Raw genomic sequence first — 71,740 nt, forward strand, 5'->3', positions numbered from 1 at the left:
TTATGTAGTCAAGCCCACCCATGCATAAAACAACAGGCGGATGAAAATTTTTACTGTAACAAAAAGTTTCTGGTGGGCATAATATTGTGAAATGTGAAAAAATATTTATTTTCCTAAATTTCTAAGATTTCCTACAGTCGGTGACTTTAAGAAGGACCCAAACTCACTCTCTCCTTTTCTACAATGAGAATACATTACACGGTAGAGTCTCACTTTATCCAGCTTATCCCAACCTGGAAACATGGCTTTGCCACTAAACAGTATAACTTTGTACCTGTTTTGATCTCAGAAGCGTCGACTCTAAAATGGAAAAATAGTAAGCACCTGTGACATTTCAGGTGTAATGGGAATTTTAGGAAAGATACATACATCCCAACATGCATACACACACAAATACATACACAAACATACAGCATGGTTAGATTATAAACCCAAGTTCAGGTGCTCACCTGTCAAACGCTCCATAACCCTGGGGGTCACATCACTGACTCAACAGGGTGAACCCTCACACACAGGCCTGAGCCCTCGGAAAATAAGAGCTCCGCCGTCCCCTTCTCACAATTCGCTGGTGCGGGCCACCAGGACTAGCCTCCCCCTGGCCGTGGGAACCAGTGAACTCGCCCTCAGCCCGGGGTTGGGCCTCCAGTGGCCCGAGATCTGTGCTGCGCACGCGCAGGCCGGAAGTCACTCCCAGAAGTCTCTCGGCCGGGCCGGGGCGACAGCTTTGCTTTAGGAATTTTGCTACCGTGTACTGTACCTCCCACAGTCGACGAGGTGTCTTCGACTTCGGGCCTTTTTTCCGTGTCCCTTGTTGCGCGCTGCGCGAGTGGCACCCGTCCGAGGAAGAAACCGGCGTGGGTCGCCGCGGAAACGACTGTGCAGACGTAGCCCGAGCCCGTGGGGGACGGTGAGTGGCGGTGAGGGTGGGATTTCGGGAGGCGCTCAAAGCGTGGACTTTGGGAGCGCAGCCTCGCGAGTCCGCCCGCCCCGTCGGGGCTGTGGGCGCTTGAGCAGCAGGGAAGGTGGTTGCAGCCCTGGGAGAAAATAGGTAAGCGTGCGTGTTTGTGAGAGGCCGTGTTCCGTGCGAAGGGCCGCGGGGTGGTGCCAGGCGGTGAGTTCCCGTAGTGAGACTGAGAAGTGCGTGGTTATCCTTGCATGACGGGGACGTAAGATGCGTGTCCTTTATGTGAGCGTGGGTTGCGGTGGACTTGTGGGGAATATCTCAGGGACCCATGGCCCTAGGTTCTCTGCTACTTCCTCCACCCTCCTGTCAGGCACATACGACTGCTACGGAGAAATGTCTCCGAGGGGGAAACCACATGCTAAGCCCTCGATGAAGGTTTTTGATAAGAAGGTACAGACTGGCGTTTAGGAGGGGAATTTTAGATTAGGGATTCCCCCTGAGTCAGGATTCTAGAAACGAATGGATAGAGAGACTCCAAGAATGGGATTTCTTTCTGGGATTGTTGTATCTAGGAGTCTTCTGAAGTTCATTTGTATATTTGAGGATGACAGCGTTTCTTGAGCTCTGACGGCAGGAACCTACTGTGAACGCCCTCTTCTTACTTCATTTTGTTTTATGTATGAGGTCACAGCGGATGTAGCCACGGAGGGTGTATTTTAATACAAGCTCAGCGTTGTGGTGACTGATTATTCCCCTGCAGGTTTCAGTAGGTAAGAAGCAACGAAAATGTGAGGTTAATTGTGACTTGTGCTTTCAAGTAAAGCGACTGAGCCAGAATTCAAGTGTCCAGAACAGGAGTTCTTAACCAGGGTTCCTTTGTCTGTATTTATGGGTGTAGAGGGGACCACAACCCCCGAAATTTTATAGATAATCGCTGTATATTTGTACATTTCCATTCTTCAAAGGTGTACACAATTCAAAAGATTTAGACCTGGGTTTTTATCTACAATCAAAAATTGTTATACCTTGGGACAGTTTTGTACAAAATTAGTGGCCAAACAGCAGAAACTAACACAACATTGTAAAGCAATTATACGCCAATAAAAAAAAAAGAAAAAAAAATTAGTGGCCAAGATAATGAGAATGATTAAGAAACCCACATGACATCCATGAGACAATATTATGTAGATAATAAAATTTCTGTTTATAAAAATTAGTCATGATAAGGAAAAATGGCCATGATCTAATGTTAAATCATCTTTATAGTTGTAGATAATAGTACCCCCCAAAAATTAAAGTTATATATGGCGTTCACTTTGTAAAACAGAATTTTGTAAAACCCTTTTGCAAGGATTGTATCCAAAATGATATTTCAATAGGTTATTCAGAAGAGAATAGAAAGTGCATAGTCATTTATTGAACACCTTCTGTGTATTCAAAACTTTTCTGCCCATTTTGCATACAACCCTAATCTGCAAAGGCCATTTCCCTTTCTAGTAGTGGAAAAATCTTTATAGTGATATGTGTCTGGTTATATCAGTGTGATACAGCTAAAGGATATTCAAGAATAGGTAAGTGGTAGTTGTTTCAGTCATAGCAATACTTCACGGCAGGCCTGCTATTTATAGACTTTTTAAATGACGAAAATATAGCCTCTGCCATAATAATGACTTAAAATATTTTGAATACTTTGAAATATCTTTATGTTTTATTTATGATGATGGAATTAATGCAGACTTATTACCAAAAATTTAATTTTCTAAGAAATTAGGAAGAAGAAATTAAGAATACCTCTTATTCCCACTGCCTGGAAATAATAACTTTTAATATTTTGGTGTATATGTTTTTTTGTTTGTTTTTTTGGCTGCGTTGGGTCTTCATTGCCGTGCGTGGGCTTTCTCTAGTTTTGGCGAGCGGGGGCTACTCTTTGTTGCGGTGCGCGGCGCGAGATTCGGAGCACCGGCTCTAGGCACGGGGCCTCAGTAGTTGTGGCACACGGGCCCTAGATTGCAGGCTCAGTAATTGTGGCGCACGGGCTTAGTTGCTTCGCAGCATGTGGGGTCTTCCCGGACCAGGGATGGAACCCGTATCCCCTGCATTGGCAGGTGGATTCTTAACCACTGTGCCACCAGGGAAGTCCATGTTTCTAGCTTTTTTTGTGTGAACATTTCCATGTGGTTTTGTTTTGGCAAAATAATTGGTCAAATAAAGGAGACAGAGTCCTATTCTTAGTTTGCAAAAAAAATCTAACCCAATCATGGATTTCCTTATACCTCTGCATCAGGGAAAAGGAAGTGCTGAGGATCTCCTTGTTTGAAAAATATTCTGTTTTCACATTTTTGAGATTAGGAATTTTATTTAAAATTTAATTATTCGTGGCACCAAATTACTAAGTAAGACATCCTTTCAGAATTAGTAATTTAGAGATTTAAAGTTACTTTCAGAGAAAATGGCACTAATTTCTTTCTTTCTTTTTAAAATTTACTTATTTATTTGGCTGCACCAGGTCTTAGTTGCGGCACATGGGATCTTCATTGCGGCGTGTGGGATCTTTTAGTTGCAGCATGCAGGCTCTTAGTTGTTGCATGCAGGATCTAGTTCCCTGACCAGGGATCGAACCCAGGCCCCCTACATTGGGAGTGTGGAGCCTTAACCTCTGGACCACCAGGGAAGTCCCAGTGGCACTAATTTCTAATTCCAAGTATGATGCAAATACAAACAATTTTTCCAAAGATAGTTATTATAACAGAAAATAAAGATTTTTAATATAAATCCCCATGTTATGCTGAAGAATCATTCATTTGTTAGATTCTGCATTTTTTCACATCCTAATTATATATATCTCTCTCCCTCCTTCCTCAGCCCCAGCAACTACAGAGAATGAGAAGAACCTGTTCAGCATTATAAACATATATTTAAACATCTACCTGCTGAGAACTGAGGAAGGGCACATATTTTCTTTTCCTGTCTGATAATATCTGTCTCTCTCTCTCTCTCTCGTTAATAATGATTTTATTAAGAAGAATTTTATTTTCCCAAAGAAAAAATTTTAAATTAAAGAGAAAGCTTGAGAAGCACAAATCTTCTCTCAGAAAAATATGATGCAGGGCTTCCCTGGTGGCGCAGTGGTTGAGAATCCGCCTGCCAATGCAGGGGACACGGGTTCGAGCCCTGGTCTGGGAAGATCCCACATGCTGCAGAGCAACTAAGCCTGTGCGCCACGACTGCTGAGCCTGAGCTCTGGAGCCCACGAGCCACAACTGCTGAGCCTGTGAGCCACAACTACTGAAGCCTGTGTGCCTAGAGCCCATGCTCCTCAACGAGAGAAGCCACTGCAATGAGAGGCCCGCGGACCGCAACGGAGAGTAGCCCCTGCTCACCGCAACTAGAGAAAGCCCGCGCGCAGCAGTGAAGACCCAACGCAGCCAAAAATAAATAAATAAATTTAAAAAATATGTATGATGGCAGCAGAATTAACTTCCATGTATAATAAATGATTAAGGGGTATGTAATGACTTTCATCTTCAGTAATGATAGATACTTTATATTCGCCATCATAATATACTTTTTAGTGTTTCTGTGGTTTATGGTCCTCAAAACAGCCATCTGTAGTAGGTGATATTCTTATCCTTTTTTTGCTGATGTTGTAAACAGAGGCACTGAGGTATTACTAACTCTCACAGCTTAAGGTTCATTTTTTTAATTTTTAAAAAAAAATTATTTATTTACTTATTTATTTTGGCTGCGCTGGGTCTTAATTGCGGCACACTGGATCTTTGTTGCTGTGTGCCAGATCTTTTAGTTCTGGCATGTGGACTCTTTTAGTTGTGGCATGCGGTATCTAGTTCCATGACCAGGGATTGAATGGGGCCCCCTGCATTGGGAGCACAGAGTCTTAACCATTGGACCACCAGGGAAGTCCCTTAAGGTTCATTTTCAATTCCTGAAAGTCTGACAACAGAGCTTGTGTTCTTAATTTCAACAGTATATTATCTCATACGTTATGCATACCTTTTTTATTTTTAATTTTTTAATCCATTATGCCAACCTCTTTTAATTGAACAGTTTAATCCATTTAAATTTAAAATAATTACTGGACTTCCTTGGTGGCACAGTGGTTAAGAATCCGCCTGCTAATGCAAGGGACACGGGTTTGAGCCCTGGTCCGGGAAGATCCTGCATGCCGCGGAGTAGCTAAGCCCATGCTCCACAACTACTGAGGCTGCGCTCTAGAGCCCACGAGCCACAACTACTGAGCCCACGTGCCACAACTACTGAAGCCCACGCGCCTAGAGCCCATGCTCCGCAACAAGAGAAGCCACCGCAATGGGAGGCCCACGCACCGCAACAAAGAGTAGCCCCTGCTCGCCACGACTAGAGAAAGCCTGCATGCAGCAACGAAGACCCAACACAGCCAAAAATAAATAAATAAATAATTTAAGGTAATTACTAATTAGGAGGAACTTATTAGTTCCAAAATGGCCATTTTGCCATTTGTTTTCTGTATGTCTTGTCTTTTTTGTTCCTTGATACTTCCATTCCTGCCTTCTTTTTTACTATAGTGTCCTGTTTGATTCCTTGCTCATTTCTTTTTCTCTGTATATTTTTTAGTTGTTTTCTTAGTGGTTATCTTGAGGATTACAGTGAACATCTTAAACTTATAATAGCCTAGTTTGAATTAATATCAGCCTAGCTTTAATAGTATACAACAAATCTTTTCTTTCTTTTTTCTTTTTTTTTTTAAGTACACTGTGGGTGTAGCTCAGTGGTAGAGCATTTGACTGCATACCTTTAAAACCTGCTTTGGTCTTCACTGAGTTAATACTGTTTTCCATCATTTCATATGGATTAATTATTAAGGAAGCCTTAGTATGTCACCGTATTGCAGACTGTAATATGTTTAATCTGTTGCCTACTGGGAGATAGTTATTTTTAATTTTTGGCTATCAAAAATTATTCTCTGATGAACATCCTCGTGCACATGCCTTGTGTACTTCTATAGATATTTCCTTTTAAAAATTTCTAGAAATGGAATTTTGTAGTTAAAAAATCAGACTTTTATTAAATGCCTACAATAGGCTAGACCTAGAAATTATAGGACTTGGGGTAATACAATCACTAAAAAGGCGTAGTTGCTTCCTTTAAAATGCTTATTATCTAAAATGAGATAAAATCTATTCAGGAGTAAGTGTAAGGTGGTGTGTGATGAGAGATTTAGGTGACCTACCTTGTGAATTCACAGGAATGACACATCAGTCTGTCTATAGCAATAGTCAGGATCTGAGCAAAATAGACGGATTCTGTGAAATATCAGTGGTAATAAATGGATTTTGTGCTGTGACTTTTGTACTTTACAGTTTCCTTCTAATTTTGTTGGATGCAAAGTGAAGCTAGTAGGATATTATAATGCAGCAGCTATCTGGGAGACATCATGGCTTAGTTGACAGGTTTATAAACCAAATAACCCTCTCTGTCAACAATTTTTTTAAAAATACACATTTATTTCAAGTTAACCTATGGTAATTGTTAAAATAATTATTAAATAAACTTTAAAAAGAAAACTCAAGATCAAAATTAAAAAGTAAGTACTATTATTCGATGGTCACATAACCTTCCAGACTTTCTTTTATCTACTGATTTCAGTGGTCTGTTTCTCTGACACTGCTTCTCTATATTGACTGACGTATTCATATATTATTCAAAAGTATTTATATTGGTCAATCTAATTGTTCTCTTGACAGTGTATCTGGATTATTTCCCATATCCTTAAATATTTTCCCAACTTCACGTTTGATATCTACTTTGATTTTTAGTACAGTGATGGTTTGTCATATATTTAACTAGTAAGCTTTGCTGAACTCAAAGTATTAAACACCGACTTTCTATCTTCAGTGTCTTAACCAATTTCATATAATTACAAAGCCACAAAAGAGGTTCTTGTTAGGATAACGTGGGCTTTTTTCAGTCTTAGAAGGTGGGAATAGAAGGAAGAGGATCTGCTCTGAGCAAGATTGCATTGCCCACTCTTAGGTCTACATCTCCCTCACCAAAATGACGTAGTGTCAGAAAACTTCTTGCTGACATATCTGGGTCTGGCTTCAATGCAGAAATGCCTCTGTTCTATGACTTCGTTCATCCTAGACACCTGGGTTGGCAAAGGAAATGGATTTATCTAGAATCCTAATCTACCCAAATTGTGTGTGATGGAAAATAGTTTGGAACCTGGAATGGAAGATCATAACGTTATTAACTTATGTGCTGTTGGGAACACTAAACTAGTCTCAAGGTCTTTCTCTTCTCCCAGCTCTGGCTTTCTGGATTTGTGCTTTTCTGTTAGAGGAACCTTGAGGACTGATCCAGTCTTGCAGGTCTAAAAGCATGGCTCATGTAAGTTGATGTTTCTCCCCTCTTGGAATATGTGTATTTTTGTAGGTCATGTGAGTATTTTCATTAATTTTTCTAAAGTTTACTACCAAAAGAGGTTCCTCAAATAACCTGCTTCCCAGCTTTTGTTCTAGTGAAATGTGATGCATAATTACCCAGCATCTTCTCTGTATGTCCTGATCTAAACTAACTAGTGTTCATGTTATAACTGAGAAATTATCCAACACGTCTTAAGTGCCCATTCTTCTATCAAGGGCAGTGAAGGAGCAGTGAAAGAGATAAATCCATTAAAGATTTATGTTATGTGAGTCACGTCTGTATTTTGGTGAAATGGAGACAATGGTTGTATTTGACTGTCTAGGAGAAGACTTTGAAATTTTCCAGACTTAAGATTCCAAGTAGATAAGATAGAAATTTGGTATTGAATGACTTAAATCTCAGTGTATAGTAGTATCTCATAGTTTATGTGAATTAGTGTATACATGATTGAGATTGGCAAACTTGGCAGGAAATTCCCGAGAGATAAATATCAAGACTATTCTGTTGTCTAATGGGACATACTAAATTTGGGTGACATAATTCAACATCCTTCCTCAGTATTCTTTAACTCTGCCTGTTAGTTATCTATTGCTGCATAACGTATTACCCTGACACTTAGTAGCTTAAAGTAGTAAGCGTTTATCTCACGGCTTCACTGGTTCAGAAATCTGGACATGGCTTAGCTTGGCTCTCTTGCTCTGGGTCTCTTGCAAGGCTCTTAAATTGTTGGTCAGAGTTGCAGTCATCTTAAGGCCAACTTTGCATGTATCTGCTTCCAAGCTCACCCAAATGGTTTTTGACAGGATCCAGTTACTCATGGGAGGATTGGAGGCCACTCTTGGTTGAGCAAGTGAGACATCAAAATAGGGCAAGCAACATGGAAATCATAGTCTGTAATCTACCATCACAAGTAACATTTCATCACTTTAGCCATATTCTGTTTATTAAAAGTAAGTCACTCAGTTCAACTCATACACATGTGAAGGAGAATACACAAGGGCATAAATACCAGAAGATGATCATTGGTAACCTAAGTAATCATTGCCTGTCACACTCAGCACAAGCCAGGTGTTCAATGACAGATAGTAGATGGCAGCAAAAAAAATGTATCATCATAAATAGTAGGCGAATACAGAATCATAGGATTGGAGAAGACCTTACACATGTTGTGCATCCTAAATGTTGTGCATTTAAATCTGATATATCCATAAGATATAATGTCATGTGCCAAAAATTATGTAGATTTGTAAAAAAGAACCTACTATGATAAGATCTGACATACTGAAGCATTTAATACTTGAGGGAATTCTCAATTTTATATAAACCCTATTTTCTAAAATTTGAGACTTTATACTACATTTTAAAAAAATAGCTGATTAAATTTTCTTTTCTCTAAAAAGCAAAAATTTTCCTTGACAACTCACATTTACTGAGAATTTATGTGACAGATACCAGTCAGGCATTATGCTTGTGTTTACTATTTAATTTAATAACCAAATGTTATTATTTTATCTATTGTCAAATGACTCAGATACTTAAGCCAGGAAATTTTGTTTATTCTAGCAGACTTCTTCAAAAATATGTATATGTTCTTCAGTTCCCTCCTGTATTATAGATTTTTAGCCTACATACTTGCTATATTGCTGTCTTCCTACAGTATGATCCTTATCTTCTCTCCTTCTGTCTTCAAAATATTCCTTTAATTTCCCCATTAATACATAGGTTTGCCATTTCAGAGATCTATGACATTCAGGGATGTGGCCATAGACTTCTCTCAGCAGGAGGGGGAATATCTTGACTCTGTTCAGAAGAATTTGTACCGAGATGTGATGATGGAGAACTATGGTAACTTGGTCTCACTTGGTATGTTTATAAGCCTCAAGTGATTTAGAATAATTTAGAATCTGCTCTTTAAGATATGTATTTTTTTCCACTCTGATTTTCAAGGCTGCTTTTAGGAAACTAATTACACTTCCATGTTTTTTTTCCCAGAGAAGTGGTTTGAGCTTTGTCAGGTTGGAAATCACATCTCCATTTAATATCTTTATCTTCCCTGTCCTTCAGTGACATTCATACCTCCTCTATTCTTACTTAAAGTTGCCTCTCTTCCTTTATGAATAGGATCTAGTTTAGAATTCTCTGGCATTTATTATATAACCATTGTCAAAGAATCCAGGTTTCCTACTTATTTATGCTCAGAATTTCTATAGACACTCCATTTTGTTATCTGACCCACTTGCAGAGAGATCAGCCTGACACGGGGTCCTGAATTGCTCGAATTCCTCTAAAAGAACCCCGACAATTTATATAACAATGGATTAGATAAATGGAATTCATTGAAAACTGAAGAATACACAGTCTGTTTAGGAGAAAATTTTTCTGTTTTGTGGTTGAAAGTTATAATCAATGAACATTACATTTTAATTGCAATTAATATCCTACAGATAGCTCCTCTTGTATACTCTTCGTAAAACAATATCGATAAGAATGTTAATAGCTAACATTTTGCTTAGTATTTAATAGGCAATGCTCTAAGCACTTTATATACATATGTAAATTATGTACATATACATATACGTACATAAATATATGTACATATACATAAGTGTATGTACATATATGTACATAAATGTATGTACATACACATGCATAAATGTGTGTACATATACGTACATAAATATATGTACATACACATGCATGAATGTGTGTACATATATGTACATAAATGCATGTACATATACATACATAAATGTATGTACATATATATACATGCATAAATGTATGTACGTATACATGCATATATATGTCAACTTGTTTACTTCTTCTAACAGCCTTATTATTCCCATTTTATAAGTGAGAATACTGAGGCACAGTGGGTTTAAGTGACTTTCCCAAAGGTCAGACACAGCTGGGTGGTGGCAAACGCAGGAACTGAACTAAGGCTCCAGGGTCTGTATTTTCAACTATGGCATTATACACGCTTTCAAGAAAAAGAGGATATATGTGTATATATGTGTGTGTGTGTGTGTTTTCTTTGAACTTACCCTACCTAACTGATTTCTTGTTCTTTCATTCCCTTACCCTCTCTTCTGGAAAATCTTATTCAATATTATTTTGATGCCTTTAATTTATTATTATTATTTAAACTGAGCAATGTTTTCTTCTACATTGTGTGCTATTTTTTTTTCTTTGTAAACAGGACATTCCATTTCTAAGCCAGATGTGATTATATTCTTGGAGCAAGGGAAAGAGCCGTGGATGGTTGTGAGAGAAGAAACAAGAAGATGATGTACAGGTAAGTATGAGCAAGTCAAATTATGGGAATACATCTGTAGGTGAAAGCCCAGTGGTCAAGGAGACATACACTTGAAATGTTGGCTGGAAAGGTTCATTCACATTGGTTAAAATACCTGTGCTCTAAAGTAGAAATAAATACTCTGCATGAGCTACCCAGTGACTTTTATCTTTACTTCATTAACCACTCCCTTTGTTATTCTTCTTATATTTTTCTCCCAGTTCAATGATGGGCACTGTCCTGCTTCCTTATGCACCTTTTAATTTGTATTTTGGACTCAAATGTTTTCCAGATCCTCCTGTGCACTTAGATTTATATATTGTGGCTTCATTACCTAAAAATATATTCATTACTATATCTGGCTAATAAATGGAGTTTGTATTATATTAGGGATGACATCAAATAAACGTTTAAACAAATAAGTAGATAAATAACATCACATAGTGAATATAGTATGAAGGAAACTACCAAGGATAAGGCAAATTTAGGTAATGAGGTAAGATGGTCAGGAACCCTTTTCTGAGGAAGTGATATTTGAGCTGAGACATGGAGGGTAAGGACTCAGGCCATTTGAGTATATGAGGAAGTGCATTCCAAGAAGAGTAAACAACAAATGGAAAGTCCTAAAAGTGAACATGAGTGTTGTGTGTTAAGGGATCAGAGCAGAGTTATTGAGGGGTAACTAACAAAACATGAATTCAGTATATTATGGGGGTTCAGGTCACATAAGGTGTTACTAAGAAGAATTAAAATTGTTTTCTAAGATTACTTAAGAGCTATGATCTGATTAAATTTTTAATATATTTATATTTTTATAAATTTTCTCAAAAATTAAACCTTATTATTTATGAGACTTAGAAGTCTAGATAAAATAAATATAAATTTATTAGCTGTTCACTTTCTCTCATATACTTTTTACATATTTAAAATTTTTTATTAAAAAATTTTTGTCCTGGGACCTCCCTGGCAGTCCAGTAGTTAGAACTTTGCCTTCCAATGCAGGGGATACAAGTCCGATCCCTGGTTGGGGAGCTAAGATCCCACATACCTCGTGACCAAAAAACCAACAACATAAAACAGAAGTAATATTGTAACAAATTCAATAAAGACTTTAAATATGGGCCACATCAAAAAAAAAATCTTTAAAATTTTTTTTGTCTTAATATTAATATATTGGAGTTTTTCTTATTTCTTTCTAGATTAATATTCTGAAATTATTTTTTCTTTTATCTCTACTGTGTTCCTGAGGTCTGTGACTTCATTTCAGAGTTTTCTAATTCTGATTTATGTTGTTCTTTCACTTCTTATGGCATTTTAAAAAATTCAGAACACTTAATATTGTTAAGATGGCAATACTACCCCAGATTCATTTGGCTTATTGACATCTTGATCATGAATTTATGTGGGTATGCAAGGGATCCAGACTAGCCAAAAAATCTTTTTTAAAAAAATAAATTTATTTATTTATTTATATTTTTGGCTGCGTTGGGTCTTTGTTGCTGCACGTGGGCTTTCTCTAGTCATGGCAAGTGGGGGCTACTCTTCGTTGCGGCGCACGGGCTTCTCATTGTGGTGGCTTCTCTTGTTGTGGAGCACAGGCTGTAGGCATGCGTGCTTCAGTAGTTGTGGCTCGCGGGCTCAGTAGTTGTGGCTCGCGGGCTCTAGAGCACAGGTTCAGTAGTTGTGGCACACGGGCTTAGTTTCTCTGCAGCATGTAGGATCTTCCAGGACCAGGGCTCGAACCCGTGTCTCCTGCATTGGCAGGCAGATCCTTAACCACCGTGCCACCAGGGAAGTCCCTCCCAAAATATCTTGAAAGAGAAGAAAGTAGGATTTACACTTTCCAATTTCAAAACTTACTACATACCCAAACTTACAGGGTGCATTGAAAGCAGTGCTAAGCAGGAAGTTTATAGCTGTAAACACTTACATTAGAAAGAAAGATCTCAAATCAGCCTAACTTCATACTTCGAGGAACTGAAATAAGAATAATGAACTAAGTCCAAAGAGAGGAAAAGGAAGAAAATAATAGAATAGAGCAGAAATAAACAAGTTAGAGAACAGAAAAACAATAGAGAAAAATCAATGAAACCAAGAGTTAGTTTTTCAAAAAGATTAACCAAAGTGAGAAAACTTCAGCTAGATGAAGAAAAAGTAGAGAAGACTCAACTAAAATCAGAAATGAAAGAGGGGTCTGTGAACAATTGTACACCAACAAACAGTAACCTAGGTGAAATCCTGAAAGCACACAATCTACAAATACTGAATCATAAAGAAATAGAAAATCTAAAGAGACATATTAGTAAAGAGATTGAATCAGTAATCATAAACCTACTGACAAAGAATAGCCTTGGATCCAGTTGCTTCACTGGTGAATTCTACTAAACATTTAAAGAAGAATTAACACCAATTCCCCTCAAACGCTTACCAAAAAATTGAAGAGGAAGGAACACTCCCAAACCTTTTCTATGAGGGCAGCAGTACCCTGATACCAAAGCCAGACAAACAGTGCAAGAAGAGAAAACTAGATCAATATTTCTGATGCCTGTTGAGGCAAATATCTTTAACAAAATAGTAGCAAACTGAATTCAACATTTTATGCAAAGGATTATACACCATTACCAAATGGGATTTATTTCTGGAACGTAAGGCTGGTACAAGTAAAAATCAAGCAATGTAATATGCCACATTAACAGAATAAAGAAAAAAAAACATGGCCGTCTCAATTGCTGCAGAAAAAACACATGACAAAATTTATTACCCCTTCATGACAAAAAACACTCAAGAAACTAGGAATAGAAGGAAACTACCTCAGCATAATAAAAGCCATATGAAAAGTCCACAGCTTCCATACTAAGTTGTGAAAGACTGAAAGCACTAATTTTGCTACATTCCATAAGTTTTGGTATGTTGTTTTTTTACTTCATTTGTCTTAAGATATTTTCTAATTTCCCTGTAATTTCTTCTTTGACTCATTGGTTATTTAAGTGTATGTTGTTTAATTTGCATATGTTTGTGTATTTTCTAGTTTTCCTTCTGCTGATGATTTCTAATTTCATTCCTTTGTGATTGGAAAAGATACTCTCTATGATGTCAGTCATTTAAAATTTATTAATTGTTTTGTGATCTAATGTGGTCTGTCTTAGAGAATGTTTCGTGTGCACTTGAGAAGAATGTATATTCTGCTGTTGTTTTGTGAAGTGTTCTCTGTATGTCAGAGAGGTCTAGTTTGTCTAGAGTGTTGTTCAAATCTTCTGTTTCCTTATTGATCTTCTGTCTGGTTGTTCTATCCATTATTGAAGGAAGGGTATTGAAGCCTCCCATTAAAATTATATTGCTGTCTATTTCTCCCTTCTGTCAATGTTTCCCTCATATATTTTGGAGGTCTGATGTTTGGTGTATAAATATGTATAATTGTTTATCTCCTGGTGAATTGACCATTTTATTATTATATAATGTCCTTTTTGTCTCATGACAGTTTTTCACTTAAAGTCACCCCTACTTTCTATTGGTTACTATTTGCATGGAATATCTTTTTCCATACTTTCACTTTCAGTCTATCTGTGTCCTTAGATCTAAAGTGAATCTCTTGTAAGCAGCAAGTCAGTGGATAATAATTTTTTTATCCATTCAACTTATCTATGTCTATATTATTGGAGAGTTTAATCCATTTATATTTAAATTACTGATAGGAAAGTATTTATTATTGCCATTTTGTTACTGATATTCTGCATACTTTGTGGGGTTTTTGACCCTTGTTTCCTCTCTGTTACTGCCTTCCTTTGTGTTTCATTGATTTTTTTGTAGTGACATGCTTTGATTCCCTTCTAATTTCCTTTTGTGTATATTCTATAGATATTTTCTTTGTGGTTACCATTTTGATTACATAAAATATCTTAAAGTTAAAACAGTCTTTTTAAAAATTTATTTTATTTTTGGCTGCGTTGCGTCTTCGTTGCTGCATGCAGGCTTTCTCTAGTTGTGGTGCGTGGGGGCTACTCTTCGTTGCAGTGTGCGGGCTTCTCATTGCGGTGGCTTCTCTTGTTGCAGAGCACAGGCTTCAGTAGTTGTGGCTTGTGGCTCTAGAGCGCAGGCTCAGTAGTTGTGGCTCATGGGCTTAGTTGCTCCGCACATGTGGGATCTTCCTGGACCAGGGCTCAAACCCGTGTCCCCTGCATTGGCAGGCGGATTCTTAACCACTGCACCACCAGGGAAGCCCAACAATCTGTTTTAAACTGATAAAAACTTAACTTTAATCACATACAAAAACTCTACTTCTTTACAACTCTACCCTCACCCTCTACATTGGTTATGTCATAAACAACATCTTTCGATATTTTATACCTAGTAACATAGATTAGTGGGGTTTTTTTTAATGATTTTGTCTTTTAGATTCTGTACTAGAATTTAAAGTGGATTTATGTATCAAAATTACAGTAATATAGGATTCTATGTTTTGTTCATATATTTACCTTTATTGAAGAATATTATACTTTTATATGGGTTTGCGTGGCTTTTTGATGTTCTTTCGTTTTAACTTTAAGGACTCCCTTTAGCATTTCCTGTGGGACAAATCTAGTGGTGATGAATTCCTTCAGCTTTTGTTTATCTGGGTAGGTATTGATTTCTCCTTCATTTTTTTTTATTACATACAAACATATATTTTTAAAAATTTTTAATTTATTTTCGGCTGCATTGGGTCTTTGTTGCTGTGTGTGGGCTTTCTCTAGTTGCATTGAGCAGGGGCTACTCTTCATTGCAGTGCGCAGGCTTCTCATTATGATGGCTTCTCATTGCAGAGCATAGACTCTAGGCGTGCAGCTTTAGTAGCTCTGCAGCATGTTGGATCTTCCTGGACCAGGGCTCAAACCCATGTCCCCTGCATTGGCAGATGGATTCTTAACCACTGCGCCACCAGTGAAGTCCACTCCTTCATTTGTTTTTTTTTTAATTAATTTATTTGCCTGCTTTGGGTCTTTGTTGCTGTGCACGGGCTTTCTCTAGTTGTGGTGGGCGGGGACTACTCTTCATTGTGGTACATGGGCTTCTCATTGCAGTGGCTTCTCTTGTTGCAGAACACGGGCTCTAGGCACGTGGGCTTCAGTAGTTGTGGCACACAGGCTCAGTAGTTGTGGCACACAGGCTTAGTTGCTCTGCGGCATGTGGGATCTTCCCGGACCAGGGCTCGAACCTATGTCCCCTGCATTGGCAGGTGGATTCTTAACCACTGTGCCACCAGGGGAGTCTCACTCCTTCATTTTTGAAGGACACTTTTTCCAGATACAGTATTCTTGGTTGATAGTTTTTTTTTCTTTTCTTTCAGCACTTTGAATATATCATCCCATTTTCTTCTGATCTGCAAAGTTTCTGCTGAAGAATACACTGATATTAAGGAAGCCCACTTGCTTTTTTTTTTTAATTTTTTTTTTATTTTTTTTTTAATTTTTTTGCGGTACGCGGGCCTCTCACTGTTGTGGCCTCTCCTGTTGCGGAGCACAGGCTCTGGACGCACAGACTTAGCGGCCATGACTCACGGGCCCAGCCACTCCGCGGCATGTGGGATCCTCCCAGACCGGGGCATGAACCCGCGTCCCCTGCATCGGCAGGCGGACTCGCAACCACTGCGCCACCAGGGAAGCCCCCACTTGCTTTTGATAAGTTCGTTTTCTCTTGCTTATTTCATTTTCTTTCTTTGAATTTCAGCCGTTTCATATAATACACACTATAAATGTGTCTTGTTGTGGGTCTCTTGAATTTTCCTAGTTGGAGTTCATTGAGCTTCTTAAATTTGTGTATCCATTTCTTTCCTCATATTTTGAAAATTTTCAGCCATTATTTCTCTAATAATCTCGCTGCCCCTTTGCTCTTCTCCTTCTGGGACTCCTACAATGTGTATATTGGTCCTCTTGATATTCTCCTATAGTGCCCTAGGCACTCTTCATTCATTTTTCTTTTTTACTTGATGATTTCAAGTGACCTCTCTTCAAGTTTGCTAACTCTTTGTTTTGTCTGATCAAATCTGCTATTGAACCCCTCTAGTGAATTTCTCAATTTAGTTATTGTATTTCTCAGCTCCGGAATTTCTGTTTGGTTCTTTCTTATAATTTCTATCTCTTTGTTGATATTCTCATTGTCTTCATGCATTGTTTTGCTGAATTCATTTATATGTCTATCTGTGATCTCTTTTAGCTTGTTTAGCATCTTCAAAACATCATTTAAAATTCTTTTTCAGGAACTTCACAGGTCTGCTTTTCTTTAGAGTTGGTTTCTGGAGCTTTGTTTTGATCCTTTGATTGGACTGTATTTCCCTGTTTCTCTGTATCCCTTGTGATTTTTCATTGAGATTTTGGCTTTGTAGAAACAGCCGCCTCTCCCACTCTTTACAGACTGGCTTACTACCTTCACCAGTAAGCCCAGCCAGGGGTTCTGGAACCTTTCAAACCTTTTCTTGGGATGCATCTTCTTTGGGGTTGTGTGTATGCTTTTATTTTAGTGTAAATGGCTGCTTTTAACTATATTAATTTCCTGTTGCTTCTGAGGACCTTTCAGTTTCTGTTGTATTCCTCTATCCTTAATATTTTGCTTCTCCTGGTGCCTGCCTGTGGAAATGTATATTCTCTGCTGCTTTAACACACTGCAGTGCTCACCTGTGTTTTCAGTCGCCTCCAATCTGATATGCCACCATTCTCATCAGCAATCCAAGCCAGATGAGACAGAAACCAGTCCCTTGGGCAGCCCCTAGAGAAGTCAGAATGTTGGACACAACTTTCACTTTTTTCCTATCCCGAGGAAGGAGCCAGAAATTAGGAGTAGCTATTCTCCCCATCGCACCTCATTACACTGTATGGCAAGAGGGGCTAGGGCAAGCAAACTGTCACCAACCTTTAACCTTCTTGGCTGTCTCTTCTCTTGTTCATGTGCTTATCTGGCTGCTGGAGCCCCTTAACTAGTTTTTAGAATTTTCACAAAAGTATTTTGGTACATATAATGCTGTTAATTCAGGGTCTCTTGGGGAGAATGAGGGGCTATATCTTCCTAGTCCACTATCTTCCTAATGTCCTATCTTCCTTTGTTGTAGGTTTTCTGTTTCCCATTTCCTGCCTTGTACTGGAGTATTTAAATACTTCTTTAGTATTCATTTTAGTTTTTATGTTGGTATTTTGGCTATTTCTCTTTGAATATTTGTTTTAGTGTATGTTTTAGGGGTTACAGTATACAATATACCTAAGCTTTCACAATCTGTTTTTACAAATATTGTAGCATTTCTTGTAAAATGAACAAACCTTGTATCTTCAATATGTTTATATTTACCTTTCCCTTTATAATTGTCATGTTTATCATATCTACACATACTGAAAACACCACCAGACTGTTATAAGCTTTGCTTTCAAGAGTCAAAAATATCTGAAATAACTTAATAGGGAAATAAATGATCTTATGTATTTACCTAGATATTTACCTTTCATGATGCCATCTTTCATTCCTGAAGATTCAGGGTTCTCTTTTGTATCATTTTCCATAAGCCTAAATAAATTCCTTTAGTAGTGTTGTTTTTTTCAATCAGACAGTTTTTTGCCTCAGTCTGTCCCTTTCCTTTTCAGATTCTAATCACATTTTTAGATATATTACCACAAGTCCCTGAAGCTCTACTATAAAAATTTTAACCTGTACTGTTGATGAGTTTCAACTTGAATAACTTCTATATATCTATCATTTTTACCTTTTCCTCTGTCATTTTCATTCTGCTGTAAGCTCATCCAGCAATTTTAGAAATTATATATTTCAGTTCTACAATTTTAATTTTTTCCTTTATGTGGTTTCTTTTTCTCTGTCTATATTTCTTACCAATAATTTCAAATGTGTGGTTTTAAAAAAATTTTTTAATCTCTTAGAGTATAGCTAAAATAACTGCTTTTATATCTTTGTCTGATAATTACAACATCTGGGTTGTCTCAGCATCTGCGGTTTATCTTTTACCTTGAGAGGGGATCACGTTTTTTTGTTCTTTTTACAATTAATAATTTTAAATTATTTCATGGACATTGTAAGTGCTATGTTGTGTTGATATGTTTATATTTTTACTTTAGCAAGGAATTGAAGCAATAAAATTTAGACTACACATTCTTTCCTGCTGTTTATGGGAAGCAGTGTAATTCTCTGGTTCTCTAAGGCTTTGCTGTACTCGTTTGTGTCCTTCTCATGCATATGTGATTCATGTTTAGGCTAAGATTTGTACTTGTTTCCACCCAAAATTAGGGAATCTCCTTCTCCGAATGTTTCCTTTCTAGGGTTCCTCTCTCACTTACCAGTTTGGTAGTGTTCCTTGCCATGATTCTTGTAGCAGGAGATATGTTGGGGCTTTGACAGCTCATTTTTGCCCCAATATACCCGTCTGGCAAGGCTATGAGTGGTAGAGAAGGTGGCAAAAAACTCAGCCTAGTGTAGGTCATTTTTTAAGGTTTTCATTCCCCTCCACAAGCCCTTTTTTGTTTAATTTACGGACCTGAGGTGTTTGATTTTTTTATTTTGTCAAGTATTTTTAATTGATATCAGAGAGGGAGATCAACTATAAGAAGTTTACATCACCATGATGCTACTAGAACTTCTTCAGTTAAGGAGTTATTTGATGGTGAAGATGATTTTTTTCATTTATTTTCTCTTGTATCATTTTGGAATCATTGCTTTCCATTGTATTGTTACCACTTATCACAATTGTTTTTTTGCTGCTATTTTCACAGTTTTGGCCAGTCACACCTCTGTAAGTCTTTGATGGAAACTGATGCAGGAAAGAGTATATTAAATCACTCTAATAAAGTGTGATAATTGAGTTATGGAGAAAGTGTCAGTAACTGCTACAAACTGTATAGCTGATTTTAGAGTTGTCTAAAGTATTCATCTCTAATGAGTGATTTTAAAAAATATATTAAAAAAATTTTTTTTTATTTTGGCTGCTTTGGGTCTTCGTTCCTGCACGTGGGCTTTCTCTAGTTGTGGCACGTGGGGACTACTCTTTGTTGCAGAGTGTGGGCTTCTCATTATGGTGGCTTTTCTTTTTGTGGAGCACAGGCTCTAGGGCACGCAGGCTTCAGTAGTTGCAGTGCATAGGCTCAGTAGTTGTGGTGCACAGGCTCTAGAGCGCAGGCTCAGTAGTTGTGGCGCATGGGCTTAGTTGCTCTGCAGCATGTGAGATCTTCCTGGACCAGGGCTCGAACCCATGTCCCCTGCATTGGCAGGCAGATTCTTAACCACTGCACCACCAGGGAAGTCCTAATGAGTGATATTTTTAATTTAAAAGAATGTACTATAGAATATATACTGTTCTTTGTCAAGGAAAACAAATGTTTTTCTCATTTCTTTTAGATTTGAAGTCAAGGTATGAAATAATCAGCTATGAAAATGTACGCATTTATAAAAAATATTCATCTCTTATTCTACATCAGAAAATTCATACTGGTGAGAAACCCTATGGATGTGACAAATGTGGGAAGGCCTTTAGTCAACACACAGACCTTACAGTACATCAGAGAATTCATACTGGTGAGAAGCCTTATGAATGTAAGCAGTGTGGAAAGGCCTTTAATCATGCATCCAACTTTCTGCAACATCAGAGAATTCATACTGGTGAAAAACCCTATAAATGTGAGGAATGTGGAATGACTTTTAGTCATAGGATAGAACTTAGAGTTCATCAGAAAATTCATACTGGGGAGAAACCCTGTGAATGTGAAGAATGTGGGAAAGCCTTTAGTTGTGCCTCACATCTTACTCAACATGGCAGAGTTCATACTGGTGAGAAATCCTATGTATGTAATGAATGTGGAAAGGCCTTTATTCAAGGTAGAAGAATTAGAATACATCAGAGAATTCATACTGGTGAGAAACCCTATGAATGTAAGGAATGTGGGAAGGCCTTTAATCAAGCCTCTCATGTTGTGCAACATGGTAGAGTTCATACTGGTGAAAAACATTATGAATGCCGTGAATGTGGGATGATCTTTAGTCGTGGTATAGATCCTAGAGTATATCATAGAATGCATACTGGCAAGAAACCCTTGTAACAAACAAGGGTTTGTTACAAGGGTTTCAAATGTAAGGAATGTGGGAAGGCCTTTAGTCATGCCTCAAATCTTGTTCAACATGAGAGAATTCATTCTGGGGAGAAGCCCTATAAATGTAAGGAATGTGGGATGACATTTAGTTCTGGCTATCAACTCATTCCACATCAGTGAATACATATTGTCATGAAACCCTATGAATGTATTGAATGTGGGAAGGCCTTTAGTCATGCTTCAGCACTTATTGAACATGAGAGAATTCATACTGGTGAGAAACCCTATAAGTGTAAAGAATGTGGGAAGGCCTTTTTTCATGGTGGAAGCCTAAGAATGCATCAGAGAATTCATACTGGTGAGAAAACTTATGAATGTAAAGACTGTGGGAAGGCTGTTAGTCGCACCTCAAACCTTGACTGACATGAGAGAATTCATACTGGTGAGAAACCATGTGAGCGTTAAGAATGTTGAAAGGCCTTTAGTCATGTTGAAAGCCTTAAAATACATCATAGAATTCACACTGGTGAGAAACCCTTGAACTAAGCCTAAAAGACTTACTGCATTTGTTACATTCAAAAGGTCTCTCACCACTGTGAATACTCTGATGTCCAGTAAGTCATCCATACACACTAATCTCTATTAGAATAATAGGTCCTAAAAATCAAAAGCTAAATGAGGTTTCCTTATGAAACTAAGTATAGAAAATCTAAATATATTACCTGCCAACTGAAACTGAGAATCTACCAAAAGAACTGTGAAATTAAAAAGCATTTATCTAGCAGACCTACTAGAGAATGGACTTGAGGACACGGGGAGAGGGAAGGGTAAGCTGGGACAAAGTTAGAGAGTGGCATGGACATATATACACTACCAAATGTAAAACCGATAGCTAGTGGGAAGCAGCCGCATAGCACAGGGAGATCAGCTCGGTGCTTTGTGACCACCTAGAGGGGTGGGATAGGGAGGGTGGGAGGGAGGGAGATGCAAGAGGGAAGAGATATGGGGATATATGTATATGTATATGTATAGCTGATTCACTTTGTTATAAAGCAGAAACTAACACACCATTGTAAAGCAATTATACTCCAATAAAGATGTTTAAAAAAAAAGCATTTATCTAGAATGTTCAAGACTTAACTATTCTTGTTTAATTATAAATCTTTAATGACAAAGCTGTTGATCCAAGTTTAGTACTTTCAGTATTACAGGTCAGCAAACGATTGCCCTGTGGACCAACCACCTGTTTTTCTAGGGTTTTATTGGAACACAGCTGTATTCATTCACCTACATATTATCTAAGGCTGCTTTCTGTCTTCAACAGCAGAGTTAGTGGTAACAGACACTGTATGCCCCGTAAACCTAAAAATATTTACTATCGGCCCTTTAAGAACAAGTTTGCGAATCTGTGATCTAGATTCATTAGTTTTTCTAATCTTTATTTAAATTTATGAATGAGCTGAATTATAGATAACTGCTTTCTTTAATACTAAAAGGAACCTCCCTCCCACCCCCCAACACACATACTTGACCATTTTTGATACCTATTGACATACTTGATACCTATTTTCAAACCCTTCCATCCAGATAAATGTCAGAAATTAGTCATTTGAATTGCCTTCTCCTGTATTTTCTGTAAATGTCAAGGAAGTGCCAGCAGCAAATCATATTGGTTTTGATGAAATACTGTGTATTTTTGCACAATTGGTATTTAGCCCTATAAAAGAATTCTTATCTTTCAAATAAGAATGATTCATGGAAATTACAAATTATGCATTGTCAACCAACCATCTGTGATGTCAGTATGATTGTCCCTTATAACCTACACTTCTATGACCATTTGTTGCAGATGGAGAATCCACTATCCTCTTTAGTTATTCACCATCTGATAGTTAACATCATTGTCCCATATGTTTAAGTTTTAGAATAAAATATAACACAAGACAGAATAATTTGAGTTCCATAATAAAATAAGCCTACAGTAGGTCAGCATGGTACTTCTCCAAGTTACTATATATATATGTTGAATGTACAGACATACTTTTATCCAATGTTTTTGAAATTATGCCCCAGGAATACTGTTGGTACTTGACAGTATTTTTTAAAATGTTTTTGGGCTTAAACAAGTTTACGAAGTACTGAATACTAAATCTCTACGTTTGAATAATGAAAAGCTCATATTGAACAAACAAATGGAGACCTGTGGTAAAGAACACTTTAAAATATTACCAGGGAACCTCCATTTCTAATACCTATTAATCTCTCTGGGAAATGTTGCCAAATCCAAAGGGAGTGACTCTCAGATTGGAATTATGGGTCATTATTTCATGTTGCTAGCGATAATTGGATGGCTAACAGCTCACAACCTGACCTGCAATTAGTGTCCTTTTTCTGAATGTAGGGTTGCTATTTTTCTACAAAATGAAATATCTTTTAGCCCAATCTTGATATAAATATACCTCAGTAGATTTAAATCTTATCTATTGGCCATTATACAGTTGTTGACAGTTTTTCACTATTACAAAACCAGTGACTAGCTTTGCTTCTGTATACTAGTACACAAGAGCAGTGGTGTCCAATTACTCAGGCATAGGTTGTATACATTTTCACCTTTGGTACATATTGGTAACTTGTTTATTTTTGTGGACATCTGGCAACTCAGTCAAAGGTGAAATAAGTGTCCTGTGTTTCTTCTTCTAGTGTGTGGTTTAGTTTTTAGTTTTCTAATTACTAGTGAGTTGAATATTTTCCATATATTTTTATTAGCCAATCATGTTACTTATTGTGATTTTCGTAGTCTTGTTTTTTGCCCATTTATTCATTTTTTTCCATCTGATTTATAGGCGTTTTAAAAAATATTCAGTATCCAAATCCTTTGCTTGTTTTATATGTCCTTATTTTTCCAAACTTATGCTGATTTATGCTGTTTTTTACTATGTTCAGTACCCCTCATACAAATATTTTAAATTTCAGTATAGTAAGTTTTCAGTCGTACCAAATATTCTTATTATTTCTATTCACAATTTTATTAGACTATTTAGTTTTCTAAACAATCAAATTATCTGCAAGTCAAAAAGAAAATTCCTTTTAACATATTTATATGGATTATTTCTTTACTTTTATTGAAATAACATTGGCTGTATTGTACATTGGTGGTGATGATGTCAGTGGTATTGTGTATTGGTAGCTATGATGTCAGTGTGATTGTCTCTTATAACTTACACTTCTATGTCCATTTGTTTCAGGTGGAGAATCCAATATTTTATTCAGTCATTCACCATCTGATAGTTAACACCATTGTCCCATACAAGTTTAAGTTTTAGAATTAAATATAATGCAGGATGAAATAATTTGAGTCTCAGGCTTTCAGGTTTTCAGGCTTTTCCTCCAATTTAATGGAAATTATGTCAACATTTCATGGTTAATCTATTATTTCCTTTTGGTTATGTGCCCCAAATAATCTGTATTGTATTTAAGTAGTTTCCTACATTAGAAATGCCTCATTTTTTCCAAACTGCATTTCATTGTTTGTTGCTTTAATCATTTACTATTCTCCTTTATTGATATATTGATTAATACTGATAGATTTCTTAGTTTTTAATCATCCCTGGAATAAACCCTAGTCAGCCATGGTATATTATTTTTTATACCTGCTGAATTCCATTTGTTAACTTGATTTAGAATGTTTGCATCTGTATTTATATGTGAGATTGTATTCTAATTTCCTTTTGTATTGTATTTTTAATGTTTGATGTTGCACTTACCAGATTTTTTAAAGTTTAAAGAGCTTAAAAAGTTTAAAAGAAGATAGAACTTGTCTTTAAAAAGTTATGGAGCTTTTTATATCTGTTGATTGGATTTGTTTTTTTTGTTTTCTTAAATTAATTATTTATTTATTTTTGTTTTTGCCTGTGTTGGGTCTTTGCTGCTGCGCGCGGGCCTTCTCTAGTTGCGGCGAGCGGGGGCTACTCTTCTCATTGTGGTGTGCAGGCTTCTTATTGACGTGGCTTCTCTTGTTGTGGAGCATGGGCTCTAGGCACACGGGCTTCAATAGTTGTGGCACACAGGCTCAGTAGTTGTGGCTTGCAGGCTCTAGAGCTCAGGCTCAGTAATTGCGGCACACAGGCTTAGTTGCTCCGCAGCATGTGGAATCTTCCCGGACCAGGGCTCGAACCTGTGTCCCCTGCCAGGCGGATTCTTAACCACTGCGCCACCAAGGAAGTCCCTATATATATATCTTTTTGAATTAGTATTTTTATTTCCTTAGGATAAATACCCAGAAGTGAAATTGCTGGATCATATGGCAGTCCTATTTTGGGTTTTTTGAGGAACCTCTGTACTGTTCTCCACAGGGGCTGTGCCAATTTACAGTCCCACCAACAGTGCAGAAAGGCTCCCTTTTCTCCACGTCCCCACCAACACTTGTTATTTATTGTCTTTTTGAGGATGGGGTGTCTCTTCTTTTATGGGCACTATTCCCGCTATGTGGGCCCACCCTCATAACCTCATCTAACCCTAATTACCTCTCATAGGCTCCATCTCTAGATACTATCACATTGAGAGTAAGAGCTTTAGCATATGAGTTTGGGGGTGAGTGGCATAAACATTCTGTCCATAACACTAATACTTGAAAAATATAAGTGTAGCATATTTGCAAAAGTAAAATCACTAATTCACCTGGCATGTCGCTTTTAAAATCCTGATAACTGATCATCCTTTAAGGTTCCTTTCTTGTGAGGTAAGAAATAGGGCAGAGCTTTGAGGCAGGTAGACGTGAGGTGCAGAAGTCCTTGGGAGCATACATATGTTCATCAAAAGTATTGAACTAAAGTGCCCATCAACAGTAGAATGGGGGAATTTTGGTATCTTTATACAGTAGAATAATATACAGCAATGAGAATGAATCATCTGAAACAACAGTCAGCAATATGTATTAATCCTCCAAGGAATGCTAAGCAAAAGAACCCAGGTACAGGGCTTCCCTGGTGGCACAGTGGTTAAGAATCCGCCTGCCACTGCAGGGGACATGGGTTCGAGCCCTGGTCTGGGAAGGTCTCACATGTCGTGGAGCAACTAAGCCCGTGCGCCACAACTACTGAGGCCTGCGTGCCTAAAGCCCGTGCTCTGCGACAAGAGAAGCCACCACAATGAGAAGCCTGCTCACTGCAATGAAGAGTAGCCCCTGCTCGCCACAACTGGAGAAAGCCTGCGGGCAGCAACAAAGACCCAACTCAGCCAAAAATAAATAAATTAAATAAAATTTGTAAAAAAAAAGAAAAAAAAAAGAACTTGCTGTATAGCACAAGGAGCTCTACTCCACTTCGCTGTACAATAGAAACTTAACACAGCATTGTAAAACAACTATACCCCCCCAAAAAAAAGAAATTTTAAAAAATTCATGCATTAAATAAAAAAGACAACCTATGGACTGGGAGAAAATATTTGCAAACAATGTGACCAACAAGGGCTTAATTTCCAGTATATACAGACAGCTCATACAACTCAATATAAAAAAAAAAAAAACCCAGCCAAAAAATGGGCAGAAGACCTAAATAAACATTTCTCCAAAAATGACATACAGATAGATGGCCAACAGGCACATGAAAAAATGCTCAACATTGCTAATTATTAGAGAAATACAAATTAAGACCTAAATAAACATTTCTCCAAAAATGACATACAGATAGATGGCCAACAGGCACATGAAAAAATGCTCAACATTGCTAATTATTAGAGAAATACAAATTAAAACTACAATGAGGTACCACCTCACACCAGTCAGAATGGCCATCATTAAAAAGTCTACAAATAATAAATGCTGGAGAGAGTGTGGAGAAAAGGGAACCCTCCTACACTGTTGGTGGGAATGTAGATTGGTGCAGCTACTATGGAAAACAGTATGGCGGTTCCTTAAAAAACTAAAAATAGAGTTACTATATGATCCAACCATCCCACTCCTGGACATATATCTGAAAAAGATGAAAACTCTAATTCGAAAAGATACATGTACTCCAGTGTTCATAGCAGCACTATTCACAGTAGCCAAGACATGGGAGCAACCTCAGTGTCCATTAACAGATAAATGGATTAAGAAGATGTTCTGTATACGCACACACACACACACAAACACACAATGGTGTATTGTTCAGCCATAAAAATGAATGAAATATTGCCATTTGCAGCAACATGGATGGGACCTAAGTGAAGTAAATCAGACAGAGAAAGACATATTACTTATATGTGGAATCTAAAATACAAATGAACTTATTTACAAAACAGAAGCAGACTCACAGACAGATAAGAAACTTATGGTTACCAAAGGGGAAAGGGGCAGGGATAAGTTAGGAGTATGAGATTAACAGATACACACCACTGTACATAAAATAGATAAACAACAAGGATTTACTGTGTAGCACAGGGAACTATATTCAATATAATAACCTATAATGGAAAAAAATCTGAAGCTGTACACGTGAAACAAACACAGTGTTGTAAGTCAACTATAGTTAAATAAAAGAGAAGTCTTGCTCACAGACTGCTGTAAAGTAGTAAGCTACCCAGGGTTACTGTTCCCTTCCTGTAACACAACCCACTGCATGTGCCGGCATCCATCTAGGCTTACCTGCTCCATGCCTGTGGGATGTGGGGTCATAGAGAACCAACACAGACATGAGGCTTGTTCGGTGTGCCATGGGTAAAGTCCTTTGCTTTTGACCAGGAATCTCATGTCCTCTGCCAGCTTCCATGAAACAGTAATAGGCTAGCTTACTAGCTTGTACATAGGGTACAATCTCAGCCTCTTCAGAAACCTTGACAGTGCCTACTGTAAAAGGTGTGTGTTTGTTTTTTTTGAGGTCCCTGAGAGAATGGTCTTCACTTTTATCTCCCAAACTGACTTATTTGGAAAAGCTCCTCTATAATCCAAATATGTTGATCAGATCTGAACAACAGTGCTCCTTCCTTTAGCACCAGGGGTTCCAGGCTCTTTCTAGAGTGGAGACAAATTAGCCATCTTCTTTCCCTCATGTATGTGCCATATTCACTCTCCCTCAAAATTTTCACAGAGAGGCTCACAGCTTTCCTTACCACAAGGAAAGATTCTGGGATTCCACCTCAGGACCGGGAATTTCTTTAACTTCCCTGAGCGGAGCTTAGTCTGACAGAACAAGAGACTGGTTTTAATCCCTTGGTATTCCAAGTACAGTTGACCCTTGAACAACTCGGGGGTTAGGGGAGACCAGCTGCTGCAGTCAAAAATCTGTATAAGGACTTCCCTGGTGGCGCAGTAGTTAAGAATCTGCCTGCCAATGCAGGGGACACAGGTTTGATCCCTGGTCCGGGAAGATCCCAAATGCCGTGGAGCAACTAAGCCCATGTGCCACACCTACTGAAGCCCGCGTGCCCTAGAGCCCGCATGCCGCAACTACTAAGCCCTCATGCTGCAACTACTAAGCCCGCATGCTGCAACTACTGAAGCTCTTGCACCTAGAGCTCATGCTCCGCAACAACAGAAGCCACCGCAATAAGCCCGCGCACCGCAACGAAGGGTAGCCCCCGCTCGCCACAACTAGAGAAAGCCTGCGCGCAGCAACAAAGACCCAAAACAGCCAAAAAAAAAAAAACCCACATATAACTTATAGTCGGTCCTGTGTATCTGAGGTTCCTCCATATCCGCAGTTCTGCATCCGTGGATTCACCTAAGGATCATATAGTACTGTCATATTTACTATTGAAAAAATCCGTGTATAAGTGGACCCACGTAGTTCAAACCTGTGTTGTTCAGGGGTCAACTGTATAATGATTTTTGCCCTTAGCTCTCTGTAGATAATGTTAATGGTACTCCCTTATGGGCCTGAAGGAAAAAAATCCACTCACATTTTCTACCAGCTTTGTTATTCATTCGTTTCCCAACTCTCCTGGGCCATGCTTCCCCTGGTTCCAGTCAATCCCTTTCATACTTGGTAAGCTTCAGTTTCCCTTCAATCACCTGTTTTGTGCTGTATGGGACCAAGACCCCCTTTTCTCTACTTTTGCCGTTTTCCCCTCCCCTATGCATTTAGAAACAAATCTAATAGATATGACTTCAAGAAACTGTCGTGAGACCAGTAAAAAAATCACAATACAGTGTGAGGAGATGGGAACTGAGATAGCACATGAAAGGGAAGGTTGTCTGTACAAGTAGGTAGTGAACTCAGTCTTAAGGGATATGTAGATTTCTCAAGCAATGGAGCAGACTAGATAAGCTGATGGAATCCTTCTCTACAGAACTTCTATTAGTAATGGATACCGTATAAGAGCCGTCCTCTTAAATGCATAGCTGAGGGACTGCCCTGGTGGGCCAGTGGTTAGGACTCTGCTTCCACTGCACGGGGTGCGCGTTTGATCCCTGGTCGGGGAAGATCCTGCATGCTGAGCGGCATGGCCAAAAAAAAAAAAAAAAAAAATTGCATAGCTGAGTTCACAAAAATCTTAAAGGAAAGCTGGGGGAGGGGGTGGGACCAGAGAGAGCCAGGAGCATATGCTGTGATTAACCTGGGAGGTCTTCAGATACTAGGAATTGTGGTGGACACACCCTAAAGTGACCCCTAAAGAGTCAACCTCTTGTGTAGTCCTCTCCCCTTGAGCACAGAATTTGTTAATTGTTTCTAGTCAATGGAATATGGCAAAGGTAATGTGATAGTCACTCCCATTATTACATTACTTAAAATATTCCATCTTAGCAGATGGTTGTGACAAAATCTGCTGCTGGCCTTGAAAATGTAAGTTGCTGTGTTGTAAGAGGACCTGGAAGAGGTCCATGTGGGGAAGAGCTGTGGGCAGCCTCTGGGGCCTGAGAGCAGTCCCCAGGTGACAATCAGCAAGAAAACAGTGTCCTCAATCCTATAAACGCAAGGAACTGAATTCTGCCGACAACCATAAGAGCTTAAAAGAGGATCCTGAACTCCAAAAAGGAGCACAACATAGCTGGTACCCTGACTGCAGCTTTGTGAAACCCTGAGCAGAGAACCCTGCTAAACTATATATAGACCCCTGACCCATGAAAACTGTGATATAATAAATGTTTTTATAAGCTGCTCAGTTTGTGGTCATTTGTTATGCAGCAACAAATAACTAAAACAGTAGTAAAAGAATTTATTTTTTAAAATAAATTTATTTATTTATTTATTTTTGGCTGCATTGGGTCTTCATTGCTGCACACAGGCTTTTTTCAGTTGCGGCGAGCTGGGCTACTGTTCGTTGCGGTGCGCAGGTTTCTCATTGCAATGGCTTCTCTTATTGTGGCGCACAGGGCCTAGGTGCATGGGCTTCAGTAGTTGTGGCATGCGGGCTCAGTAGTTGTGGCTCACGGGCTCTAGAGCGCAGGCTCAGTAGTTGTGGCGCACGGGCTTAGTTGCTCCGTGGCATGTGGGATTTTCCCAGACCAGGGCTGGAACCCGTGTCCCCTGCATTGGCAGGTGGATTCTCAACCACTGTCCCACCAGGGACTACCAGGGAAGTCCTGTAGTAAAAGAATTTATATTTTAATATCCATAATGTGTTAGGTTATGAGTCTTAGGAATGAGCGATTCAGAGAATTGGAATTAAGAGCTCTGAAGAAGGCTAGTTGCTAAGATGGAAAAAACCCTTTTCCTAGTATTTATAAATTATGAGTCTTCCTTCACTTGGGTTTTAGGTATGGCTTTATTTTGGCTGCAAGATATAGAAATACCAACCAGGAATAAACCAATAAATCTTCCCAACTGGTGGAATCCATGGGGTACAAGGCAGTGGGGGGAAAAGTTCACTTATCATGAGCTCAGTCCAAAATTAGAAAACATTCAAGAAAACAGTACACTATGAATAAATTTCAGTGAACACAATGAGGAGCAGAATTCACACTCCTTCCCTCAGTCAGGAAATATAACTACTGTTAAAACAATAACCAACAGTAGATATAAAAAACCTGGGGAAAGAAAATACTATTAAAGAAAATAGTATTAAAAACATCAGACAGGTTTGAAAAAGATGGGATAGACCTTAAGTCAGTTAACTAATTTGACACAGCTAAAAAGAAAATGAGTAATCAAACAATTAGATCAGAGGAGATGAAAGAGAAGGTTAACTTAGCTATAGAAACTATGAGAGTCCAAGAGGCAATGTTGTTGAATGAGAAGTGCCAACCTACATATAATCATTTCTGGAAGGAATCAATAGAGTGAATGAGGGAGAGGAAATAAGCAAAATGTTAACATTTGAGAAGTTTCCAGTATTGAAGAAAGACAGTCCTCAGACGGTACCATAAAAAACAATTATTGGGCTTCCCTGGTGGCGCAGTGGTTGCGCGTCCGCCTGCCGATGCAGGGGAACCGGGTTCGCGCCCCGGTATGGGAGGATCCCACATGCCGCGGAGCGGCTGGGCCCGTGAGCCATGGCCGCTGGGCCTGAGCGTCCGGAGCCTGTGCTCCGCAACGGGAGAGGCCACAACAGAGGAAGGCCCGCATGCCACAAAAAAAAAAAAAAAAAAAAAAAAAAAAACAATTATTACCGAACATTTAAAGAGGAACTAACACTAATCCTTCCCAAACTCTTCCAAAATAGAAAAGGAGGGAACACTTCCGTACTTATTTTATGACACCAGTGTTGCCTCGATACCAAAACCAGACAAGGACACTATAAGAGAATAAAATTACAGGCCAATATCCCTGATGGTCATAGATGTAATAATCCTGAACAGAATATTAGCAAACTGAGTATAGTACATTAAAAGTATACACCATGATCAAGTGAGATTTATTCCAGGAATGAGAGGATGGTTCAACATCCACAAATCAATTAATGTGATACACCACATTAACAAAATGAAGAATAAAAATCATATGATCGGGCTTCCCTGGTGGCGCAGTGGTTGAGGGTCCGCCTGCCGATGCAGGGGACACGGGTTTGTGCCCCGGTCCGGGAGGATCCCGCATGCCGCGGAGTGGCTGGGCCCGTGAGCCATGGCCGCTGGGCCTGCGCGTCCGGAGCCTGTGCTCCGCAACGGGAGAGGCCACAGCAGTGAGAGGCCCGCGTACCACAAACAAAACAAAACAAAACAAAAAAACAATGTTAAAAAATCATATCATCTCAATAGATGCAAAAAAAAAAAAGAAAGCATTTGACAAAATTCAACATCCATTCATGATAAAAAACAATGTGGGTATAGAGGGGACATAGCTGAACATGATAAAGGACATATATGAGAAGCCCACAGCTAACATCATAATGGTGAGAGACTGAAAGCTTTTCCTGTAAGATCAGGAACAAGACAAGGTTGCCTACTCTCACCACTTTTATTCAACATAGTACTGGGAGTCTTAGCCAGAGCAATTTAGCAAGGAAAAGAAATAAAAGCTATCCAAGTTGGAAAAGAACTAAAACTATGTCTGTTTGCAGATGATATGATATATATATATATAGAAAACCCATAAGATGCCACCAAAAAACTGTTAGAACTAATAAATGAATTCAGTAAAGTTGCAAGATGCAAAATCAATATCCAAAAAATCTGTTGGATTCCCAGACCTCTCCCCTGAGATCTGACTCCTGCTCCAGGATCTCCTCCCAATACTCCCAAGCTTCTGATCTCCTGGGCTCCCAAGCTTTTCCTTAGAATCTGTCATCTCCCCCGTGACTCTGATAATTCATATGCCCAAGGTCTTCTATTGGGCTTCTAAGCATCTCCTTCATGCTCTAGCTCCTCGCTCTTACAAGCCCTCTCCTTGAGCTCTGCCCCCTCTCCCAAGGTATCCCCAAACTCTCTTGAGGTCCCAGGCCCCTCCTCTATCCTACAGTTCCTCTCCTGTGCTCCCAAAACACTAAAATGGGCATAGCCAGAATCTCATTTGAGCCTCATAATGAGCCCCGATTTGCACATGATAAAACTGAGGATTAGAAAGGTGAAATCACTGTCTTGAGATTACATGTTAAATTGAAAGGCAGGGATTCAAATCCTGGTTTGAATCTAAAACCTACATTTTCATCCCCACACTATATCTCATTAAAAATAGCTATCCATTAGAGAAAGAGAACTATATTCCAGGAACTGTATTAAGCATTTCACTAAGGTAAGCATTATTATCACCATTTTACTTTAAGGAAACCAAAAACTAAGATTAAAGAGCTAATGAATGGCAGAGCAAGTACTGGAATGAGAGTTCTTCTGAATTCAAAGTTGGCACTCTTAAGCATTATTTCACTCTCTATCCCCAAGATGTAGATGAGAACACTGAAGCTTAGAGATGTTGAGGAACTTAAGTCAAGAACAAAGTTTATAAAGGGGCAAAATTATGGGTCTTCTTTGCTTCCTCTCATATTAATGCTAAATAAAAGTCCACCCGTGCCAGACACTGTCCCTCCAGGATCTTTTGAGGAAAGGAAATAGTAGCCAAAGAATTTGAGTGCCGGACAGGCTTTTCTATCGAAATGTGATCAAACACTCACCCTTACCCTCCAAAGGATGTAGCCTACTGAATGAAAAACTTGTCCCTCTTAAGACAAAGTTTATTTGTTTGTTTTTTCTGGCTACTTTCTAGGGGATTCTAGGTTTGAGGGGCGGGGGAAGAGAAATAAGCCAGAATATTTGTTACGATTGAGAGATGTCATTTTATTCAGTACATAGTAATAGGTTTCTGGAGCTGAATGAAAAGGAGTCCTTGTCTAGTCCCACCTTGACGTGGGGAACAGGTAAGGAGGCTTAAAATCTGTGGTCCAGGCTTATTTTCCAGTAAGACCCCAGAGTCTTAATATTATTAGGCCAAATCAGAGAGTGGGAGTAGAGATATTGGGCAGCCTCTCAATTCGGTAAGGATTGACTTGTGGTAGCCTTTTCCAGGCAAGTTCTAAGAACCCATACTGGGTGATGCCCACAGGTTGGATAGTATGCACCCTATTCTGCCCAGGCGAGGGTACAACATTCTGGAACTCAAGGGGACCTGCAGGGACATGAGAACTACCACAAAACAGGCCATAGAATAACCGTTCACCAAGTACCAACTCCTTGGTTTTCAGGGCCTTTTTGTAGATGGTCTCTTGTGGTTGGAGTTTCTTTCTCTGCAGCAACTCTAGTAGCAGCCTCTGGATTCTGGGGGACTTAAGTTGGTACAGGTCCATGAGACGGTAGAACTGATCCATCCAAGCAGCACTGTCTTTAGCATATCGCTCCTGCAACACCCGCAAAACACGGTACAATGCCACAAATGTCTCCCACTGAGGCAGCTCTTCCTTTTCTTTAGAGATGGGCTGTGCCTTCTTCTGCAGCTGGGGCAACCTGAGGGGCCTGCCTTTACCCTTAAAAGCCCTGAGATCCTTCTGAAACCTCAGTGCTAGAGTTTGTTTTTCCACAGAGGTATGGGCACCTGTGAAAAAGTCTCTTGTGGCAGGATAAAAAGGTCACACTTCCATCTCTTCGAGAACATTGGATAACTGCTGTGCCCATGCACTCCTGTAAGGCTCTCCTAAAAGATGCCAAGTTATAGCCTTTGGGTCTTGAATTCTCTTGGTAGTTGATGGTAACACTGGTGCAGGGCTGGGCTGGGCTTTCTTCTTTGCCTTGTGAAATTTGAGGAGCTCACCCCTTCCCCTCAAGGCTCGGAAGTCCAAGGACAGGGATTCTTTATCCACAGAGGGGTAGACAGCTGTAGGAACATCCTTTCTGATTGGATAAAGGTGCTTTAACTCCTTGACAGCAGTAGATAACTGTTGTACCCGCTTCTTCCTATAGAACTCAGCTAAGAGATGCCAACTGAGAGCTTGTGGGGTTTGAGTCCTCTTAGTAGATGATGGTAACACTGGTTCAGGGATAGGGAATGGCTCTAGCCAGCTCTCCATTTCTTTTCTTCTAATTGGAGGGATCACTTTTAAGTGTACTAGACTCAAAACATCTTTATAGGGTTGTGATATATCTATGTGACCTATCTGTAGGTTCTGCTGGAGGTGTTTAGCAATGGCTTTAAGATTGTACAGATGCATCCATTTCAAATATCCCTTTGAAGTAAAGTGTCTGAGGAGTTGGCTCAGTCCATGGAAACTGTCCCTTGAAAGTTGTTCTCCTGCTTCCAGTCTTATTAAAGCATTACTAATCCAGTGCTCAACTGAGAATCTTACTTCTGAGTGGCAAGGCCTTTTAGCTGGTATAGAGGTAAGTGCTGGGGCTGGGGCTGGGGCAGGGGCCTGACCCTCAGTTTTGCCCATCAGAGAATCCTGATACTTCAAGAACCACTTCTAGGGCTTCCCTGGTGGCACAGTGGTTGAGAGTCCACCTGCCGATGCAGGGGACACGGGTTCGTGCCCCGGTCCGGGAAGATCCCACATGCCGCGGAGTGGCTGGGCCCGTGAGCCATGGCCGCTGAGCCTGCGCGTCCGGAGCCTGTGCTCCGCAACGGGAGAGGCCACAACAGTGAGAGGCCCGCGTACAGCAAAAAAAAAACCAAAACAAACAAAAAAAACCCTGCTGCACATCAAAGGACACTATCAAAAAAGTAAAAAGACAACCCACAGAATGGGAGAAAATATTTGCAAATCATCTATCTGATGAGGGTATAATATCTAGAATATATAAAGGACTGTTACAACTGAATAAAAAGCCAAATAACCCAAATTAAAAATAGGCTAAGGATTTGAAAAGACATTTCTCCAAAGAAGAAATACAAATGGCCAACACCCACGTGAAAAGATGCTCAACATCATTAGTCTTTAGGGAAATGCAGATCAAAACGAGATATCACCTAACATCCACTAGAATGGCTATAATTTTTTTTTAATGGAAAATAAGTGTTGGCAAGGATGTGGAGAAATTGGAACCAAATTGTCAAAACTTGGAAGACATCCTTTGATAGATAAATGAATAAATAAACTGCAGTACCTCCAGGCAATGGAATATTATTCCATTATACTTTGCCCAAACCTGTAGGGTGCACACCAAGAGTGAACTCTAAGGCTTGGACTTTGGATGACTATGATGTATCAATCTGTAGGTTCCTCCTTGATTAAAAATGTACCATTCTGGTGAGTGATGATACGAGGGAGAGGTGGGGACAGGGAATATATGGGAAATCTCTGTACCTTCCTCTCAATTTTGTTATAAAACTGAAAGTGCTGTAAAAATTAGTTTTTAAAATATCTTCACTCAAAAACTTTTATATGTGTTCACAGTAGAATTATTCATAATAGCCCAAAAGTATAAACAATCTAAATGTCCATCAACCGATGAAGGAATAAAAAAGTTTTTTATTCAGCCATAAAAAGGAGGGAGTACTGGTACATGCTACAACATGGATGAACCTTGAAAATACTATATTATGCTAAAATATTATGTCTGGATGAAAGCATCCAGACACAATAATTACACAAAAACTAATTACAATGAATTTCAAATGTGAAATTAGGAGCTGTGGGGTCATGAGTATTTGCTCCATTATTTATACTTTTCTGCAACTTCTCTAAATTGTAAACAGGGAATTCCCTGGTGGTCCGGTGGTTAGGACTTGGCGTTTTCATTGCCGGAGCCCGGGTTCAGTCCTTGGTCGGGGAACTAAGATCCCGCAAGCTGCGCAGTGCACGGCCAATGACAACGAAAAAAGCTAATTCCAAAATAGTCAACAAATATTTGTTGAGATTCTACTTTATAAGATGTATTTCGCTATCCACTGGATATCCTAAGATCAAAAGCAGTCATTGTCCTCAAGGAACTTCAATTGTTAAAATTTGGTAATTGCTGTAATGGAGCCCCTGAAGCTGCAGGGGACAGACTCGAGGGAGGAAATTCAGGTACTCAGCATGGGAGAAGCATGAGGGGGCTGCCAGGCAGCTAAGGTTTACTAAAGCATTCCAGGAGGAGAGAATGGCACAGACACTTCAAGTGTGATTTATGCCAAAAACTCTATAGGAGTTAAATATTCTTACAGCACAAAGTTCAAGAGGGTAGGGGAAGAAAAATGTCTAGATAGGTGGGAGTCAATATTAAGTGCCATACTGAGGAGTTCAATTTTTATCCAGAGTAGGTGTTAGAGAAACACCAAACACAACTTTATATAATCTAATTTAGAGCAGTGGGAAAGGAAAAGCAAATTATGAGAGCAATATAAAATACTTAGGGGTTAGACTCTATGGGTCTTGAAGATTAGCTGGGGTAGAGAGTCAGGAAAAGGGAAGTCTGTAATGGCTCGTGGGTTTCTGAGCTAGGCTCTGAATGAAATTTGGTGCATTCAGATGGACTAAAGAGTAAGAGTAGGTATGGAAGAGAGAAGGTCAGTTTGATTTTGGATTTGTTGAGGTGGTTATGGAATATCTAAATGAAGACAACTGGATATGTGGGTCTGGAGATCAGGAAAAGGTCTGGGTTGGAAACAAATATGAAAATGATCAACCTATAGGGACAGCTGAAGCCAGGCACCTGGAGGAGTATGCCCACAGGGGAATACGCAGCATGAGAAGGAGACTTGATAACAAGATAATTATGGGGAAGCACTCTGAGAAAGAACAACTATGGAAAGATAGGATGTTCTCTCAGAAACCAGAGGAGAGTTTCATGAAGGTAAATCAACTGTAACAGAGAGGTCAAGTAAGATGAACCAAAGAGTGGATTTGGTAAATGGTACTGGTGTCTTTCATGAGAACAGGATCACAGAAGCGTGATTCTTGAAGTCAGATTGGAGGGAGGTGAGGACTAAATGAAAAGTAAGAAACTTAAGTTCAGCTCTTCAAAAGCTTGGGGATGATGGGGAGAGAGGGAGGAGGGGAGAAAGAGAGAGGGAGAGAGGTAGAAGAGAATATAGGGTCAAGGAAAGTTTTTTTTAACTCCATATTTTTCATCATTAAGTTCAATAGACATAAGATTACTCTGTCAAATTGCTATAAAAGTTACTAAACACTTTCTCTGAATTTCTGTACTTATCTTGTTGAGGACCAGAGCAAACAGCTCTTGGATGCCTAGAGTGCTAAGGAGGACTGCCTTAGGGATTCCCCTTCCTAGCTGAACAATTCCAAGCATTTCTCTTCCACCTAACAACAGTTACTACCTCACTTCAATTTCTACCATGAGTAAACTTTAAACTTTCCAAAATCCTGCATGTGAATCTCAAGGACATGCATGGGAAGACCAAATGATTGGCCCCTGGAGAGAAGGATTGTTTTAAATGAGATAATTAAACATGTTTAAATGTCAGGAGGGAGAGTGCAAATACAGAAAAGAGAGGATGGGCTGCTACATCAAGCTGATGTGAAGAGAAATGAGGGTCAGATCCCACAATCTCAGAGACTCCCTAAAGTTTCCTCTGGTTATTTAAGACTTGGAGCTCTGGCTAGGGAAATGGAATATGCCTGACACTTCTGTCTAAATCCTGGGCTAGGGAATTCCCTGGCGATCCAGTAGTTAGGACTCAGCTCTTTCACTGCCAGGGCTGGGTTCAATCCCTGGTGGGGGAACTAAGATCCTGCAAGCCTCATGGCAAAAAAAAAATAATAATCCTGTGCTAACAGTACATTTCACCAGGTTTGCCGTGAGAGTCAGGCATTTCCCTTTAACCCCTCTTGGCCTCAGAAAGGAATGCCCCTCTCTTTTTCCCTATGAAAGCCTTTAAAAAGTAAAATGAGATAATGAAATTCAAGAGGTTTTATAATGAAAAAGTACAATATAAATTCAGGGTGCTCTTATTGTGAGTGAAATGAAGGGGTATGCTGCGATTGATGGAGAATAGGAGAGATGAAAAACGACACTTGAGAATCAAATAGACTTACATTTATAATCCTAGGTTCTGCCACTTCAGTGTCTTCTTTTTTCCTTTAGACTTCTCAGACTGAACAAAGTCTTCTCTCACATATATGAGACATCTTAATGAGCTCAGTGGGAAGAATGCCACTCAATATACATTCTCCAAGTTGGGAACCTGTTACTAACATCCTGTAACATCAAAGGCTTCCCATTCCCTCTATATTCCCTCCTAGCTCACACACCTTTATCCTCCTCAGAAGATAACATGCCCCTAATTCTACAAGAGACGGACTCTAGTCACAGCTTCCTGTGGAAAGAGTGTCACCAGCTCCAACATCATAATGGTTCAGCTCCCCCCCACCGCCCACCTGTGTCCAGTGATGCAGCACCAACATTACTAAGAACCTCAAAATCCTCACAGGAATGTGAGGAGCTCTGGGAAGCAGGGTGGATCTGGCCCTTTGTGAGAGTGGAGTGGGGTCACTATCATGCAGCGGGATGGAGGGGGCATGTAAGCTGACCTCATGTGACAGAGTGGCTTTCTGAGGGCTGGCCATTTCAGATAGTACAGCCAGATGACTAAAGACACTAATGTGTTGGAACGTGATGTGGAGTTTGGCCGTTTTATATAGCCTTTATTGCATGTTTATACATGCCAGGCACTATTCTAAAGTCTGTTCATGCACTGCTCCAATAATGCCTTAAATCAGGGTTGCCAGATAACATACAATTATATTTGAATTTGGTTCCCAGTTAAAATTTGAACTTCAGATAAACAATATTTGGGACTTACCTAGGCTAAAAAAAATTATCCGTCTTTTAACTGAAATTCAAACTTAACTGGAGGTCCCGCATTTCCCTGCTTTAAGGTACTGTGATGCCTTCCTCCAGCCACACAGCTAGAACGTGGCAGGGCCAGAGAGTCAGAGTCCAGGCATGTTCTTAGCTATTATGCCACTGTCACCGGATCTGCAGAGATGCGCGTGGGAGGCTCCGGCCTTTATGACAGAGGCCGTGCATCAGCGGCCTGTGTGCGCAGCTGCCCCTTTGTGGTTATAAAGGGGCTCCTCGAGCCTTGTACGATGCCAGTGCCCGAGCCCCACCAGGCCTGATGAAGCCACAAAGCAAAATCTTTTATAAAAACACCGGTGGTAGGAAACAGAGCAGACAGTACCCAAACATTTCTCTGGCTTCTTACTGCACCACCCCTCACAGAGGCAAACAGGCAGGGCGGCCACTGGAAGGCGCTGAGACAGTGCGCCCCGGCCCCCTCCCTCTTGTCTCTGCCTTCGGTGTAGAGGACCTGAGGAAACCGATACCTGGAGCGGGTTGGTCTGGACGCACGTCTGAATCGCAGCAATCGCTCCCTTCCGCGCCGCCCAGCCCTCCGCGAGGGCCTCACTCCCACACTACTTGGGCTCGGAAGCGCCACGACCGCATGTTGGCGGGAAAGCACGCCGGCCCCACGGACTACGCGTGCGTGCGGGCACGGGGGCGGACTAGGACTAAAGCGGAGACCAGGAGTGAGGAACGCGCGTGCCCGCGCTGGCGACAGGCGTCGCCGACCCAAGGGCCCTGCTCCACCCCACACTCCACTAACCACACCCGAAGCCCCGCGAGGCTCGCTTCGCCTCCTCCCGCTCGACGGCTTCCTTCCTTGGGCTTTCTTGATCTCTCGGGCGCTCTTCTGCCTTCTTTCTCCACGGGTCTCGAGGATTTCCCCCTCTTCAGTTCGGAGACACCAGAAGCGAGGGACAGGGAGAACGGTGTGAAAGGGTGACTAGTAATGCGCGATCTCCCTCAGGGCGGGAGACTTCGTCCCTCCGGGCAGGGTTCTCAGAACAACACCCACGACGGCAAATGGACTCCTAGTTTGGGCCGGAGAGGCGGGACTACATTTCCCAGCGTCCGTGCAGCGCTTCCTAGGCTAGGCCTCTCTCCGTCTCCTGGGGACGAGGCGGCTAGAGGATTGGATTTTCCAGTGTGCAGCTCTGTCCGGCGCTGGGGAAACTGCAGTTTCCAATACCATCCGTCCCAGGTTCCGTAAGTTACGCCTTTCCCTTCAGTCTAGCCTGTTCCCCAGCGTCCCCAGGCCATAGTAGAGGAGGGAGAGGCCGGGGGACTGAAGCTCCCAGTATGCCTCTCCTTGGGGACTACAATTCCCAGTATGCTCGCGGGGAAGCTCCTTGGACTTTACCTCCCCATCAGGCCAATGCACTTGCCCAGTGTTGGCCTGCGACAAGTATCAATAGATAGCGGTGGAGGCTGTGTTGGGAGTGGACGGGAACTATAGCCCCTAACATACGCGATGTTGGGAAACTAGTTCCCAGCGTGCGTCTTCTGTAGTTCCTGGTGTTTTGTGGAGGTGGCAGGTGGATGTCAGCTCTCAGGAAATCCTGGGAGAGAGGGAGCTTTCCCAGCAGGCCCCTCATGGTCACTTCTCTCCCTAAGTAGCCCAACTGGACCCTGGCCCGAACCTCAAATCATTCTTAACGCTTCCCAGCAAACACTCTGTTTTTTGTTTTTCTAAGTCCATTCACTTCCATACACAACTTTTCAAACACATACTCCCATTCCCTTTTCCTCTACTAACAAACCCTGCTTCTCACTTCACTGAGAAAATGGAAGTTGTCAGAAGAGAATCTACAGACTCACCCACCTACCTACCAATCTACATCTTTGCCCATGTATGTACGCTCCTTTCGCTCTCATCCCACAGCTGAACTAACTATATTTGTATCTAACTCTAGTCCCTCCACTTGGGCAGTAGATCCACCCTCTTTTATTTATCAAGTTCTTTTTTCTTTTTTCCTTTTTTTTTTTTTTGGCTGTGTGGCTTGTGGTATCTTAGTTCCCCCACCAAGTATTGAACCACGGCCAGCAGTGCAAGCACGGAGTCCTAACCACTGGACAGCCCGGGAATTCCCTATTTATCAAGTTCTTGACTCCAGCAATCCTCTCACCTTGAAAACAAACAACACTCACACAGCTTTTATTTATTTCCCTTCTCTCATCAACTACTGTCCCATTTCTAACAAAACTCCTAGAAATTATTATCTATATTTCCTGCTTCCAATTTCTTTTCTTGCATTCTCTTTTGAAAGCAGTCTAATCAGACTTTTGCACCCATCACTTTACCAAAACTGCTCTGGTCAGGGTTACTAATAATTATCTTGCTGAATCTAATGGTTGACTTTCAATTATTTTCTGCTTGACCTGTTAGCAGCACTCGACACAATTGATCATTCCCTCCTCCTTGGTACGCTTTCTTCACTTAGTTTCTGTGACACCATAGGTTTCTTCATTTTCCTTCTACCCATTTGTGCTCTTCAGTTTCCTATGCTGACCTCTCCCTAGAGCTTCTCATGCTACAATCCTCGTTCCTCTGGTCAGGGTTACTAATAATTATCTTGCTGAATCTAATGGTTGACTTTCAATTATTTTCTGCTTGACCTGTTAGCAGCACTCGACACAATTGATCATTCCCTCCTCCTTGGTACGCTTTCTTCACTTAGTTTCTGTGACACCATAGGTTTCTTCATTTTCCTTCTACCCATTTCCTATGCTGACCTCTCCCTGACCTCTTAATGTTAGAGCTTCTCATGCTACAATCCTCGTTCCTCTTCCTTATCCACATCCACTCCCTTGGTCATCTCATCCAGTCTCTTGGCTTTAAGTATCATGTATATACCAGTGATTGCCAAATTTATGACTCCAGTATGAACCTGTCTCCTGAACTCCAGACTTATATATCCAATTGCCTACTAGACATCTTCTCTTAAATGTTTAATAGGCACCTCAATCTCAATTTGTCCAAAACTTATCTCATGAACTCCTAATCTTCCTCCTAGTACCAACTCCCTTGTTAATCTTCCCCAACTAACTTGATGGTGCCTCCAGCTTTCCACCTGGTCAAGCCAAAAACCTTGGAGTCATCTTTGACTCCTTTCTGTCACATTCACATCCAATCTATCAGCAAATCCCCATGGCTCTACCTCCAAATAGGTCCAGAACTGCCCAATACTCCTCACTTCTACTGCCTCTTTCTCCTCTGTTCAAGTCCACTACCTTATTTCCTCTGAATTATTGTAGTAACCTCCTCATTCATCTCCCTGCTTCTATTCCTGCCCCCAATCTCTGACTCCCTTACCACAATCTATTCTCCACACAGCCATCAGGGTGCTTTTTGAATATGTAAATTAGGGTTTTTTTGGCCAAGCTGCACCAGGCTTGTGGGGTGTTAGTTCCCCAATCAGGGATCAAACCCACGCCCTCGGCAGTGAAAGCGCAGCGTTCTAACCACTGGACCACCAGGGAATTCCCTGTAAATTAGATTTTTATCACTCATCTGCTCAGAACCTTCCTATGGTTTCCATCAAATGCGGAGTAAAAGCCAAAGGCCTCAAAATGGCCCCAAAGCCATTATAAGATATAAGAAAAATCTATATGGTACCCTAGAACTGAGAGTACCCAAAGAAGAACAAACTTGGAAGGATGCTCCCTCTCCAAGGCAATGGGTGGGGGAATACCTAGCACATACGAACAATTCTTTCTATCTGATTTCAGGAGTTTCATACCCTTGAAGCACATCCAGATCTCATTTAGCAAAACTCTGCTCAATCAGAAAACTACATGGGAGAAATCTACAGGATAATTGATTCAGTGTCGTCAACAAAGACACTGAATGAAAAAACTGAAAAACTGGAGAGGGAAGTATAAATATTTAAGATTAAAATAGTCTTAGGGGGACTTCCCTAGTGGTCCAGTGGTTAAGACTTCAAACTGCCACTGCAGGGGGTGCGGGTTCGATCCCTGGTCAGGGAATTAAGATCCCACATGCCGCACGGCGCGTCCAAAAAGAAAAAAAAAAGAAAAAGAGTCTTAGGAAGCATAACAATAAAATCCAGTGTGTAGACCTTGTTTGAATTCTGATTCAAACAAATTAAGCATAAAAGGACATTTTTTGGGACAACCAGGAAAATCTGCATAGAGCATTGCATAATATTAAGGAATCATTAATTTTGTTAGATGTGAAAATTATTATATAAGAAAATTTTATTTTTTAGAGCTGAGTATCAAAGTATTTAGGGTTGGAATATCATGATGTCTGGGATTTATTTTAAAATACTTCAACAAAGGAAAAATTAGATGAAGCAATTTTTTAATAATAAATTATTTATTTTTGGCTGCGTTGGGTCTTTGTTGCTGCACGCGGGCTTTCCCTAGTTGTGGCGAGCGGGGGCTACTCTTTGTTGCGGTGCACAGGCTTCTCATTGAGGTGGCTTCTCTTGTTGCGGAGCACGGGCTCTAGGCGCATGGACTTCAGTAGTTGTGGCACGTGGGTGCTGCACGCGGGCTTTCCCTAGTTGTGGCGAGCGGGGGCTACTCTTTGTTGCGGTGCACAGGCTTCTCATTGAGGTGACTTCTCTTGTTGCGGAGCACGGGCTCTAGGCGCATGGACTTCAGTAGTTGTGGCACGTGGGCTCTAGAGCACAGGCTCAGTAGTTGTGGTGCACGGGCTTAGTTGCCCCACAGCATGTGGGATCTTCCCGGACCAGGGATGGAACCTGTGTCCCCTGCATTGGCAGGTGGATTCTTAACCACCGCACCACCAGGGAAGTCCCAGATGAAGCAATTTTTGCAAGATGTTTACAACTAAATGATGGGGTGATGGGGATCTGGGGGTTCATTATAATACTCTCTTCTACTTTAGTGATTGAAATTTTTCATAATAAAGAGAAAATACAAACAAGCCCTAGTTTCTGCAATTCTGGCAAAGGCAAAAGAGTATCTAGGTTGCTGTAGCCAGTACCAAGGTTTTGAGGCTCCATGAAGAGCCATCCATAGACTTCCTGACCCTGGGACAACAGTTAAGACTATTTTTTGTCACTGTGTTTTGTTTGTTTGTTTGTTGACCAGGGGACCCACTGATATCCTGCAAAATGAATTTGTTAGGTATTACTATTCCCTTTCTGGATCTTTCAAGGAATTTGTCCTTTTCATCTGTGTTGTCAAATTTATGGCCCTAGAGTTCATATTAGTCGTCATCCTTTTAATGTCTGTAGGGTCTGTAGTGATGTCCCCTCTGCCATGCCTTATATTTGTAATATGTTCATTATCCTCTTTTTGACACAGACTAGTAAACAGAGGCCAAAAAGGAGAAATGATTCAGGTCAAGCCTGCAGAGCCAGCTGGACCATCCTTACTTCTGCTGCCTTGCCTGGCTGCTGGGTCAATCATCTTTTTTGAGGCTCCCTGTCCCCAGCCCTCAGCTTTCATATACTCCATGTGGCCTGATATGTAGTCTGACATGGAAGAGCCCAACTACACACTCAGGGCTCTCATTACCCTTGGCCTTCAAGGTGAATCCAACTTCTCAAAATGTTCTCTTGCTCTCTATTCCTGGCTTCCCCACAAAAGCAAACTCAGGTGGAGGGAGTAGAATAATAAAGGAGAGGTTGGGTTGGAGGGTGGCAAATGGCATAGATGGGCTAATTGCTAAAATCTGTTGGCTCAGCTTACCTGGAAAGAGGCAGTTTTGAAGTCTCTATAGTGGGGAGAGGAGATCGGGGAGGAACAGCATTACTGGCAGTAACAACTTCCTCCATTTTACTACCTCTTTCCCTTTAACTGTTGTCTCCTATATTGCTAGAGGGAACGATCATAAGTCCCTAGATAGTTGGGGGCCTATTTGAGCTTACACCTGATCTTTCAAATTCTCATTCTATCATCCTACCCAAAACCCATGTCCAGGTTGGCAAAGGAAGTGAAAGATATAGGCTTCCCTCCTTTTCTTCCTGCTTTAACCTCAAATGGCCTCATCTCTTAATGCCATCCATTAATGAGGTCACCAGGTGGTACTGGCTAGAACTTATTGAAGTTTTTCCTGTTCTCTGAGGATCTCCTCAACACCTGCCATACCTGCTGTTTGGTACTCACGTCATCAGCATGCAGAACTATGGTCAGGAAAGAGTCTGCCTCCACTGTGTACCCCCAAAAACCAAGGGGCAAAATACTGTGTCTTCTGATTCTAAAATCCATTTTCTTTCCATTATATCAAGGCCTCTTATATTAATGCCAAAAATACATTTTTGTGCCAGGTGCTTTCCTTCCTATGGTCTTTAAGGGAGAATGGTGAGGGGCAAGGAAGGAAGAGGACAAGGACAGACTCTTCTGCCTGAAGGCCTCCAGAGGGTGAGTGAGCACCACTGGCTTTGGGGAAGTCTTCCCACTCTCAAGAGTATGTGAGTATCTGGTCTCCCTGGCTACCTTTCTGGAGAAGCAGCATTTGAGGAAAAGGGACACATCACAGTGCTTGTTATAAATGAGAATCTCCTCTTTATTCCACGTATAAAAAGCGGGTTTCTGGAACTGGATAGGGAAAGAACTTTGGCATGGCTCTACCTCTGTGCGGGCCCTAGGGATAAAGTTCTAGATTCTGGTGACAAGGCCTTTCTCCAGGTGGGAATGAAAAGTTCTGCCCCTTCAGTCCCAAATTAGGGGGTAGGAGCAACGATGTAGGGCAATTCCTTGGTGAGGTGTAAATCAGCTTGCGGCAGGCTCTTCCAGGCAAGTTCTAAGATCCCATACTGGGCAATGCCCATAGGGAGCATGGTACGTACACTGTTCTTCCCTGGGAGGGGAACCACCTCCTGGAACTCCAGAGGACCTTTAGGGGTGTGACAGCCACCACAGAACAGGTGGTAGAACAACCGCTCCCCAGGAACTAGCTCCATGGTCTTTAGGGCCTCTTTGTAAATGATCTTTTGGGACTGGGGTTCCCCTCTCAGTAGCAGTTCCTGTAGTAGCCTCTGGATTCGGGGGGACTTAAGTTGGTACAGGTCCATGAGACGGTAGAACTGTTCCATCCAAGCAGCACTGTCGTTCACGTATCGCTCCTGCAACATCTGCAAAACATGGTACATTGCCACAAATGTCTCCCATAGAGGCACCTTGTCCTTTTTTTTAGAGATGGGCTGTGCCTTCTTTTCCAACTTGGGCAATTTGGCAAACCTGCCCTTATCCTTAAAAGCCCAGAAGTCCTTTTGAAACATCAGTGCTAGGGTTTGTTTTTCCACGGGGTCAAGGGCACCTGTGAAAATGTCTCTTGTTGGAGGATAATGGTGTTGCCTCTCCATCTCCTTGCGAGCAGTGGATATCTGCTCTGCCCGCACACTCCTGTAAGGCTCTCCTAGAAGATGCCAATTTATAGCCTTCAGGTCTGGAATCATTTTGGTAGCTAATGGGGACTTCGGTGTGAAGACAGCCAAAGGTTTTAGCCAGCTTTCCTTTTCCTTTCCTTTTATAGGAGGGATCACTTTCAGGTATTTTGGACCCATGGGCTCCTTACTGGGTTTTGAGATACTTGTGCTTCGTGATTCCAGGTTCTGCTTGTGACGGTACACAATGGCTTCAAGTTTGGCCAGATGCATCCACTCTAAGTTTTCCTTTGCAGTGAGGTCTTTGAGAAGCTGGCACAATCTGTGGAAACTATCCCTAGAAAGCTGTTCTCCTGCCTCCATCTGTTCTAGGACATGGTGGATCCACTCTACATCTGAGAGACTGACGTCTGCATATATTTCCTCAGCCAGGATTTTGGACACAGGTAATTGTACCTCAGTCTGTCCCTTCAGAGATGGATGACGCTGCAGAAGCCACTGCCACTTGGCCCCTAGGTGTTTGCCTTGGAGTTTATGAGCTTCCATGGTCTTCTTCAATAGGTGGGATAAATATGGGGTCTTTAAGTCAGGCTTTTGGGACTCCAAAGCTGTATCCAAAACTTGTAGAGGTATGGGCTTATATTTCTTCAACAGTTCTTCTTGTTTATCCATAAACCCTGTCCCTGGGAATACCCTGGACGTCTCAAGTACTGTGGCCTTATCTTCCCAGGATATTTGTTTAGTTGACCCTGGCACTGGTATCTTCTCTTCCCTCCCCAGAACTACTGAGATCAGTTGCTTGGAAGGGCTTTTCAGAACTTCAAGTTTTATAGCACTGCCTTTGACCTCGGGGATTCTTTTCTCAATAGAAGGGACTGCTTCTCTTCCTTTTAAGTCCTTTTTTCTTTCTCCTGGTAACTTAAATAGTTTTTCTTTTTTAAAGATCTCTTTCTTCTTGTCTACCTTTTCTTCCAATGAGCTTCTCTCCTCTTCCTCCCCCTCTTTCTCACTCAAACGTTCCATCTCTTCCTCACTCATGCTTTCCTCCTTCTCAAACACTTCCTCCTCCTCTTCCTCCTCCTGCACCTTCTTTATTTTCTTTTTCTTCTTCTTCTCCTTCCCTTCCTCTTCCTCCTCCTCTTCCATTTCCTCCTCTTCCTCCTGCTCCTGCTCTTCAGACAAACTCTCTCGCTCTATTTCATCTAACAAGCTTTCCATTTCTTCAGAAAAGCTCTCTTCACTTTTCACACTTTTCACCTCATCCTCTTGACTGAGAAACTCTTCCTGTTGCAAACCAACTCTCTTTAGCATTTTTCTCTTTCGTGACCTTTGTTTAAGGAATGGCTTTGCCTCTTCTTTCTCCGTTATTTCATCCTCCTCTTCTTCCTGTATGACTTCTCTCTGTTGCCTGGCCAATCTGCTTTCCTCCTCAGTCATCTTTTTCTCTTTCTTTATCAATCTTCTCATTTCCTTGGCCAGTTTTCTCTGCCTCTTAGCCAGTTTCTTCTCATCTGTGGCAATTTCTGGTTGTTCCTCAGAAAAATCCCACTCCTTGGCATCAAGTTCATTCTGTACCTTGTTCAATTCCTTTTCCTTAGTAAAGAATGACCTCTTTAACTTTGTCATCTCTATTTCTTCCTGGGTTAGTTTCCTTTCTTTTTTGATAAGGCCTTGAAGTATCTTTAAGATTTTGCTGCTTACTTTTAATCGTTCCTTGGAAATGCCCTTGCTTTCTTTAGCCAACTTCCTTATTAATTTGGCTAGCTTCCTTTCTTCCTGGGCACATACTCTCCCTCCTCTAGTAAACTCCAGTTTTCCTTTGGTAATGTCTGTTTGCTCTGTGGCCAGTATCCTATCTTCATAGACCAGTATCTTTTCCTCTAGTGACAATTTCCTCTTAATTAGTTCTAGTTCATCCTTAGTTGGTCTTCCCTGTCTTGAAGTTTCTTGAGTCTCTTTTTTAAAGAGAGTTTCCTTTCGCACAGCCAGTCTCACCTTCTCCCAGGCCAATTTCTTTATTTCCATGCCCAATGCCTTTTCTTCCTTAGTAATAGACCAGTCAGCTCTGAGCTGTTTCAGTCCTTGGAATATCACCCTCTTTTCCATAGCTAATTTCATTTTGTCCTGGGCTATTTGGTGCTGTTTCTCAGCCAGGCTTTCCTCTAATTGGGTCAGTTTTTCCTCTATAGCAGCCAATTTCTCCTTCTTCTGGAAAAGTTTCTCCTTTTCCTCCATCAGCTTTTTCTCTATCTGAACCAGTCTCTTCTTGTACATGTCCAGTTTCTCCTTTTCTTGGTCTGATTTCTTTCTCTTCTGGATGAGGCTTTCTTTGAGCTGGATTAAATTTTCTTTCCTCTGAGCCAGTTTCACCTTCTCCTGAGCCAGATTCTCCTCCTGAGCCAGAGTCTTCTGCCTCCAGGTTAGTATCTCCTTGGTTTTGGGGAGTGCTTCCTTGTTCTGGACCAATTTATTCCTTTCCTGGGCCAGTTTTTGCTTATTCTTTATCAATTGTTCCCTTTTCTGGACAAGTCTTGCCTCCTCACCAGGCAGTGTTTCCATGCCCTGGGTCAGTTTCTTCTCATCCTGGATCAGTAGCTCTTCTTCTTGGGCCAATTTCTGCTTATTCTCCATCAGTTGCTCCCTTTTCTGGCCAAGTCTTTCCTCTTCTTCAGGAAATTTTACATTGTCCTGAGCCAGTTTCTTCTCTTCCTGGATCAGCAGCTCTTCTTCCTGGGCCAACTTTTGCTTATTCTCCATCAATTGCTCCCTTTTCTGGCCAAGTCTTTCCTTTTCCTCAGCCAGTGTTTCCTTGTCCTGGACCAGTTTCTCCTCTTCCTGGATCAGCAGTTCTTCTTCTTGGACCACTTCTTTCTCTTCCACATTCAGCTTCTCCTCTTGAGAGGCCAATGTTGTCTCCTCCTGATCCAGTCTCTCCTCTTCATTGACCAGTTCCTCCTCTTCCTGATTCAGTTCCTCCTCTTCCCATTCCAGGTCCTCCAATTCCTGGGCTAGTTCCTTTTCTTGCCATGCTAGATCTTGCTCCTTCTGGGCCAGTTTTTCCAATTTCTGGACCAATATATTTTTTACCTCAGCTAGCTTCCCTCCTTTCTTTGCTATTTTCTCTTCTTCTTGAGCCAGTTTCTCCAATTTCATGGCCAGTTTCTTCCTTCGCTGGGCCAACTCCTCTGCTTCCTGGGTTAGCATCTCCTCTCTTTGGGCTTGTTTTTCCTCATTCTGGATAAACTTCCTCTCTGCCTGGACCATTTTCCTGTCTTTCTGGGCCAGTTTCTCATAGTCTCTGGCCATTTTTCTCTCTTCCTGAGCCAGTTTTCTCTCTTCCTGTGCTAGCTTCTCTACTTCTTCTGCCAGCTTCCTCTTTTCTTGGGCTCGTTTTATTTCAACTTGGGCCCGTTTCCTCTCAGCCTGTGCCTGTTTATATTCCTGGTGGATCTGTCTCTGCTCTTCTGTCATCAGCTCTTCTCCTTCTTCTGCTGCTGCTGCTGCTTCTTCTCCTTCCCACTCCTGAGACAATTCTTCCTCCAGGGTCACTTCCTCCTCATCCTCCAACATTTGCTCCCTGGCTCTGGCTGACATCTTTTCCCAGATCTGTGACCATTCATCCCATGTCTGCTTTCTCTTGTCCCTCTCCATCTCTTCCTCATCTGGGAACAGCTTTTCTTCCTCCTCATGGAGCTTCTCCTCTTCCTGAAGATGCCTGCTTTCCCAGGTTTTCTTCCATTCATCCCAGGATATCCTCGTCTCTCTGTAGGCCTGTTTCCACTGATCCCAGGACTTCTTCCACTCCTGCCAAGACAGCTTTGTCTCTTTCTTAACTGGTCTTCCTTCTTGCTCAACCACTTTCTCCTCTAATTTGGCCTTTTCCCCCACTTCCTGACTCACGTCCCTCTCCTCTTCTTTGGTTTTTTTCCTCTCTTTTTTATCCACTTTTTTTTCCTGCTGGACTGCTTTCCCCTCCTGCTTAGAAGGCTTCTTAGAGGGTTTCTTCTCTTCTTTCTTTGATATTCGTTTTCCCTTGGTTACGTCTGGTTCTAAAAAAACAACTTTCTTTTTCTTGCCTTTTTTTGGAATCACCTGGATTTCCCACAAGTCCTGCACATCCCTTTCTTTCTTTCGCTCTTGCTCCTCTTTTGTCTCCTCTTCCTTGTCTCTGATCACCATGTCCTCTCTAATTGCTCCTCCATGAGGAAAAACTGGTTTCTCCTCTGGCCAGGCTACATCCCAGTCAAGGTCCTCAAGCAGTTCCTTACTTTCTTTCTTCAACAGGGGGCAGATCTCCTGAAAGAGCTCCCAGCTGGGCTGTCGATCTGCCAGCACCTCCTGAGCCATGGTCACTAGCTCAGTGTTTAGAGCTTCTGACATTTTTGTCTGGGAACCAGATATCCTCAGGGTCATAAGATGACATAGATTGTCCCGCCATGATGAGCCATCTCCAGGGGTAGTCCTGTGGCCAGGAGCTCCAGAGGCACCCCGCCCTCTAACTTTCACCAGCTTCACAACTGATTCTCTCCTTATAGGATATGGAGGGTCCTCAACTGTAACTTCAGTGTCTATTGTCTTCCTTTTGCGCCTCTTTATGGGTTTCTGAAGTGTTGCTTTCCTGCCTCTTTTGTCACGTATCTTCCTCAGCATCTTCAGGGTCAATGCAACATGATCCTTTGAGGCATCTATCCCTGGAGGCTCTTTTTCATCACCTTTTGAAATCTTTAGTATACTGGAGGTTGAAGACCTAAACTCCTCCCCCTCAGTTGGTGCAGCTTCACTCTGATCACCTTCACCCTCTAAGGGACCTGGCTCTGTGCCAGTCTCTTTCATCTTCTTGAGGCTCTGCAAAAATTTATGGGCTATAGGGAGAATCAGGAGATGTAGATAAGGGAAGCATGGGAGGCTTAAATGAAACCCTTCCCAAAATCTGGTATGAGCTAAGAGGAACTGCCATAACAGATGTCGCAACAGAGGGGGCTGAGGCCTTTTTTTAAAAAAAGGCATTCTCCTTGCTTTATTCCCAGTGCCTTCCCTCCTCCCTCCCCATCCCCGCCCACCTCTGTCAAGTCTTACAGACATAGGTTTTGGAGTCTCTCTGAATTTGGGTGGATTCTTCCTAGGAAGGTTCTTTTCTGTGAAAGGATCTTCCCACTTATCTCTGTTCCTATCTGATACCTCTTGACCCATGTTAGCCTTAACTACCCTGCCTCTTGGGGACCCTGAGGCATTAACCAGATCACCCCATACATACTATGCTTTCTGCCTCCTACTCGGCCCCGTCTTTGGCCTTTGCTGGGCTTGTAGGCAACTTCAGGTTCTTCAGGAGCTGTATCAAGTTGGTTGGAAAGGGCGGTAAGTTCAGAAGCCCCTGAGACATCTAAAGAAAAAGTAGGCTTTTCATCACCCAGCGATAAGATCAGGTTTTCATTCAATCGCTGCTCCACTTGGGTATGAAGGATTTGGAGATCTGTGGCCCGCATTCCCAGCAGATGGTCCAGGGTTTCTTCCCCAATCATTTCCTGCCTATGAAAGTCAAAGGAGAAGAAGGACCATGCTGAATCAGGGACAAGAGGGAGAATGAGAAGGAAAGAACAGCTATGCAACAGGCAGGGGACTTGACAACATGACCAACAGGGACAGCGTATGCAGAGGTAAAGAATGGCGAAGAAGAAAGAAAAAGTCCAGGAAGGCAAGATGGTAATGCATGGCGTGACCTGTATGGGGCCTTCAAGGGTAGGAGAAGAGGGTGAAAAAGGGGCACTTGAAGAGGTAGGGGACAAACAGGAATAGGAGAAGAAATGGAGAAAGGAGTGAGCAGTTAGGGGATCATCAGGATAGTCTAGGAATGGAAAAAGACTAGGAACAAGGAAAAAGGATAGGAAGAGCTAATGAACAGAAATGACGAGACAGTGAAGGCAGAGAAGGGAAAAATGGGAAAGGGGAAGAAGAAAATCAGAAGCTAGTAAAGAACTGAGGAAGGCACAAAGAACTTACTGCATCTCCCGGAAAGTATCTTGGTTCTGGATCAAGTTTAAGAGTGAGGTCTTAGAGTGGATTCCAGTCTCAGCCATGAGGCTCAGGGCCTTATTCCTCACTCTTTCATCTTTGTCCATTAGTCTTTGGGCCAGAGGCACAGCAAAGAGATGCGTAATCATTCCTAGACGCTTCAGCCCTTCCCAGGCTAGCTCTCGGATCAGTGGATTGGAATTGGTTGTATCATCCAACAGACGATGGGCTGTTTCAGCGCGCAGGAGTGGAGACACCTGGTAAGAGGCAAAGATTTGCCCTAGTGCACCAATACAGCACTGGTACTTCAGTGGAGAAGCATGGATCATAATATTGAGAATTGTCTCTATCAGGCTATTGATAGCTATTTCACTCATCTTTCTTCCCAGCCAACTGCAGTTTGCTGAGTCTGTAAGAACATTGTAAGTTATATCCTTTGACGCTCTTACTTCAAGGAAGTCTTCATCCTCCTTTTCATGTGCATATTCTCCTACATCACTTATAGCTCTTGCTCTACCGTGCCAGAAGAAGAATTGTTGAGACTTGTCCCATTCCAGCTCCCGCATGGGTGAATGCAGGTTGCACTGTAGGTATATTGGGCTGCCCTGTGGCCAAAGACGGGCACGAATCACTGAGTTAGGGATGTAGCAATCAGGAGCCAAGAGCCATTTCTGCCCATGACCAAAGTAGTATCGCAGTATCCGGTAAGGGTTGAGTCCATCCCAGGTAGTCAGCTGTAGCTGGGGAGGAAGCACATAATGGGAATGAGGAGGTTTTTTCACCTGCGTCCAATCAGCTTCCTTATACAAGGAATCGTGTCTGAAGGAAGACAGTAACACAGGGCTCCCTTGCTCATCTTCTTCTATGACATGTGGCACATTATGATCAAAGGCGATGGCCCGATTATTGACAAGGTTCTCCAGACCCACTAATTGCTGTTGCCCTTGTCCAAAGTAGATATACTTGGGCACAAACATGGTCTCAAAGGAGAAGAAGAAGCTTGGTATGAAAGGCTTAGGAACTTCTAGCACTTCATCTGTCATACCCATAAGGGAAAGGCGAGACAGCAGGGCTGAGGGAAGCAGTTTTAAACAGGACACCAGATAAAGACTCTGGTTGAAAGTGACAAGCAGGTCACCCCGGTCATTTGCAAAGCAGAGTGGGCCAAAGTGCAATGATGAGTCCAGCATGGCTGTAAGTCTACCATGGAAGTTCCAGATCCGGACAGAGCCATCACTGCCACCCGTGACAAAAAGACTCAAGGATAGGCAGACATCAAAAGATGTGATGGTGCACTGGTGCAGAGGCAATGTCTCAATGAACGTTGAGCCTTCCCGTGACCCAGAGGACAGAAAGTCATGGAAATTCCAGAGACGCAGGCAGTTAGTCTCTGTGATGGCACCCACAGACTTGGGCAAGAGTATCAAGTGTGTTAGATGACAGCTGCTGAGAATGCTGGCGAGGGGCTGCAGCTGCACTCTCACCCCTTCAAGCACAGCTTCTGATAGGTGTACATAGTCATCCATTCCATAGGAACAGAGCAAAGAGTTTTCTTGGCAACCAGAAAGCCCTCCAGGCAGTGTAGAGAGTGCTAATACAGCCCCAAAGTGCATGAATTTCTCTATTTGGGCACAGCTGTGCTGGGAAAGCACTCTGATCACACCACTCTGGTGTCCAGAGAACATTAGTCCTTCTAGACCCCGACCCAGGTGGAAATGCCCATAAGCCAGGCATTGTACCAAGTCCTGAGAATCTGGTGAGGTGCATATAAGATACTTGGCTGGGCAAGGGCAGCGGGTTGTGTCAAATACCAGCACATCTGAGCTGCCGGTTGCTACAAAGAGCTCCTCTTTATCTGGGTCATAGGCCCAATCCACAGCCTGGTCCAGGATTGAGAAGGGCCAGGTGATAACCAGAAGATTCCCTGTTAGTGGGGACAAAAAGCGCAACAAGCCATCCTCAGTAGCGCACAGGATCCGGAACCTGTTATTGCCACAGCGGACCCGACGTATCTGCTGGGGAGCAGAGCCACAGACATTGAAAAGGTTATAGAAGCAGGGCAGACTGCGCAAGGAGAAAGAATGGGTAGTCTGGCAGGAGAAAGTAGTGCTATCAATAAACTGGAGTTGACACAGTTCCTCGCCAAGTTCTAGCTGCCGCAGCAGACTCCCTGAAGTCAGGTTCCACTCCTTGATTAGGCCTTCTTGGCCGGCTGTTAGCAGGGTGTGGGCTTCTGGCCGGCTGCGGATACATATCACCGATGAGAAATGGGCCTTGAAACTGTGGAGTGCGTGGCCCTGATTGAGGCTCCACACTTGGATTTCCCCAGTCCTGTTTCCTGCATAGAGAAAGCCCTGCTCAAAACAGGTGAAGCAGCAGGTGATTGAGGAGCCACTGGTGGTGGAAGGGAACCTCTTCACCTCTGCCAGCCGGCCATGGCCCTGGCGCTCTAGGACCCTCACCACAGTCTCACACAGGGCTACAAGGGAGCCATTGGGGCCGTTCAACATGATGTTGTGGACAAGCTCATCACCAGGCATGGAAACCACGTGGGCTATTTGGAGACCCTTGCCACTCCGCTCCATGATCCAGGTGACCACTGCCCCCAGGATTCCCGACAGAAGCATCTTCATTTCTGGGTCATAGCAGAGGCAGCTGATGTTAAAGCGGCAGGGCACTATACCCAGGGGTTTGAATGACTGAAAGTGGTCCCCAAAGAGCCGTAGGAGCAGGTCACCACAGTAGACCACGAGGATATGAAAGGAACCTGTGTGAACCATGGACTGGATGGGCGGCAGTCGTTCGGTCATGGAGAATGTTCTCTTCTCCACCATGTCCTCAGTTTTGCTCTTCATCCATACCACAGCCTAGAAGAGAAAAAGATGGGAACTGCCTAGAAAAGATAGAAGAAGAAAGGGCAGAATATTCAGCTATTTTTCTCTTGCTAAGGAGAAACTGGAAGACTCTAGAGTGATTTTACCCCGTGGTTTTGGGAGTTGGAAATATTGTAGAAGCAGGAAACCTGGGACTCTTTCCCTAACCTTGGCCTACTTTAGGAGAACCATAAAATCTGTTCAACACAGAGACTGTAATTGGAGAAAGGATGAACAGGGAATCCTGGATCCAGGTCACTTTCATTAAAGGGGTATATCTTCCTGGGTTAATCTACGGTCAAAACTTACATGGGCATGGCCCCTGTAGAATGGGCTAAGAAGAAAGGCTGGGTAGTTTTACCTGTATTTCTTTTGTGCTTGTTGTCACCCACGAGAGGGAAGCAAAGAAGTGGGCATCACTGAAGTAATAGCATATAAGTGGCATATTTTGAGGATGGCGAGACTCTTTGAACAGGATCTGGGACCGGTCACTCAACACAACTACATCAGTCTTTGGGTCATCTAAAGTTTGCTGGGGAGAGGCATGGCATAAACTAAGAGACCAGGAACACATATGCGCTAAATATATTCTCATGCAAGTCACAATTGAAGCAGTTCTCAAAGTTACACCTCAGCCCCAAGGATCACTCCTGTGGCTCCCACACATGAACAATTTATCACCTGTGGGACACTATACTTCACAAGCATGTAACAAAACCCCCAACACAAAAGCAAACCAAACCGCTATAGGGCCTATATGGGCAAATTTTATGGTGTGAGCACAGGGGAAAATTGATGTTCTTCCCAACATGTCCTCTAACATTCTCCCTCCTGTCTAAAAGGTACATATGTCATAAAAGACACATTTAACACATTACAAAGGCAAGTGCACTGCCATATGCCCACATGTAAAGTAACACAGTATCCCAAAAGTCAGTGCAGCTTTATTAAAGCCTGAAACTGCACTAAGTAAGACTTTTAGGACACCCTATCTGGCCTTTAAGTTTGACAGAGGAAGATTTTTTATGTGTGTATATATATATATATATATATATATATACACACACACATACATACACACACATATATATATACACATTTTATATATATACACACACACATATATATATACACACTTTATATATAGACACACACACTATATGTATGTGTGTGTGTGTGTGTGTGTGTATTATCCCACTGTGATAGAGCATGTGCTATGAAACATGCACCTGGGATCCTTTTACACAGAGCCAGCCATAGCAAAGCTGAGGTTGGCAGATGTTCTCTCTGGTGCCTTCTCCATTCTCTTTTAGAAAAATCTCTCTTCCCAGAGGGTTGGTTCTTCTGAAATGCTTCAAAGTGTTAACCTCTCACCATCAAAATGTCCTTGCAAGAGGTCTCTAGACTCATTTGGAAGTTGATGGCCCACTTTCTACTAAGGGGACAGTTGTCTTTATCATCTCCCCTGCCTGCTTCCTGTATAGAGGATCTATGCTCCTCTGAAGTGCTCATAACTCTTTAGATAGAGGCCAATAACATGTTTATGTTCTACATATACATTACCTTGCTTTTATGTATCATGTCATTTATAAGGTATTTAAAATCCTTCCACAGGGGAATGAGTCTGGGGGAAGTCATCACCTGGATTATCCCCTGGTCCTCCTCAGGACCATTGTTTAAAAACCTGTAGGAATACAAAAGAGGCCAGCTTAGCCACTGATACTTTCTGAGGAGCTAGAAATCAGAAGGCAAGATCCATGAACTCATGTTTATTGGACACTTTTTGAATGTCAGGAACTATGCATGATACCTTCTCATTTAATCCTCACTGCAGCCCAGTGAGGTAGTGATTACCTCATTTGAGAAAACTGAGGCTTGGAGAGGGTAAATAAAGGAGTTGGAGGTTGAATCTTAGCATTGGCTATCATCCAATAGGATATTATGGGGGAAGGAAGCAGAGAAACCTAAGAGGGGCTGGAAAGGAATACTGTCACAGGCAAATAATTGTTCCTTGCTGGTGATGGGCTGTCAAGAGATCTTTTTGCAAGAACTAGTAGTTCCCAAAGTGTGGACCCTGGACCTCCGGTACTGGGATTCCTGGGGGAGACGTACATCTTAAAATGCAGATCCTTAGGTACTGAAGCAGAACCATGGTGGTGGGCCCCTGAGTCCTTCACTTGTAACAAGCTCCCTAGGTGATTCTATGGACATTGAAGTCTAACTACTGAAACAGGAAATCGAGATAAAGGGTGCCCAGGACAAAGAGTCAGCTCCATGTAGCCCAGCTGGAGAAAGGATCCAGCCATTCGGCCTTGCAGGCTTTCCCAGGCTTGTGGAATCAGGTAGCTCTCTTGCATGTGATAGATCTGCTATTCATCCTCCTCCTCCCCATTCCCTTCTCTTTGGCCTTCATGAGGACAAACCTCTACTTTTCTTAGTTGGAGGGTGAATAAATCCTACTTTTAACAAGTTCCCTCTGTCAGGGGGTCTGTCATTACTGATCTGACGATGGGCTTCTTTTCCTCATTTGTAAAATGAAAATGCCAGATCCTTGCAACTTCACAGGATTGTTGCAAGGATCAACTAAGATAATTCCCGTGAATACTTTTTAAAGTATACTCTGAAGCAACAAACAATTATGATTTCTGTTTTTAGGCTGGTTTGGTTCTCAGAGAAGTACTAGTTATTTCCTTCCAACTTATACTTTGTGTACTTTTCAGTTGCTCTGAAAACATTACAGCTAAATTTAATAGTCTGGCCAGCAGAGGGCAGTGGAAGCCATCCTTGTGCCTGCCAGATGAAGGAAAACTGATGGACTTTCAGTTTAAAGAAGTGGTCCCCAAACTGCGATCCTCAGGACAGCAGCATCAGCATCACCTGGGAACTTGTCAGAAATGCAAATTATCAGGCCCCACCCTAGACCACTAAATCGGAAACTCCGAGCGTAGGGCCCAAAAATCCGAGTTTTAACAAGCTCTCCAGCTGGTCTTAAAGTCTGAGAAACACTGGTTTGGAGAGCTATTGGAGTTCCAGATCATTTGGCCTGGGCCTCCCGAGGCAAGGTCAGCAGAACCCACCCTCTGGCATGGCTAAGCCTAGGCCCTGTGTTGCCACAGAGACTTGATGGCTGGATCTGCGGGGGGAAGCAACAGGCAAAACTTATCATCATCTCATGTGTAGGGTGGTTTAGTGCCCACAGAAAAAAGCTTTCACAGGGACTTCCCTGGCGGTCCAGTGGTTAAGACTCTGCGCTTCCACTGTAGGGGGCGCGGGTTGGATCTGTGGTCAGGGAACTAAGATCCCGCATGCCTCACAGTGCGGCCAAAAAAAAAAAAAAAGCTTTCACATCAATCACTTCATTAGTTCTTGAAAGAATTCTGAGAGGCAGATACCATCGTCTCCATTGCACATATAAGGAATGTGAATTTAGAGAGGAAAAGGGATGTGTTCAAAGCTACACAGAGCAGATTCAAGACTAAGATCCAACTCACAGTTCAAGATTCTTGAACTGTGAGAGAAGTAAAAGGTTCTCCCAGCTAATGCTAAGTGAGCTCTCTTCCCCACAAACCCACTAATGGGAACTGGGGACTGGCTTTCAGACATTAGCATCCCCTGTGTCTTTCCACTCTCCCCAAGGCTGCATGCTGCCCTCCTGCCATATCTTTTTCCATTCTATTCCCCTGTAACCCTGCACTTGCTGCTCTTTTGGACTACCTTTCAGGAGCCACTGTGATCTGCTGAAATGGATCGGTGGATGGCCCTATGGGCCAGGGCCCAACAGCTCAGATTTACCCAACCAGCTCCTTCTTGGGGCCCCAGAGCTGCTGAGAGAGTAGTCATTTGTAGCTAACAAATTTGCAGTCATTGACATCAGTTTCCATTTTTCCTAATTATCTCCTCTGGGTCCAACTTCTCTTGACCAGCCTATAAAAAGCAAGCGGTTGGGACCCTTTGGGGGCATATTCTTTGGAGGTTAAGTGAGAAGGAAGGCCTTCAACCCCCATAACTATGTTTGTTGTTGTTGCTGCCACTCTCTCTCATCCCATATACCAGTTTCCTTAGAGGAAACCTCTCCTAAAATGCCCCACATTTGATTCCCTAATCCCATTACCTGTCCTTAAAAGCAAGTCCAGAGGCCAGATGCCTTAATCCCAATGGTCTTGACTTTTTAATATCTAGATAACCCAAAGATGATCTAAAGGGAGAATTCAAGTCCTGCAGCCAACTTAGAGGAGTCAGAATTTGGGGTCTGAGATATGGTATCTGACTGTAGCTGACTATAGAGACAAACCAGGTCTATGATTGGGCATTGATGCTGGCACCACATTCTTTTTCTTAGTTGCAGTCCATTCCAAGGTACTGTGTCGGTGGTGGTGGGATGGAAAGCCAGCATCCCATGAGCGCTGCCTTTGTAATACAGAGAATTGGCTCTAGGGGGTACTGCACTCCATGACACTATTGGGCCCCTGTTAAAGAAGGAAAAGAACAAAGTATTGTGAGTACATATAACAAGGAGACCTGACCACCCAAAAGAAGAGTGATGTGTGCTCCACACTTTGAGGTAAAGCCCTGCATGGATCCTACAGCCTTGCAGGTGGCTCTCACGTTTGGGGACAAGGATGCAGAAGGCCCAGCTGGCATCAGTTGACTGTAAAGTCCGAGGGACTGTAAAGCCCGAGGGCAATCTTGGCTTACTCTGTTTTTTTGAATTACTGATAAGGAGCCCAAGTCTGTCCCCAGGCCTGGGACTGCTACTCTGGCCTTATAAGTGACTTCACAGCTAGGGCTGGGACTGGAATGCACTTAACTTTACAGAAAGAAACAATTTTCCAGGACAAACATATATTACCAGGGTGGGCTAGTTTCTATTGAGTGAAGAATTATCCAGCATGGGAGTAGTGATAGCATCCAGAACTGATTAAGGTTGTAAAGTGGTAGACAGGCATTTTACATACATTGTTTCATTTAATTCTTATACAATGATTCTATGACTTAGCTATCATCCTCCATTAATGAAACAACTTTTAAAAATGGACATGGTAAAAATATTCAAAACATACCAAGGAACATATACTGAAGAGAAAGTCACCTGTCCTGTTTCTCCTTCAGAAAGGTAACCCTGGTTGTGTCTTTCTCCAGGTGTTCTGTACACACACAAGCATGTATGTAAAAAATATTATTTTTCTTACACAAATGGTAGTATGCTATATACACTTTTCTCAATAATCTTAAAGATTAACTCATATTAAAACATACAGCTGTGTCTCATTTTTCAACAGTTGTCAGCTGCAGTGTATTCCACTGTGTCGTTGAACTACCATTTATTTATTTAAACTTCTGTTAATGGACATTGGGCAGTTTCCAACCTTTTGCTATAACCCATGCCACAAATGAATATCTTTGTTAATGCCTCAGAATTTTAATTAACTTAAATTTTAAAACTGAAGCAATGTAAATCTTTTATTCATTAAGCATAACTTATTTTAGATATACTGGCTTAAATAAATTATTAAAATTAATTTCACCTGTTTCTTTTTCATGTAAATTTTAAAATTGCATATTTGGCTTGCATTATATTTCTATTAGATAGTACTGCTTTAAATTATCACCGTCTGGTGGTGGTGTGGACTTTGCTCCTTGAGAGTAGGAACCCAATCTGTCTTGATTTCTCCCGTGTCCTCATAATCACCCAACCTGGCATGAAGTACGTGCTTAATACATTTTTGTTGAATGAATGAGCAAATGAATGACCCTCTGCCCTCTCTCAGGAAGAAGAAATAGATGCTTCCCAGCTCAAGTCTTACTGAGCATCTTCTTGGAAGGAAGATGAGGTGCGAAGGGTATTGACTGGGTTTTCTTGACCAGAGAACCTTGCAATTCTAGCCAGTTCCCTCGGTAACCCCTAGTGGAGTAGGAGTGGCAACATCCATTTTTTGAAAAAAAGAGTCGGATCCTTGATTATGCCAGCAGGTGGACTAAATTTGAACAAAATTTTCCAGGCGTACTCAACAAACACTGGTTACCCTAAGAATGTGCGATAAACGCATGAATGGTAGGTAACCGGGCCTCCAGGGCATCCCCCTGGGTGATGGTCATGAGACTCCCGTCGAAGGCAGAGCTCCGGAGCCGCCCAGTACAGGGAGAGGCGACCAGACCCGAATCCCAACACATTCGGTTGTCCCAGCTCTCCGCGCCGGAGGGAAGAAGGGCGTGTCCGCCTCTTCAAGACCGGGGCCGCGCCTGTTACCTGCGACGACTGCACTCCCGACTAGGGACGGGCACGGCGTGTGTGGCGGCACTCAGAAGCTATGTGAAGGATCAGACCTAGAATAGGAGGGCCTGAGGAGCGACCTTGGGGATGCTGCGAGAGGACTCCGCCAACAGGACGGTTAGCTCCCCAGCCCCGCGCCCGGCGGACTGACCGAGGCGAGGGGAGTGAGCGCGCGTGCGCACTGGCGCGCGCCCGGCAGGAAAAAGCCCAGCGCGAGACCCCCGCGCGCGCGCGCGCGCGTTCGAAAAGAAAAAAAAAAGTCCTCCCCGCGGGGGCCCGCGGCAATTTAGGCCGGAGTTGGCCTGCGAGCGCGCGTGCGCGAGCGCGCATAGACGCCCTTCTCCACGGCTCCCCTCGGTTGGGGGTCTAGCGCGCTGCTCCTCTATTCCCGCCTCTCCCGAGGCTCGCGCCCTCGGGGTAAGTATCTCGCGCTTTGTGGAGAGGGAGGAAGAGGGTCCACTGAAGGAAGGGAGGAGGCGGACAGGGCTTGGAAAAAGGGAAAAACCGCCCCTGCCGAGTGAGGAGCGCGGTCAACGGGCTGGAGTCTGCAGAAGACACGCCTCCATCCCTCACGCCCCTCGGGGCTGCGGAAGTACTCTGGAGACTCCAGAGGCACGGAGGCGACAGGTGGACTACCATTCCCAGAAGGCGGCGTGGCCCCGCGCCTACAGCTCCCGGCAGCACCTGCGCACCAGGCCTTTTTCAGCTTGCTGCCGCCTAGGGCGAAACTACAGTTCCCAGGAGGCGTCGCGCGAAGCGGCTTGGAAGTGGGCAGCCTGGAAGTCACTCGGGCCACAGGAGCTGGCGGCGTCTCCAGCAAGCGGCGCGGATCTGGATACCGTGGTCGTGGGGTCCGCTGGGCGGGCAGCCGGGACGCCCAGGTATGTGGCTCCGGGTGCAGGGTCGGCCTCGCGCAAGGGTGGTGGGGAATCGGTGTCCCCTCGGACCCCGAGGGTCAGCGCGGGCGGGCGACTGGGCGGACGGCCGGGTGTGGGCGCCGGTTGTTGGGGGCGGCGGCGGCGGCGGCGGGACTCTAGCCCTCCGGACCTGGCCGGTCTCTTGCCCGCATGCTTCAACTTTCCAGACGAGCTACCTGGCGCTGTTGCCGAAGAGCGTGGCATGGGAGTCGGGTAGCAGTGAGTTCGGGTCCTGGCTCTGCCACTCTGGAGGTGCGATATAGGGAAACCGCGCCGAACCTCAGTTTCCCCTTTTAGTCTAACCGGGGAAGAATAGTGTCTGTCTTTTGTTGGAAATTCTGTTGAAATGTTGAGATCTGGTGAATAAAGCATTTGGCACACAGAAGGCACTTATTACGTGTTTGCGTTATTGTTAGCTCCCGAGAAATGGGGTGAAGGTATTATCTACCGAATGTGGTAAGTTGAGGGTGAGCCGAGTCCATAGTTAGCTCTCAATGCAGGGTGGCTGCTGTTAACTGAAATTATTTTGTTTAAGAGCTTTGGTTTGGGAGGCAGAGCCAAGTTCAACCATTAGGTTCTACCATTTACTAGCTGTGTGACCTTGAGCGACAGACTTCACTGCTCTGTGCCTTAGTTTCTCTGTCTATAAAATGGGATTTTAATAGCAGCCACCTCGTAGAGTCGTTTTGAGGATGCAATGAGAATACCATTTGTGAAGTGCTTAGAGCAGCAGCTGGCACATGGTCAGCATTTAATAAATGGTACCATTTATTCAGCGTTTTCCCAGTTTCTCAGAGACCCCCTGAGGGTGGGGCTCTGGCTGTAGTGTTGGTCTTCCAGTGGGCCAGACTCAAAACTGGTCTGGTTGACTTCTCCTGCAGCCTCACGTTCCATCTATGTACAATGGGGTAACAATATCAGCCTCAGAGAGTTGTAAGGATTTGCTGAGATTGTATTCCTAGTCCAGAGCCATCTCTCACTAAGTAGCAGCTCTTATATGTTATAATTGTTCTTCTTCAGTGTTCTCCATCTGGCCCAGAGACTGCCTAACTATGGTGGGATGTGACATGACAGCCCTGAGCTACCCCACATGTTCACTCCCAGCCTCAGTGTCCCACCTGTGAAATGGTAGTCATAGGACATTTGTGCTAGGGTTGTTTTGATGATCCTAGGAGATAATTCATATTTAGTGTTCAGCACAGGGCCAGGTGCATAGTAAGCACTTAATAAACATGTCTTGTTTTTCTTGATAGGCCTTTGCTGCTTATGTTTGTATTTACAGCGCAGAGCAGGGACAAGGTTAATGTCTCCCCCCCGCCACTGCCCCAGTTTTTATTCACCAGAGGTTAAATTGTGGAACATACTGCAGTATAAGGGCCTGAGAAGAAATGGTACTGACTTGCTATCAGCAGCCCCCTGCTCAGCTCTCACACACTCCTCCCCGCAAGCCAACACATTCACTTTAGTGCTTTATGTACTGTACCACTGCTGCCAGCACTTGACTCTGTCTCAAAGCCCTATTAGCACCCTCAGCTCCAGTTCCAGATGTGGAGCCTGTGCTCCTTGATGTCCTCTGGTGACTGTCCCCTTGGGTACCATGAACTCAAAACGTTCAACCTAAACTCCTTTTCCTCTCAGACCCAGTAGTCACCATCTTGGCAAATGGGCCAAGCCAGAAACTTGGGAGTTGCTCTTCTCCCCCAGGCTTCCCAGGTCTAATTGATTGGCAAGAAGGATGGAGCTGTCTTATTTCATAGCAACCATTTCATTGGCCCTTCTTGGTCTCCCATCTTGTGGGCACTGAAATTCTCCCTTGGCCACTGAATATGGACTTTTCCAACAAGGTTGAGTTGTTTCTTTCAAGTCACCAAGGACTGATGTATGTGAAACATTGTATTCATAGGGTGCCGAGAAGGCACCATGGACTTGGCCAGATTGCAATGGCCACAAGTCGGGAGTAAAGCCCTGGCTTTCAGGGGGCCCATTTCTACAGTTTTAGCCTGGCAAAGCTCGGCTGAGTCGCCAAATTTCTTTCTGAAAAGTTACACCCTGTCAGCGGCTTAGAATATCCTCTGTGGGAAGGGCCATCCTGAGCATTTTGGGACGTAGCATACATACCAGGGAAGAGGCTGGGCAGGGAATTCATTAGCTCTCTGTTTAGGGTGAGTCTGTTGTCAGATCTTTCATTGTAATTTCACTTGGAGATGGGAACCGGTGGTCTCAAATTTGTGCTGACCACTAAATTTGCCTGAGTGCTTTTTTATTATTTATTTATTTATTAAGTTAATTAATTAATCATTTATGGCCGCACCGCAGGGCTCGCCAGGATCTTAGTTCCCCGACCAGGGATCAAACCAGGACCTGGGCAGTGAAAGCGCCGAGTCCTAACCTGGACTGCCAGGGAATTCCCCCTAAGTGCTTTTTTAAATCTGAGGAAATAAAGCAATGACTTAAAAAAATCTTGGTCTTAATTGTTAGTGACAACAGCATGTGGGTTTTTTAGCAGTCTGTGTGGAATGGTCAGAGTTAAACATGAGCCTATTTTTCAGACATTGCAGTTGTTAGGTGGTAAATCAAAAATGGAATTTAGAATGTGCAGTGATTGGCGCCTTTTTTTCCCTGTAAAAGGTATTTTGCGGTTATATTTCAAACTTTGGTGTAAAAAAATGACACAGGTTATGATAACAGCTTAACCTTGTTATGTGTTTAATTCCCCAAATCTAAATTAAATGTCTGTATGTTTTAATAAAATAATTGAACAGTCATTTCCTCTTAAGTAAAGGGTTTGTTTTTAGCCGTTAGAATGAGATGCTATTGGACCAGTTTGTGCATTTGTGCTTTCTTTAAGACTGACACTGCTGTTTCTTAGAACTGCTCTGGTCATGGCTTTAATTTGTGTGTGTGTGTGAATTGGTTGAATTTGGCTTTTAAAAAGTTATGCGGAGATATACGTACTCATAGTAACATGTCAATATAGAGATACGTAAGGAAAACAATAGATGCCACCCTCCACTCCAAAATCCCATCCCCCGAAGACAAGCATTTATTCAGACAATGAGTATTTACTGAGTATCCAGTGTCAGGTTTTGAAGATGTCTGAGAGAACCAAGTAGATTCTCTGTCCTTGGAAATTCGGGTAGGTGCTCTCACTTACCTCTTTCTATACTTATATGGATATATGTATGCAAATATTGACTGTTTTCTTCCTTCTCCCTCACCACTTCCCAAAAAAGGAGGGATCAAAACACACATATTTGTAACTTGATTTTTAAAATATTTGATAGGGCCTATCTCTTCAAGTCATTACATACAGATCTGAATCATTAAAAAAAATATATATATATATATATATATTATTTATTTATTTGGCTGCGCCGGGTCTTAGTTGCAGCATGCGGGATCTTTGGTTGCAGCGTGCGGAATCTTTTAGTTGCGGCATGAGAACTCTTAGTTGCAGCATGTGGGATCTAGTTCCCCAAACAGGGATCGAACCCAGGCCCCCTGCACTGGGAGTGCGGCTTCTAAGCCACTGAACCGCCAGGGAAGTCCCTGACTCATTCTTTTTAACAGGTAGACACGCATTCTTCAGTGTGGACGGACCATGCTCCACACCACCGTCTCCCTGTTGCTGGACATTTAAGTTGTTTCTGGGATTTCTTTTACATTCACAAACACACATCCAGTAAGCATTCTGGTACATAGTCAGTATAGCGTAGTGGCTAAAAGCATAAACTCTGGACAGTGAACAAGACAGACAAGAGCCTTGCTCTCCTAGGGTTTACATTCTAGCTGAGGGGACACACAATAAACAAGGTAACTTCAGGTAGTTTTAATTTCAGATGGAGGAAATAACAGGGTGGGGGGATGGAGAGAGGGGTTGGGGCAGACTGGCGGTGTGGAAGGGATTTTTTTTTTTTTAATAAAGTATGCTTTCCTCTTCAAATTTTTTTAATGTTTATATTTTATTTTATTTACTTATTTTTATGGCTGCATCCGGTCTTTGTTGCAGCACGCGGGCTCTTCGTTGCGGCACATGGGCTTCTCTCTAGTTGTGGCACACGGACTCCCTAGTTGAGGCACGTGAGCTCAGTAGTTGCAGTGCGCGGGCTTAGTTGCCCCGCAGCATCTTACATCCCCGACCAGGGATCGAACCTCGAACCCCCTGCATTGGAAGGCAGATTCTTTACCACTGGACCACCAGGGAAGTCCCAGGGATGGTTACTTTAGCTTGTGTGGCCCGGGAAGGCCTCCCAGGCCTTTCTGAAGGGGAGTCACGTGAGCTGAGACCTGAATGAGCAAGAGGCACCAGCTGTGCCAGGAGCTGGGTGGGAAGACCATTTCCAGGCAGAGGGAACAGCAAGTGCAAAGGCTCAGATGTGAGAATGAGTTTGCTACAAAAACAGTATCGTTGTGGCTGGAGAAGAGTGAATTCCCATTGTTCAAGTTCACACTACTTTAATTTTTGTAAAATAATAATAATGATGATAATAGCAGCTAACATTTCCTAGTACTTTACTCTGTACTTGGTGCTCTTCTAAGCATTTCACACTTTTCCTCAGTTAAGCCTTACAAGAGTCCGGGGAAGATAACTCACTTTACAGACAAGGAAGCTGACTCCAGGGTCCAGGCTCTTCACCCATATGCCAGACTCTTCCCAGGCCCTCTTTAGTAGGCTGAGGCAAGTTTAAGAAGTGGATGCAGCATTTCCTTTCCATGTCGTTTGACATGCAAAGCACTGTGGACTATATTTAGTACCTCATTCATGTGGCAGCAGGAGTGGTCTGGGGATGTGGCATCGTTTCCACTGACAGTGAGACACGATGGGGTCAGTTTCTGTTGGGACGTTTAATTGGTTGTTTCAAAACTGAAGGCCCTTCAGCAGAACTTGTCCTCAAATAAAACAAGGTTGACTGCGTGGCTGCCACACCAGACGCAAGTTAGCAAGAAATGAGGTGTGGTGTCGAAGGAGAGTGAACAAGGCAGTGTCCATTTGGTTGAGCTTTGCAAGAGGACTTGGGCCAGCCAGGGAAAGAGTGTTTCTAAGCACCAGACTAGCTTTATGGACTGTTAAAGTATGAAAATACAGTCCAGTAATTAAGGTGGTGATGCCTGGCCCTGCAGGGGCTCTGGGACCCTGTTCCAGCCACCATGACTGTGTCCATTTTGATTTGGTGTAGCTTTGACCTTAAGGATTGTGCAGTATTTTGAATGAAGGGCAGGCCTGGTTAGATGTGAGGATGGCAGTGGTTGCTTTTAAGACCAGGAAAAGTATGGAGAGCATCTTTCATCCATCCATCTATGAAACATTTTTCTCTACCCAGCCTATGTGCCAGGCACCATGCTAGACACTGACAGTATGAAGTCAAATAAGAAGACTCTGGTTCTCAAGGGTCTGCACCAGTACTGTCCATTAGAAATATAATGCGAGCCACCAATGTGAGCCATATACATAATTTAAGATTTTATGGGGAATCACATTTAAAAGAGTAAAAAGAAACAGGAAATTGATTTTAATAATATTTTTTGTTTAGTCAAAATAGTATCATTTTGGACTTCCCTGGTGGTCCAGTGGTTAAGACTGTGCTTCCAGTGCAGAGGTCACGGGTTCGATACCTGGTCAGGGAACTAAGATCCGTGTGGCATGGCCAAAAAAAAAAAACCCATCATTTCAACATGTAGTCCGTATAAAAATTATTGAGATATTTTACATTCTTTTTTTTTCACATTAAATCTTCAAAATACAATGTGTATTTTACACCTTCAGCATCTCCATTTGTACTGGCCACATTTCAAGCGCTCGGTGGCCACATGTATTGGACAGTGTGGACCTAGGGTCTGAGACTCATACCCTAGGTGATAGGTCAAAGATGCCATCCCTGTTTTATCTTGGTGAATAAGGGCAGGTGAGTGATGAAAAGCATATTTATCATAGACAGGGGTAGCTAAACTCACAGCTGTCATCCACAAAAGGCACCTTCTGGGCAGCGTGCTTGGCGTGTGTGACCTGTGTTCTGAGGTGGCAGGGTCTCTGATCATCCCCGCTCTACAGATGAAGAAGCTGAGGTCTGGCAACGAGAGGCCACTTGCTCACGGTTAGGAAGTGATGGAGGCAGAATTTGAACTCAGGTGCACACTCTTAAATCTCTTCAATCTCGGTTGTATATGTTGTGTTCGTGTTTGTTTGAGGGTTTGAGGGATGGGGTCTGAGCTTTGAGCCACAAAAACCATAGGAAGGACTCATCACACAAAATGCATTCCCAGAGTTTGTCAGCATCGACCCTCGAGTTTTATATTGGTGCTGGAGTGCTCGTTTAGACCTGAGTGACTGGCTGATCCCCTCCTTACGATGAGCTCGAGGTTTCCTGGGAACAGGTCTTCACTTCCCAGGAAGGAGAACGGTCTTTGGGCTGGACGGTGGGCAGGGTGAGTGAAGGAAACGAGAAAAGGACGCAGCCTACTGAAAGCCCGTTCTAAGCAAGCAGCTTATTTGGGTGTGAAGCCTCTCTTTTGTCTGCCTCCTGTGGGAGCTGTGTGGCCTTTTCCTGTGAGCTCAGCGACAGCAGAGTTTACCCAGTGTGTGAATCTCGCCCTTGCTCTGATCCAGCGGCGTTGCTGGGTTGGGGGATAGCGGGAAGGGGACTCTTTCATCTATGGGAGTCGTTGTTCTAGACCTTTAATTACTCTCTTGGTTCAGGGTTCCCTATCTCAGGAGCAAGGAGTGCTTGTTTCTCCTACTCAGACAAGGCAGGTGCTGGAGATTCTGAGTCTGCTCATGTCCTCAGGTGGTTGACCTGGTGCCAGCCCCTGTTTCCAGGTGGTAATTCATGAGAGCTTTAACCTCGTAACCACTCTTATCTCCTACTGCTGGACAGTGCCTGGCATGTAAAAGATGCTCACTAAGTGTCTGTTGGCTGAATTATTGATACGACCCAGCATTCATTGAGCTCTTACTGTGTACAAGGTACTGCTCCGAGTGCTTTTCATGTAATAGCTCACTTAATCCTCATAACTACTCCATGGTGTAGGAACTCTTATTATTCACATTTCTTATGTAAAGAAACTCAGATCTTGAGAAGTGCAAATCACAAAGCTGGTGCGTGTCAAAGTCAGGATTCAAATCCAAGCCAAGTCCAGGCTCTTAAACGCTCATTCTGCGGTCTCTCTGTGGACGACAGACAACCGAATGGGGTGGTCAAGCAAGACCACACTGACTAGTTGCACCCTCTTTATTCCACGTGTGGTCTATGATCTCCTGGTCCAGGGTAGCCCCGCAGCAAGTCTCAGGCCCCTTTGGGCCTGGAGGCTTGACCATCACTCTGGGTGTGGGGTTTTTCTGTGATTTTGGAACCTACACTTCCCCTTTCTTTATTTTTTAATTTTTAATTTTTTTTTTTGGCCGTGTTGCGTGACATGTGGGGTCTTAGTTCCGTGACCAGGGATTGAACCTGCACCCCCTGCCTTGGAAGCGCAGAGTCTTAACCCCTGGGCTACTGGGAAGTCACCCTTTTAAATAACAAAAACGCACTGGATATTTGACATTATTAAGGAATTCTTGTTAATTTTTAGTTGTGATAATGATACTGTGGTTCTGCTTAAGAAAAAGTCCTTTTTATAAATTTATTTTATTTATTTTATTTTTGGCTGCGTTGCGTCTTCGTTGCAGTGCGCGGGCTTTTCATCGCGGTGGCTTCTCTTGTGGAGCACAGGCTCTAGGCGCATGGGCTTCAGTAGTCACGTCACACGGGCTCAGTAGTTGTGGCTCACGGGCTCTAGAGTGCAGGCTCAGTAGTTGTGGTGCACAGGCTTAGTTGCTCTGCAGCATGTGGGATCTTCCCAGACCAGGGTTCGAACCCGTGTCCCCTGCATTGGCAGGCGGATTCTTAACCACTGCGCCACCAGGGAAGCCAAGACTTATATTCTGAAATACCTATGAACTGTTAAGACATCTGAGATTTGCTTCAAAATAATATGGATGGGGGCTTCCCTGGTGGCGCAGTGGTTGCGCGTCCGCCTGCCGATGCAGGGGAACCGGGTTCGCGCCCCGGTCTGGGAGGATGCCACATGCCGCGGAGCGGCTGGGCCCGTGAGCCATGGCCGCTGAGCCTGTGCGTCCGGAGCCTGTGCTCCGCAACGGGAGAGGCCACAAGAGTAAGAGGCCCGCATACCACAAAAAAAAAAAAAAATAAACAAACAAAATAATATGGATGGGCAGGGAGTGGAGGGGGCCAAGTGTATGGATGAGTAAAGAGATAAAGGAAGATTGGCCATGAGGTGATTCTGTTGAAGCTGGCTGGAGGAGGTTTATTATACTCTTCTTTTCACCTTTGTGTGCTTGAAACATCTCACCATAAAAAGTTAGAAGCAAGTATAACACATTTCACTGAGCGTTTGTGTGTTTCAAGCTCGAGTGTAGTATGGAGGAATTCCCTGCCTCTGCCCAGTTCACTTATGTAATAAAAAGGATTTTTATTTTTTCTTTTCATCATACGAGTCGATACTTGGCTCAAAGCTTTGGAAACCCCTTTGGTAAAGCAGCATCCGGCCACAGCGAGGGCATCAGCGAGCCTGCAGAGGCCACACGCTTCCCCAGCTGCTCTGAGCACTGACCACGAGGGTGCTGGTTCTCTGAGTCAGTTTGCAGAAGTCCCTCTTCCCTGAGATCTGGTTCCCTCCAGCACCTGACCGTGGGGCGCCTCCCACATTTTTTCCAAAGACGTGTTCCAGCAGGAGGCCTCAGATCCTCCTCCCATCCTCCCCTCAGGACGGCAGTGCGCAGATCCTTCCTCTGATGTGTCTTTGTCAGGGCCTCACATGGAACCAGAATCCAGCATTTGGTTTGCCTCCAGCCCTGCAGCGGAAGGCAGGGAAAGTGCCCCCTTTCAGTTCTGACTTTTGACTTTTGACAAAGCTGCAAGATGCAGCATGTGCCAGTGCCGTGGACCCGATGATATTTCTCATCAAGCCAGCAGATAAAACTCCTTGACAACAAACGTTCACTCCGCCCCCCCTTCACATCAAGTGGAGACTCCTGTTGCATTTGTTATTTTGGGGTCTCTAACTGAACAGCAAGTCAGTGCGGGGCAGAAATCCTTGTGTGAAAGTGGCAGGAAAAGAG

At 42.7% G+C, this 71,740-nt stretch overlaps 4 protein-coding genes across 10 annotated transcripts in view; 2 read left to right on the forward strand and 2 right to left on the reverse strand.

Moving 5' to 3' along the window:
- The first annotated feature begins 1,333 nt into the window (after positions 1-1,333).
- Positions 1,334-21,136, forward strand: LOC102978679 (zinc finger protein 420-like). The gene is given in 5 exon segments (XM_055079257.1): positions 1,334-1,354; positions 2,445-2,475; positions 9,050-9,190; positions 19,983-20,594; positions 20,709-21,136. Coding segments are annotated over 5 exon segments (1,233 nt in total).
- A 12,312-nt stretch (positions 21,137-33,448) lies between these two features.
- LOC102978375 (WD repeat-containing protein 87-like) lies at positions 33,449-34,879 on the reverse strand. Its single transcript, XM_024132752.1, is given in 2 exon segments — positions 33,449-34,219; positions 34,478-34,879. Coding segments are annotated over 2 exon segments (1,173 nt in total).
- Positions 34,880-45,865: 10,986 nt separating this feature from the next.
- WDR87 (WD repeat domain 87) lies at positions 45,866-57,075 on the reverse strand. Its single transcript, XM_024132364.1, has 8 exons — positions 57,001-57,075; positions 55,799-55,969; positions 52,553-55,431; positions 51,810-52,081; positions 49,502-51,417; positions 49,152-49,390; positions 49,099-49,117; positions 45,866-49,006 (listed from the first exon to the last, which is right to left on the reverse strand). Exons 1-8 carry the CDS (start codon positions 57,073-57,075, stop codon positions 45,893-45,895), a joined length of 8,685 nt encoding a protein of 2,894 aa, XP_023988132.1. The 3' UTR covers positions 45,866-45,892.
- A 5,120-nt stretch (positions 57,076-62,195) lies between these two features.
- Positions 62,196-71,740, forward strand: part of SIPA1L3 (signal induced proliferation associated 1 like 3) — a 240,839-nt gene continuing 231,294 nt past the window's right edge. For 5 of the 7 annotated variants that reach the window (XM_055079280.1, XM_024132359.3, XM_024132361.3 and 2 more), the window contains exon 1: positions 62,197-62,589. The gene's annotated coding sequence lies outside the window, so the exon portion shown is untranslated. Of the gene's footprint in view, positions 62,590-71,740 lie in introns of all 7 variants that reach the window. The other 2 variants (XM_055079281.1, XM_024132360.3) reach the window with 2 other exon arrangements.

Source organism: Physeter macrocephalus, chromosome 17, assembly GCF_002837175.3.
Source record: "Physeter macrocephalus isolate SW-GA chromosome 17, ASM283717v5, whole genome shotgun sequence".
In the NCBI taxonomy this organism is placed as follows: Eukaryota; Metazoa; Chordata; class Mammalia; order Artiodactyla; family Physeteridae; genus Physeter; species Physeter macrocephalus.

Coding starts and splice junctions, on each gene's coding strand:
- WDR87 (XM_024132364.1), bottom strand. CDS start 57,075: ATGACTTCCCCCAGACTCATTCCCCTGTGGAAGGATTTTAAATACCTT. Junction 55,970..57,000: donor ACATGATACATAAAAGCAAG/GTAATGTATATG, acceptor GCCTCTCCCCAG/CAAACTTTAGATGACCCAAA. Junction 51,418..51,809: donor AGTAGGAGGCAGAAAGCATA/GTATGTATGGGG, acceptor TTCTCCCTATAG/CCCATAAATTTTTGCAGAGC.